Below are 72,089 nucleotides of genomic sequence, written 5' to 3'. Positions count from 1 at the left end.
AGATTAATAGCTCCAGCCCTTCCACCATGCTCTCTTCATGGAGGCATCTTCTTAACTCAAACCCACAACCACACAGTCTTGGTGCAAACTACCTCACAGTCGGCGCTCTGTCTACACACTCAGGAAAACCAGCTCTGATACCACTTGATGGGGACACAACCCAAGCAAAAGATGGACACAACAAGAAAGGAAAAATTTTATTCATAGTGTAAATATGCCAATAAATTTATTATATAGAAAATAGACTTCAAAACATGCCCTAAGGGCTTACAATATCATAAATTTGGGGATAAATTCTTCTCCTAGTACCTTCTCTCAAACTCCACTCCGAATTGCCTTTTACAATGCCAAAAATGTTCTTAAATAGACCCAAGAGGGTTAAGGATTAGGAATACATTCTAGAAATTTCTAGTAGGCATCCACCGACCAAATAGAAGGCTCTAGAAGTCACATTAGAAGTTGGCACAAAATTAGAAGAATCCAGAAACGGTAACTGAACTTCCAGGAGGCATAACTTTTGAAACGTAGCTTCGATTGAGAGCTGTTTACATTTTTAGAAAGCTCTCAAAGAAATCTATAGCCCTATGGAAAAGCTTCACTCATTCCCCATTGTTTGGCCCTTTTTGAGGTCATTTAATGCCTCTAACCTAAATTTGAAGCATTCTTAGGATGTCTCCAGAAAACCAAAAAACTGTGATCACTTTCAAACGGTGGGGCCTTTTGACCTGATTCTTTTTCTAAAATGCTCTAAATTATAATTACATTCATCTAGCCAATTTACACGTTCTTGTTCACCAAAATGATGGCTCAATTACATACTTCTATTTTTTTGACATTTACACATATCCCAAGGTGTTCAAATACTCTATCCTAGAACACTGATAGTGGAACTGTGAGAGTATGAACCTTTATTTGACCCAAATGGGTATCCAGAAATGAAAACACATGAAACAAACACTAGGTCTAAGTATTTTTTTTGGTTGACATAGGATTGCCCTTATACCTCTAGATGCTCCTGCATCATTAATGCCAAAAAAAATGGTATTTGTACTTAAAATATGAAGATGATGTAAACTGATGAAATGTGTAGATTTGGAAGAATTTTATACCTATAATTTTTATAATTTTTTTGAGTAATAATTTATTCATTTTATTTTATTTTGAAGTCCCTTTTTTAATTGTAAAAAATATAGGGTGTAGTTCTTGTCAAACAAGTATATGCAAATCATCTTTTTTTGTTCTGATTTGAAAATATCTTGTAGATGAAATATATAGCTAGTGAACAAAAAAATAAATAATTATTTTTGATGTATATTTTCTTTGTTATAAGTACTCAAGTTCGACCTTAGTAGAATCCAATAGTTTTTTCCTCCCATCAAAACTTCTGTATCAAATCTATACCTTCTTGAAAAAAACTTACATATTCATGAAGAGGATTCTCTCCTCTAGAGATAAATATAATTAAAATTTTTTTTTGATATGATTTACAATTTTTTTTTCTTTTTTGAGGTAGCATCTTTTGAAATGTTGAAATATTGACTTATAATATTTTGAGATTATAGCATATTATAACTAATCAAAACACTCAAAAATTCATATAATGATGATATTGAATCTAAGATTTATTAAAGGGTATTTTTAGTTTTTGAAAAAATTGAGTTATGATAGAGAAATGAGATTTGACCAAAACAGGTTTTGGTATCATAAATGGTGACATAGATATGTGCTTTTATCCAGCACACACAATGAATGTAATCATGCATGCTCACAACAACCCATATATCCCTCTTATATTCCACCATATCCATCCTTACCATCTTCATTTCACCCATTCTACTTATTCCCATCTACTTTATCTCCTTCACACTTCTTACCATATTCATTATATCATTCACATCATATTATACCCACTTTGCCATATCCGCCAAAGGAAACTATATTGCCTCATACAAAAGTTCATAATAAGGTGGTTAATGAACTTTCACAAATCCCTTTACCATCTACTAATGTGCTTGAATTTGGTAAATCAAAATTGGGATATATTGGTGCACTTAAGGAATGGAAGTTTGTTCTAATTAAATTAGAAGAACATTATCATTTATTGAAATATATTCAACTTTGTTCTTCTTTTCTATGTAGCAAATTCCAAATACTTACAAATGAGCCCATACTTCAAATTGCATCAATTTTAATTAATGGAATCATGAGTATGTGTGTTAATATCAATCATGCACTAATTAATATTAAACCATATGTATTCCATATTCCACAAATATGTTGCTAGGTCCTCCAAGATCTATATTCTATTACTTTTTTACTTACACATATTGATATTTGGAGGCCTATGATTAAAATGTGCATCCCTCACATACTTGTTGATCTGGGATCAATAATTGATTAAGCTCAATCATAAAGATTATATGAATTAATGGCCAATATGTTACAATTGGATGGTCTTTATTTCTCATTATTGATTCTTTCCATTGTCCTAAGATGACCAAATACACTTTGGATGATTCATTTATTTAACAAGGACTGAGGTATTACTATCCATATATTTTTCATTCTTGGTTCTTATCTCCAGATGGTCATTTATTACACATGTTGATTTCTTGATTCCTTGGATGATTTGAATTACATATACTTTTATAACCTACAATTAATTTGGGAGTGCATCTATTGAATTATTGAAATATTTGATTTTCCTATCATTCAATATGGCTTAGAAAATTGTGAAGATGTGTTACTCTCTTTGGGTTACCTAATTTCTTTGGTTATCCTAATGATTTTGTGACCTTATAGCCTGAAGTTAAGTTTGGGGGAATCCCTCCAATCTTGTGGTTCTTGGATCATTTCAAATTAAGCTTCATTAATTATTTTGTTGGTCCTTTAGCAATAAGATTAAGGAAGTAAACAATAACATGGTTATAATAATAAGGCTATCTCATAAATTCCCCTAACGTTGTCCTTTCACATGGACCTATTCTCAGTTATATTACATATAACCCCTTTTCAAGACCTAAACAAAAATAATTAAAAATATTTAACATATTGCATTTAAACCTACATCCCTTTTGTCTAAATATTATATACAATTGAGATGACCCAATGTCATAGGATCACACGACCACCTTGAAAACTTGCACAAGATTTAAATTATAAAAAATATATAATAATAAAAGAAAATAAAGAGAAGGGCCCTCTTTCCTAGTATGATATCAACCATCCTTAGGCATGTAAACCCAACACTTGGGAAGGCTGCCAAAGGACAAGGAACACCATTTACACATAAGATGGGGAAAAAGGCTCATAAAGTGAGTGAGAGCTAGTCTTAGGGAGAGTTTGGTATTATTAGGATGAAATTTTTTTTTCTAGGTAATCACGCCTTAGAAAAAGGAAACATTTAGTAAGTAGGTTAGAGTTGGGTGTATGTTACTAACTTAGTTAGTATAGTAGTTAAGATATAGTATAAGTTAGTTCATAGTCAATATTAAATTAGTTACTAGATGAGTAAATGGACTTTGGTTAGTAAATAACTAAATAAGTAGTATAGTTGGGGAAGATTAGTAGTTATAATTAAAGTTGGTAATAAATTAGAATAGGTTATAATGCAATAATTAAAGAGATAAAGATAGGTGTTCTATTAGTATTTCATTTAAAAAAAAAAAAAATTCCATTAGGATTTATATATATTGTTTAGTTGTGCATAGCTAATATGATTTGATTAAAAATATATGTATAGATTTATTTTTTAATAATAGTAATTGTTAGGTGCATATATAGAATGTTATTAAGTTATGAAATATAGTATGTGTAATTTAGAATTATTGAAACCTGGTATATAAGTATATATTAAACCATATAAAGTAATCTTATCAAACACTAAGTTGAGTTTACACACACACACACACACACGCACACACACACACACACACACACACACACACACACACACACACACACACACACACACACACACACACACACACACACACACACACACACACACACACACACATTTATGTTGTCTAGTAGAAAACCTAGTATCGAATAGAAAAGAAATGAAATAAGATGAAATAATTGATAGGTAAAAATTAGGTTTTGCTAGTTGATAATGTTAGTATTAGTGGTTGTGAAATAATTAATAAATAACTTCCATAGCATAACTAGTAGTTTATTAGCATGGTTAGAGTTTTATTAAATAATAAAGTGTACATGTATCAATACTAGTTGACATTAGTAGTACATAATTTAAAGGTTGATAGCCCTATAGTAACATAAGGGTTTATATTGAATTGTCATGATGTAATAATTACTCTATACTTTAATGTTGTAAAGTTAAATTGGAATGCAAATAGTATACATGTCAATAACCTATGAGATTCATACCTAGAATTTAAGAGTTCATTTAAACTTCTATTTTGAGATATGAAATTTGGAATGAAAATAATAATGAATTGAGGTTGTCTTGAAAATGTTGGAAACAAATATATGTACTAGAGAGAATATGATTATCCATCATCGATACATCATCTTGATTAAATTGTGAACCTACATAAGGACTTGATATCCCACATTTATGAATGCAACGTTACCTCCAAGTTAGGTTATGGAATTAAAAGCGATATCACTTATCAACATGTGCACTAGAAGGCCTTAGGGAAAATCTATTTTCTTTGGAAGAAATTATAATCTAGCCCTTGTGTCATAACTTGAACTCCAAAAAATAATATATGATCTTTCATTAAGTTGTCTAAGTAGTGATACAAAGTGTTGAATGAGAAAATCATCTAACAATATCACAAAACTATTCAATAAGCTAGTTGCAATATGCACATGTGAAAATGTGATACCTTAAGCTTAGTTTCAAATAAAAATAAAAGTAAAATATAAAAATATAATTAAAAACATTAAATTTAGTTGTGTTTTTGCCCTTAGATTTTGGGCATGACACAAGATGAAGGAGAGCAAGAGATGCAAACCAAAGAGAGCAAGAATCACTTTGTTTTGCATCTCTTGCTCTCCTTGGTGTAATCTGAATGTACCAATATGGGTGCTTTGTCTATGGTGTCCCTAATTCGATAAAAAATCACTCTTCCAAAGGTGTTCCACTTGAAACTCTGACTTCCTTTCATCATATCAACAATGCACTTGGTGATTTCATTGAAATCAAGGACACAACACCTCACAAAGTTTACCTATCCAAAGAATGATTCAACTATAGATTTACTTCCCAAAAAAATTAGCTGTTAGATAGCTCTAACATGCTTTGGGTCAATTTGAATACCTTCCTAGGAAACTATGCGACCCAATAGTTTACCTTCTGTGAAAAAGAAGACTGAATTCTTGGGTTTGAGTGAAATCCCATGCTCCTTACATCTTTTCAACACCTTATCCAAATCCCTTATATGATTTTCTCTTTTCTTAAATTTTGTACTTGAACTCATCTTTCCTAAATGTCTTTAGGTCCTCATATCCCCAAGAAAACACATCCTAGTACTCTGTCAACAGGGTAAACTTTAAGAAAGCCACCTCCAAATAAAGAAATAAAATATTGGCGAATCTCTGATTATCTTTTTTTTTTAAAAATATTTCTATTGGCGAATTTCTCAAATTTTTATTCTAAATATGATTAATATTGGTGATTATTTTTTAATCATAATTTTTTTATTATAAAATATTGATGAATCTCAATAATAATAGAAAGTTCATTAATCACCATAGAATATTAGAAATCAAAATTGAACATTTTTTTACTTCGTGGAATATTATGAGAATCATTACATATACTTTAAATCAATAGTGAAAAATAAATACTGGTGATATATCCCTAAAGTAACTAATAATTATGATAAATATTGGTTAGTTCAATTTAATTTCTCCAATAATATATTATATTTAGGTGACTCAAATCTATTCATGTAACAAATATTGTGGTGAATATTTGAGTTTAAATTTTTGAATAAAATAAATTATTGAGGGATTTTAAATATTCTATAACCAAATTTTATAAAACTATGGCGATTTAGGTTGTATCAAATCTTAAATTATTAGCCAAATTACTAGCCAAAAAATTCTAAAATTAGCCAATTTATGAATATTAGCCACTAAATTATACCCTATCTGTTAATAAACCTTTTTCCTTATTTTCTTTCTCACTTTGAGCAACTGCTATCAATATTAACCATCTTGGCTTTATATTCGGTGCCAATATTTATTCCTTCATACTTTTTGGAAGTTCCACCCTTCTATCCTCTTTCCCTTTGAAAAAATGAACCATGCCTATCAAAAAGTTTCTCCAATGAAATAAGGTGTCAAGGGATCTTGTTACCTTTGAGTTGTTCATCTCACAGCTCCAACTCCTACTTGGTATACTAAGCTTGAACTTGCTTCACTATAAGATCAACATCTCCTTGAGCTCTTAAGATCTTGACTCCCCTCTTCTTTGCAACAACAATACCCAACAAAAAATCTTCTAACACTATTGTGTTGGTATGTTTGAATTGTAGCTTATAGGTAAGCTAAGTTACATCTCCACTTGGGGATGCCAGAACCACACCAACTTTGAATCTAATATTAGCACCACCCTCACTGAACTCTAGGGTCCAAATCCCTAGATTACTAAGAGTATCTAGTTGTTCTTCTAAATAAAAAGAGTCAAAGAACATCATGTAGTTTCCAAAATCCATTTCTTGATATAGGATCTATGCCTTAGAGTCATTCGACCTTTAAATTGGCGAATTTGTCCTTTTCCTTAGGTTCCATCTTGGTTTTCTTATTCTTCATAGGAATAATGACATGAGACCAATCCATCTTTATTTTACCTCCCACGTGTCTACAAAAGCTTCTACTCAAAAGCATTCTGTAACTAGCTAGAATATCTATTATGAGGATGGTTAGCTTCATTCTCTTTGTAGGATGAGCAACCAATACTACCTATGCATCTCTCTCTTGACCTATTAGAGGAACTTTTTTTGCATCCATGGTAGAGCAATGTCTAAAGCTTTTGGTAAGGTTCAAGACAAGGGCACAAGCAACTGAAGAAGGAATGATGTTATGAAAAGCTTCAGAATAAAAAATGCAATTGCTAAGCTTATGGACATTTACATATAAGGACACATAGAATGGGTTTGGATTCTAACCAAGGGAGATAGCTAAAATTGATGCTTGTTCCTCTTTGAAGAGATTAGGAAAAATGAGTTCTTCATCAAGTAGTGGGTCACTATCAAATTGAGGTTGGTCATTGCTAATGGTAGAATTGACATTAGGCCGAGTCTTGGCATTAGCATCATTTTTACAATAATCTACTAGCTTTTATAATTCAATAGGATGATTTTTGAGATATTCAAGGGAAGACAACTAGACACCTAGATACGAGTATCCTTACAATACTATATAATATCAAATGTGGAATGAGGCTTACCACTTTGTTCAATCTTTGATTTCTCTTTCCTCTAGGAGGAGGAAGTGGATGCTCTAGCTATAACTAGTGAAGGGCCAGTGGTTGTGTTCTGAGAAGGAACAAAGTTCACTAGATTCTCTTCTCTTTGGCTTCTTATAGCCACAATCATCTAAATTCTATCTATGGTGGAAAATAAGTTTCCTCCAACATCTAAATCTGATTCATGCTCCTAAAAAATATTCTAGGGTCACCATGTAGAGCAGAATCATCTTTCTTTTAGGATACTTGATGGTTAGCTCATTTGAAGTAGTGAGTTTCTTATATCTATTCATTTACAAACAAGAATTACCATCATGATTAGCACATGGATGAAAAATGCACATGTTTTTCTTCCTTGGGGGGGGGGGGGGGCGGCAGGGGGCGAGGGGGGGGGGGGGGGGGGGGGGGGTGTTTGATAGCAAGCTTCTATTGAGAAGACAATAATTGCAATGGTCTACCTTCATGTTGCTTTTGAGGAAAGTCTTGCGATGGTTGATGGAGTAAAGAGATGGGTTTTCCTATTTGTCTCTTCATGAAAATCATTTCATTAGAAAGCTTCTAAAGCATTGCTTCAATATTGTTAATTACACTAGGGATAAAGCTTGTAGGTTCTCCACTTTGAATCTCTCTCTTACACTTCTTGGTTGCTATCAAATCATCCTTCAACTCAATTTCCAAGTTATGATCAACTAACAAATCAACCACATGTGTATGTCTAATTTGAAAGGTTATGTTAGGGGCATGGAGCTAATGAAGAACATCTTCTAGTTACTAGTAGTAGGTCTAATTGTAGTAGGGCTCCTGTTGAGAAACTTATTGAATTCAGAAATAAAATCTCTCATAAGAATTCTTGGCTCCTTAATCTAGGTAAGTTGAGTCAAGAGAGTATGCTCATCCACTATACTCTTATAACATGCTTCAAACTAGGTTTGCATGTCATCCTAGATTGTAATACATCCCACTAGGATGTGTTGAGACTAGTCAACAACATTATCAACCAAGGTTTCCATGAACATCCTCACTACTACATCTTCATGTTGACAAAAAATGACACTACATGTGACAAAGAAGGCTGCGATGTTCTCATTAGTAGAAATTTTCCCATCACCATTGAAATTTGGGAAATTCTTCATAGAAGATCTAGGAAGGTCATTGTTGGTAGCAAGATGCAAATGGCCAATGACATTAACCTAGGGAACATCCATTGAGGCAGGGACGATTATAGGTATGGGCTGAAAAGTGACAACAATAGGGGTAACTACTCCATGAATAGTGAGGGCATTGCAAAAAGATGGGATTTGAGTGTGAAAAATAGGAGGTGAAGATGAATGACTATGTATCCAAGCAATAGGGTGAGAAGGCAAAAAAAGAGCACCACATATACCTTGATATGCTAGATCCCAAGAGTGTGTTCTCCCTCTTCCTATAGGATCTCCCAATAAAGGAAACTCATCTTTCTACAATTCTTCAAATGCAAGGTCAACTTTCTCTTAACCATGAATGTTATGGGTATATGTAGAATCCAAGGTGAACTATCTTAGCTCACAATGGGCGAACTTTATTTAATCTTCTTTCCCATAATAATCCACATTGTCTTACTCCCTTTCAAGGGAGAAACTTACTCTTCTATATTGGTTAGGGGACTTTCGGCTTTTCTAGGTGATTCAACTAATTTATGATATCCTCTTGCTCATCCTAGAAATTAATGTTAGGTTGCACTACTAGAATTTGTCCCTTGTGAGGCAACATCATTTCTCCTTAAGAATTATTATACATAACTCAACTATTTGAGTTTCGCATAGATATTCTCTAAGTTTCTCAGTAAAGCCACAAATAGATGTTCTTAAGAAAACTTAGGACATATGAGAATTCTGTCATGCCCAAAATACGAGGGCAAAAACACAATTTTTTTAAAATTTAATAATTAAAATACTCTAAGTTTGATATGTTTGCATTCATAGTTAAAGTATAGGTTCTCTACATTACATCTTAAGTTTATAATCTTGAGGAGGAATAAATTGTTAAATTAATACTCTCGTTATTAAATTGATATCGACATTAGTTACGTTATTACATTAACTTTACAACAATATATTAAAATTATTTAAATAACAATTTAAATGAATTCGGGTTTAAATTAATTTGAAATATCTAATCAAGAACTAATTAAAAGAAATATCACATCTATCTATACACATAAATATAATTTGTTTAGCTTTGATCAATTATTAACCTCTTAGACAAACATCAATTGACAATGTAACCGATTTATTGAAAAGTCCCATTAAAGAATGTAAACTAAATTGAAAAGAAATTAAAAATAGAAAATTAAGACATTAACACTACTATCTTAATTTTCATACAATAAATGTTCAACGTTCTTAAAAACCTTTAAAAATTTAAACCATCTAACAAATAACATCTACATTTTAAACTTTTTTTTAATAGCTAATCTACCTTTAAACTAAAACTACCTTAAATTTCTACTAACTTATAATTAAACAAATCTAATACTAATTTACATTAAAACTAAATCTAAATGTCATTAATTACTACTGCTATTTAAAACTGAAACTATTATAATAAAACAACTTGCAATCAATAAAATTACCAAATGATACTATTTAATAATACTAAGATTACTTAAATCTAAAACTAACTTAAATCAATATATAAAACTAACTATAATTCCTACTAACTTACTAACACTACCCATATTAATTTAGTTACTAACAAATAAGAAAAGACTAACAAACATCTAAACCCTACACACTAACTTCATACAACATTACTAAGATAAACTAAACTAAACTAAACTACATTTAAAACTTTATTTAAATCACTAATTAAATTAAAGTTAACTAATCAAAATTTTTTTTACTAACTAATGTAAGCTAAATTAAAAATTAACAAAACTAACTTTAATTAACCTGATACTAAAAACAATTAATAATATTAACATGCACTAATATATATATATATATAAAGACATACTATTTAAACTTTGAAACTTTATTAAAAATGCTACTAACGTAACTTGTCAAACCTACCCTCTAACATACTAACTTAACCCTACTCCCACCCCCTTACCCCACAAACTCCCAACCCATTCACACTTGGGTGGCTTCCCAATGCCATTCACGTGGGTCTGTGAGTATGGTAGGGGTCAATCCCCCTCTTCCCTACGCTAGTACTAAAACATGGTCATGTAAATGCCAATGTAGCTGCCAGTAGGTTAGTACGTTAGACACGTCAATCAAAATGGAGGACATGCAGGGGAGTACGTCAGCACAATAAATGAAACAAAGGTATGAGGAGACTGCGCCAAGGTTTAGGAGGGTAAGAATAGTTATGTTTAAAAGTAAAGTAGGTAATTTCAACTTTGATAGCTTAGGATAAGATTTTAAAAATTTAGATATTTCCATTTAAAATTATATTTAAATTTATTCTTTTCTTCTTGACTTCAATTTGAAAATTTATGATGCAAGAGGGGGTATTTTTAGGAAATCTTTTAAAGATGCTCTGTTGCAAGAAATAGTTACTTTTACTCCCCATACAAATTATAGTGAGCATTTTTTCTCTTGGGGATAAATTTTTTTAAGTCCTTATATATGCTAAGCATAGATTTTCAAGCATTATATTTTTATAACAAGGGGGATATATATATATATTTTTAATTAATCTAACAGGACTTGTTGCGACCTAGTTAATCCAAGAATTTGAATGATCCATTTTAACAATAATGCGAGATTGATTTTAGTTTTCAATAATCATGAAAATGAATCTATGATCATAACTTAATTTTCATCTCAACATATAAGAAAATTGAATTTCGCATTATTGAATATCATCATTTCATCTTATTTTTGATATACATGCATATAACTAAAAAATATGAAAACCTCATGAGAAGCCATATTACTCAATCACCATTTTATTGACAACCTGATTCAAAGGCTTCGCTAGGAAAGAACCAGGGAGAAAATCCGACATCATTGCCATTACAACAAAGGTGTTAAATACAATTCACATAGGATTCCAATCCCAAAATTTTAACAATCAAATTAAATTTTCTTCACGACCTTTAACAAGGGATCCATTTCACTTCTGTAATACATCGCTAAGGTCAAGGAGGAAATGAAGGCTGACCAAGTGACAAAAAAATATAACAAGGAACAAAATCATACATTCATTTCCATACTGGGTTTTCACAACAGGATTCAACATTGAATCAAAACTAGGGAAAGGTGGATTTTTCCAACAGGAAATGTCAGACACAACACCAAACTAGGTGCCCAATCAAGGCTATAACTCAAGAACTTCCGTTCTTCCATTCTTACATGCCAAAACTCATATGTGGTTTGTGCTAACAGTTAGGGGCCCATAACACCCTACCCTCTCTCCCTCTTCTCGTCCTAAGAAGAGACTCTACACTGTTGGAGTCCAACTGAATACCTTTCTTGAAATTGGCCACTTTTTTCCTATCCAAGGGTGAGTAATGCCAAAACACCCATACAAGAAAACTTTGAAATTCAAACAAAATATGAAAGAAAAGAATTCAAGAAAACATGGTTTCAATCCTTCCCAAGCATACCCAACATACATACAAGCATACCAATGAACATCACAATAACATAAGCATGAACCAAGCATTCAACAACATGAGCAATAATGAACAACATGAACAAAGAAGATGAAAAAATCCTACCTTCACAAACAGTTATGGTAAAATGAATAAGTTGAGAAGAGCTTTTCCTTCCTTGGCTTCAACCTTCCAAGACTTCTCTCTAAAAATAGAGATTGGGTAACAACCAAAACTTCTCAAAAATGCCTCTAAGTAAGATCCAAACTCAACCACCAAAAAGGGCAATAACTTCCCCCACTTGCCTAAAGATCTAGAGGTTTCTAACTCAACCAAACCTAAGGTTAACCTCTAAGTAGAGTTGAGGTTATTCAAACCATGGTAACAACTTTCAATTTTCGCACTAAGGCAAAAATAGACTTTTTGAGTGACCTCAAAAGTCAACAAAAGGGGCTAGGGGGGTGGAAAATTCCCTCAACCCATACCCATACCCCTTGGGTATTAAGATTTCATGATTTAAAGCCTTAGGAATTGATTTGGGACCAAACAAATGCTAGGAACGATTAAGACTATCTAACAACTCCAAAATGCAGATTAAGCACTAATTTGGATTAGGGGTAACTAAACTCGATTAAAAATAGATTAGCAAAAAGGTCACTAACTTAGTCTGACTTAGGTCCATAGGTTACACAGTTAACCCTAACTAGCATGCTAGAATGCACAAACAATTCATGCGTATCAAGCAACACTATAAAAAATACTGTTACAAACATTAACATTGACTAAATTACAGAAATATACATTCATACATCATAGAATAAAATTAAGATACAAACAACAAGGTTTCCACAAATGGCACATAGGGATCAGTTTTGTTCCTCCGTCAGGTCTCTTGATTAAAATATCCTACACACTCATTGCACACATCAGTAGCTCCATAAAATCACATGCACATATGTATATACATATCAGGGAATCACATAAATTAAAACATACATCTTTCCATCAATCAGGGTTTCTCTCGTCCTACTCATATCCTTAATCATTACAATTTCATAATCAAAGTGTTAATCTTGCATTTACCTACTCCATCAACATACATGTTCATAAAGAATTAAATAAAAAACTCAAATATCTAAAAGTAAACATCACACAACATGAAATAATATAATATGTTCAAAGTATCTGATAGTGTCTTGACATCTCGAGTCATGAGTATTAAAATAAAAATGTATCACTATGCTACGATGGGTCGAGGAGAGGCCTCACAAATTCTTCCCAGCATATTCACCAATTATTTTTGGTTAACAATTTATCTTCCTTGATATTTTGGTTTATACCTTGACTCTTTGACTTGCCCAATGACTTATGGAGAAAAAGGAGTTAACAACAAAATGGGTCAAAGAAGTAATCTATCAAAGACCCAAAAATTGAAAGGTACAACTCCCTTATGAGTGCAAGATATGCAATGGATTTGTCTTTCAGGTTTTGGGGGTATGCTCTTAACTAGAGATCAGAAGAGGTAAAAACCAAGTTGCTCAACACTTCAAACAACCTAGGTAGAGAAGGGGGATCAAATCACAAATGCAATCTACTTAGACTAACAATACAAAGAAATGGAAACATGAAAAACTAACTACAATAATAGGAAGAGATGAAGTGATATGAAACAAGTAATTCTCGGATTACATAGTTAGATAATTTTTTGATAATACCCAGATTGTCTATCCTTCAAGTACTTCACACATCAATTTTTGACTTCCTTATGCAATGAACTAAACTAAACATGCAAGTCATAAAGAACAACAAAGAGAACATAAGATATGCTTATATTAAAGAAAGTAAGACATACAATCTATTGAAACAAGGAAATAAAGCCAAGTTCATTCAATTTCATTAAACTTTTAACATTAACACATTCATTCCATATACACTAGTCTAAACTAAATGAACAATAAAACTTAAAATGAACTCAGAGTCACACACAATAGTCCTAGCTATAGGTTTTTCCCAAAATAAATTTTGTCGAGCTTATTAACTTCATCAAAGATTAAATTTATAAGCCTTCTCAAAATGGCTGATTACATTTTTAGAGTATCTCTAAACTAAAAGACTAAAAATAGGACAAGTTTGAGTCATTGTCTATTATAGAGATTAGTGAAATGCCAAGAATGGCCAAAATTAGAAAAGAGAAAAAGAAGACTGACAGGTGTCTAGAAAAGGATCAAAACATCATGTATTCTTAGAAGTAACTAACTTAGTTCTATAAGATTTCATGGGTTTGGTTACTTTATCCAGTTCTTCAACACCTAGAATGAGGATATTGTCAACTCTAATCATCCAGTAATCATGATATTCTGTCAGTTCATCAATTTTGGCCACCCTTGATTGGAAATTTTCCATTTCTCTCCTTATGACTACATCCTCTGCCAAGAGTTCCTAGATCTTGGATAGTTGGAAGTTGAGGGGGTCAATGGCTTCATTAACAAACTCCAAGAATTGCTTCTAGTGGAATAGTGATTCTTTTCCAGTCTTTAGAATCCCGTGAGCAATGGTCACATTGGTCTTCATGTCTATCACTTCTTTTAGAAGGGCTAATTGCTCTATCATATTGTCTACCACCTTTTTTATGGTTGTTTGATGATTTGAAGCTACCTCTCTAAGCTTGTGAGCATCCAATAGTAGGATTCCTAGATTCTTAACCTTTGGGGGACCTTGAGCCTTTATGTGATCTACCCATGCTTGGCCTACTTGTCCTAATTGTCTTTCTTGTTGCAACTTGAGTAGAAATTTCTTATTCTCCTCTACATTTGGGTTTAATTGAATGGACGAATTACTCCCAAGTGTAGACTTTATGTATTCCACTAGCTCTTTATTTGAGGCCTTCAATATCTCCTTGTCTGCTCTAGGCTCTTCTAGCTTTTCCTCAATTTTCTCATTTGTTGACATCCACATGTTTACCATGGAGTGATCAACTGGTATGCAAAGATCCAATGTCCTAATTTGGAAGTTCTCTTTTCAAAGATCATGAAATCTTCCTTCTTTCTAAGGCTCAACAATCTCAACTAGCATGTGGCTAGTAGTTGAATATATAGCGAGTGCTATAATGATCTTCTACTTCTTTGTTTTCTTTGATGGATGAGAGGAGGTGACTTGTGTGATCAAGTCCTTTGATGGGGCAACATCCTCATATATTCTCTTCTTCCTATCAACGGTTTCTTCAATCCAAGACTCAGTAGGGAGTATGTTGATAGCATATTGTAATGTGGATGGGTTAAATAGCTTCCTCGAAATCAATGGAGTTGTCTTGCTCTGGGAAGAAATAGGGAAGGAAACTAGTTTGGTTACTGAAAGGGCTAAAGTATCCCCTTACTAAGATGCTTCCTATTCCTAGCCATCCATTGGGTTAGTATCAACATCTAAATTGATGAATTGAATAGGGAAAGATGGCTTATCCACTAATTTTTCTTGTTCCTTCCCTTTATCCTTGTCATCTTCCTTCTCTCTAGTCTTCTTAATGTTTGGAAGATGGCAAGCTCCACACATAGGGATGAGTGACACATTCTTTTCTGGAGGCTGGTCTCCTCCTTGGATGATGGATAGTAATGGACCTATATATGTTGTTGTAATAGTTGTTTTGGTTGTAGTTGTTGTTGATTGGGAATCTGCAATAGATTCTCCACTTGCCGAACAAGTTCTCTCAATCCTCTTCTTATGTACTTAGGTCCACTCCACCCATTTGTCAATTATTTTTATTATACCCTACATTAGCACCTCCATGGTGTCAATGACTGGATCTGTAGGTGGGGTAGATAGAAATTGTGTGCCCTTGATCTTCTCATAAGAAGTGGGGTGCATGTAAGATCCATCATTTGCAAGATTAGAGACATCAATAGAATTATTATACAATTTTATTTCATCAATGGTAAGCCTTGAACAAAATCTCTCCCCCAAGTTTAGTACTTGTTGAGACACCTAGACTAGAAATCTTCAATATTTAACATATATTTGTAGGCATACCCTAACTTTAGATGATCCCAAATAAAATTAATTGGATCATATTGAGGTCTGAGCATCTCATAATCTAACAATTTAATCTTAGTCTTAAAGCTCTTTACAATATTTTAAGTATTTGATCTAGAAGCACATGAATATGAGCCTACCACTATAGGGAATGAAATCCTAGAAATCTTATTCACATTTGAACATAGGGTGTTCACTTCTAGAATTTGTCAACACAGTTCAACTAGAACTACCTTATCCTCTATATATCTAAGCAACCTCTTGGAAAATCCATCATAGGTGCCTATTTGTAAATAGGAGAAACTTAGAAACTAGATGTATGAGCATCCAAATTAACTTATAGTTGAAATTTCCTCTGGTGAGAACCACTTTTTTGGGCATCCTTGCAATTCTTAGGACTGTAGACACCTAAATTCTATTACACCACTTTTGTAATCCTATTTAGCTATCTCTAAAGGTATCATTAATTAAATTCCTATTTAATTAATCCTTTGCCATCCCCTAGCTGATTAATTCAATTAATCATATATAGTCTTAATTGATAAATCAAATAACCCATTATTTATCAATTAGTCCTATTCTCCTATCTAATTCCAAATCCCAAATTTATTAAAACCACTTTAATAAATAAAACCCTCAAATCTAATAGCCCCTAAACTATCCTAAATCCTCCATTTAGCCTAATCCACCCCATCCACCCATACTAACCTAGCTTAGCCACTAACTCACCCACCCTCATGAATGCCATCCACTTGCACATCTCTAAAATCCTTAATCTAATCCTAAACCAAGCTTAATCCCCCCATAACCTTGTCACATTCCCTAAAAAAGCTTAAGATTTTCCTAAACCAAGCAAAGTCAACAATCTCAACTCCTTCCAAAATATCCCAACCATAAGCCTTCAATGCTCTTACAAAGCCATAAATGGCTCTTACATCCTCACTCATGAATCTCACATACTCAACCACCCTCATCAAGCCTTTGACCAACCCTTATCCTATCCTCTCACAATGATCCTCCTTGTGAAAAATGGCACTTCCCTATTGGTGCTAAACAAGCACAGTCCATGTGCTCCCCTTTGAGTGCATCCTAGCCCTCCCTCACCATCTTTCCATCCTTGAATCTTACCCCTCTATCCCTCAATCCCTTAGCCTATAAATTAGATCCCCTCCCAAGCCATTTTATCACAACCCCTTTTAGTAAAGTTATCATGCTAGTTTGAGAAACAAATCCATCAATCATACCCTCATAATGCCAAATTGAGAGCTCACAAGGCTACCAATTTTCTATTATCCATCTCCACCATTGAAGTAACTTTGAAGCTTGAGCATACATCCCAAATCCATATCAAAGGACACCTCTACAAATCAAGTGATCATCCTCATTGAGAGAGCCTATCCATGGCTCATATTCTCATTTGAGGACCTCCCTTTGTCTATCTTAAATTTTATACTAGTTTTGTTAGTTAATGCTTTTGTTTTTAAATAGATTGGTGTTTCTTGCTAACATATTAGTGAATAAAAGGACAACCTCATTTTAAAAGCTCCATTGACAACTATTTATTCCTTCATAGGTCCTTTGTAGTTGGAGATGTGAGTATAATTCATAGACTTTGGTATGCTCATCATAATTTGGGATGTTAGGAAGTCAAGGCCACAAGTGGTGGGTTACTAAAGCATAGATTAAATAAGAGGACATGTAGAATTGTTTGAATCCTTTGGCCAATGAAAACCATGAGCTGAGCTCATCATAAATGATATGTACCTAGTCGATCTACATATTATTTGAATAGATTTATTGTACTAGGAAGAGAAGGCACTCAATGAACTCCAAAATCTCCTCTCTTCATTTTAGTCTAAGGAGAAGTGCAAGAATATATACAATCTCTTGCTATAGAGTTGTGCCAAATGGAGTCTTTGGCATCTTGCTCTTCTTTGAGTGGGTAGTCTAGAATAAGATCCTTTGCATGTCCTATCATTTAAGGGTCTTCTTCTCATTAAGCATGGATGCAAATGAGCCAAAATACATGTCACAATATTGTTGTTTTATGAGGATTCTAAATGTAGACTACATCAACACCTTGTTAATTGATATGAGAATGGACTGATTAGGAAACAAAATCTACTTTGTTTTGGCATTGTATCTCTCTATGCTCTCCTTCACCAACTTAGGTGCATGAAATTCCATTGGAAAATTGACTACTTCTACCAATCCACTCTCTTTGACTTTCAAAGTGATTGGGTGAATGGATTGGGAATTTAGCCTCCTATGTAGATCAACCAAATCATAGAACTTGAAGGATGTATCTATAAAATATTTTAACTCACTCTCCAAGCCAATTAACCTATAACAACAATCAGCTCTAATTTCCATTCACTATGATTGCATAGGATATAGTTCTCAATAAATAGCCATTAAATATACTTATATAAACCAATTGCATGCAATTATAACGAAATAGTTTTAGGAATTACAACGTTGGCACCACATGAATTAAATTAAGTGCATACAATGATTATAGCAACTGGATTTGTATTTCATTCCATGAGTAATGATTATTTAAATGTTTTGTTTATTTGCACATAAAATGCTAAGTTCCTGAAAGTACCCTTACATTATTTACAGTAAAGTGATATGACTAAAAGTCATTAAACAACAAAAATACTTAGCTTTGTGGGAAGTGCCTCATTTTTCTTCATAATCTAGAATGTAGATAATCTTGGAAATATTAACATGTGTGGGAGAGATAGAAATATATAGCTTTTTAGCAAACCAATTTTCTTTTTATTCAAAATTATAGGACATGATGTAATCCTTTTGCTATCTTGCACACTTCATTCTTCCACTTTTTGCATAAGGCTTTTAACACTAATTTTCCTTCATAATGAGTTTGCATCTCCAACACTTACTTCTCCAAAAGAAATTTTCATTTAAGGGTATCTTTACTTTATATTCTCAAATCCCTTAGAAAAGTAGGCCTTTTTGTTGCCTTGGGGCGAAAAAATCCTTTCTCAACATCATTTCCCAGATTGAAGCACAACAAACAACAATCAATCCTATACTTAAATCTCATGGCCTTGGAGTTAAATCTCAAACATCCCTTATTGATTATGAACCTTTAAGTAGTTCTTTTAACATTATGCTCACACTTATTTGATCATTTGAAATGAGATTAGGCTCAAGTTCATGCAACCTTGGAAATAGAACAAAATGACATAATTTCCATGAACATATAGTAGAAAAATGGACCCATTTTCTCTAGTAATACTTGATTATATCTCCAAAAATCAGAATAAGATTCATCCTGGCATCTATCTATAGCTTCATAGGCCTTTATGTGTAGAAAAAATCATGTTCTCAGCTTATAACTCACTGTTATAGCTTCATCCATTGGATTTGCACTTGATGTAGTTTGCACAAGGGAAAAATCAGCTCAAAAGCTTGAATTCCATATGATATGAATGTTAGAGAAAGATTATAGATAATAAAATACAAAACACTTAACTCTTATCAAGAGGATGTGATATCACACCCCAACCATGCCTAAATCACCTAATCCCCATGTGTACTGGTAAAGTAGGGAACCCACATAGAAAGATTAAGTAAAGGTAAGGAAGAGAGAAACCCATAAAACAAAGATAGTAGAGTACTTTAGGAAAGATGAGAAGTAAGTGACCTAAAACAAACTTAGACACCTCTCACTTAGAAAGACACTCGCTTGAACTAATGACCTCAAGTTTTAAAAGGGGAAGAGTAAAACTTGGCAACATATTTGAAGACTTCAAAAATTAAGGGCTTGAGTTCTAGTACATGAAATCTTGAATTTTTGAATGCATAATATGATATGAGATGAGAAATGGAGAAAATGGAAGGGTTTATGTAGAGCTCAAAATTGACTAACTCCCATAGGCCTACCTACCTAAGAAGTAACACCCTGAAGGTGTCCAAACATAGAACCCCAATAGAGGACCCATAATAGGGCCCAATTAGGGGTAAAATATGGCCCTCATTGGCCCAAAATGTTGGTCCAACCATAGGTTAGTATACTAGGGTGGGGGGTTAATATGTATACTCACTAGATGCAATGTTTTACTTTATATCACACTACACACTTATCTATAGGTTTTGGCTAGCTATAACTTAACTAGGCAAGATTAAGTAAGAAAAATAAACAAGAAAATACATAATATAGTATTTATCTTCTGGAAACCCAACTTCTCCCACTTCTTGTAGGCAGTTTCCATTTCTTCCACATCTTTATACTTGGAGTAGGACATGATGCTTTCTAGAGAATCCATTGTGACTATGTGTGTTTTCTTTTTGCTTAGTTGACTTGGGTTGTGTTGTTTGAATGGTTCAAAATGTTTGACCTCTATTTGGGTCTAGTAAGCATATCCAATAGTTTTTAGATGCAAACACATCTTTTTACACTATGATTTGCAATTTTCCTTAGAAAGATTTGGTGCTTCTCTTTTAAACATTTTGATCTTTCCTCAAGTTGTTAAACTCTCTTTTCTTGAGGACTTAGGATTTGATACCAATTATTGGTCATACCATAGGTCAGTTTACTAAGAGGGGGGTGAATCAAAATACTCACTAGATACAACTTTTTAGTTTATATTACACAACACACTTATCTATGAGAGTGTGCTAGTCATAACTTAATTGGTCAAGATTAAGAAAAAATAGAAAACATGAAAATAGAAACACACAACACATGATTTATCTCGTGAAAACTTAGATAGGATAAAAACCATGGTGTGTGAGTCAATCCTCACAAATATTTCACTATTCTAAAGTGCACCCAGTCAAGAGATTATCCTTTTTAGAATATTATGATGACATTGTAAGATGTTACTCAGTTAGGGGATTTTGATAATACCTATTAGAGTCCTTCCCTATTAGGAGTAGCCTAATTTGAGGACTTTAAAGCACAAGTTAATGTGTTACCTTTTAAAAGATTTATACAAAGAACTTATTGAGGTCCACCCTCTTTTAGATTTACTATTGTAAAGGTAAGTAAACAATAAGGAATTTTCTAGCAAATAAAAACTACAATTATCTTGGAATAGACCCTTTTTTAGTTCTTCTAATCAATCTAGAACTATGCTCTGCCTTCTCTAGGCTCTACAATATTTATACCTTGATCACTTGTGTGCTTGGCTTTTATTGCTCATACACACAATACCCTTGTGTTATTTGGGCTTGGAAGCTTTTCCTTAACATGATAACTCTTCACACATAACTTCACTTGTCACTCTTCTCCTCCTCTTTGAGATTCCACTTAGCTCAGCTCTTCTGGCTCTTTGGTTAATCACTATGAAATCTAACCTTTCCACTTTCCACTCTATCTCCTTTCATACCACTCTTTTAGCTTCACTTATAAGTCTCAATCTAAAAATTTAAATTTTGAAGTCTCATCCCTACTACTTGAATGGATTCCCATTGCAATATTGTACCATTCTTGTAAGATGTAGAATGTTTGTACAAGAGTCATGGGTGTCATTTGTCCTTGATGATTTTTTCTCTCTAGGAATAATTCAAATTAAAATTCTTCAAAATTTTCCTTGATCTATTCCCTAGTCACCATTAAATAAGATGTTGAGTGCACTCTTACCCTCTTAATGACTATGTAGTCATGGGTTCCTTGCTTCATCCTCATCTTGTTGACCTAGCCAATCCATCTCATTAGTCTCTCTATATTTCCTCCTATTTTTCTTCCTTCTTCTTTTGAAAATTTTAATTAGCATGCTTTATCTAAGTGGATTACCTTTTCCATCACCTCTACTAAGCTTACACATCTTTTCTTCTCTAGTCATCCTTATATAATAGATCCACACATTAAATGTTCTTTGTCTATTGTCCCTTTCTATCAGTCTTTCATTTGTGTTGACATTAATGACAACACCTTGATCAGTAAGCCTACCAGTCTTTCCTACAAGTTATTCTCCAAGGAATTTGTGCCAATAATTTCCCCTTTGACATTAAAGGCAACTTGGCTATTTTTACATTCTTTGTGTTGGTGCCTTACTTCCCTTCTTTCATAATCTCTCCTTGAGATAGTGCATTTCCATGCATCAATCATTCTGTAGTTCCTTTCATCTTTTGTCTTGTATTTTTTCTTGTTCTTTCCCTTTGATATTTTTCTTCTCCCACTATAGAGTATTCCCTTGCTCTCATCAATCTATCTCTAGTCTTCTTCATTTCTTGATCATGGATTTTTATCTACCTATTTGCACATAGTTTAGGATGGATAGGAGTAGGACCCCTAACCATTCTTTGAGATACTTGAATGGATCCTTCTAGAGAGGCTTTATAAAGATATCAGCCAAATGTGCATTGGTTGTACATATTGTAACCTGGCCTCTTTTTCTTATACTTGTTCCCTTAAAAAATGATATTTGATGGATGTGTGATTTTTCTTTGAGTCCATAGCCAAATTTATGGATATATTGATTGCACTAGTGTTATCATAGTTGATAGCAACTGGTTCCTCCATTTCCTCTTGAATTCCTCCAAGTAGTTATTTGATCCAAACAACTTGAGTGAAATTTATTATTTTAGCAATATATTCTTTTTTAGCCATTGACTATGATAGGTATTTTTGCTTCTTTATGGTTCATGCAAATCATATTAATGGTGTACACTACTTTTGAAGTGGATTTTTGAATGATATCCCTTTCTCACTTCACAAGATTTCTCGTACGTATCTGAAAGATATTTAGCACTTTTATGTTATTTTCAAGGTTGAATTAAACACCCACAAGTTTCTTCTCAAACAAAACTAATCCCTTTTAAGATTTGATAAACTTTATTTTTTCTGTCCTTGTGATATGCTCTCTAACCAACAATGGGAATTTGGACTATTTTAAATGAACCAGATTGTGAGTGAATGCCTTTGCAAGAAATTTAATGTGTAGTGAAAAAAAGAATCTGATGAGATTGTAACCCTACTCATGTTGTGGATTGTTCATTGGGGAGTTTAATGTTGACGTGAAGGGTGGGGAGATAATTTCTAAACATGGCATATAAAGAACTCTAAACATAACAATAAGGGTCCATTTGGATACTGGAATAGAAATATGGGGATTGGCATTGTTATTATGGAATAGAAAATGGGGATACATATTCCCATTCTTGTTTGGTTCAGTCAGAATTTGATGGGGAATTCACAAACCCAAAAAATTATGTTTTCTAAAATAAATAAAACTGAACTACGAATATGTATTCCAATTCCACCTATTTAGGTGGAAACACAAATGCTCAATTTTGGGCCAAAATTGGAATGCATATTCATATTCACAATTTCAATTTGATACACCTAAATGAAGAATTCAAAATTTTAAGAATTTGTATATGCCTATTCTAGTCATATTCCCTCTGCCAAATGGGCCCTAAGAGTCTTACACATTCATGAAACATGTATGAGATAGATGGTACATATAAGAAATAAAATATTAGATTTTGAAATGAGAGAATCCTCTCTGTTGAAGGAACACATCCATATAGACAATGCATGGATAAGACATTTGCCACATAAGATAATTATATTGAACATAACTATGCTCATGAAAAAGTGTATCATTGTACACAAGTCATACAAGAAAAATGCATAAATACATACATGAAAATGCTATGGCCATCGAATGCCTCCACAATGTTGTTTCTGATGCAATTACAGTTGAAGTGTGACATTTTATAGGGCAATAAATCTCATAAATTCACTACAAGGACCTGTAGTGGCAAATGTTGCCAGAAAAATGTCAGCTCACATCTTAGACACTTGTAGCTATGGTTGGTCACTTTGGGACTGTAAGTTGCCTGATTGTGGTTTAAAGACCAATGAATGGGTAGACTCTGGAAGTGAGTGAGTTAGTTTGGTACCCAAGGGAAATAATGATAGTTAATGTACTTAGTACCTACCTACATAGAAACTTGAAGCCATCTAATAGGGTGGGAACAATGGAAAAAATCATTGTACATTTTGTGGATTTCTTAAGCCGAAAACACATAATGCATTTCATTTCATTTTGTGAGTAGAGAGGAAGACACAACTGGGTTATTTTGTAGTAGCCAAATTATCAAAAAATATTTGGAATCAATAGGATAATTAATATACTAATCTACTATTTGATATCATTTATTTTCATATGATATAAAGTCACATATTATTATGCTTCACAAAAAAAAAGAATATTGAAATTGTGTTATGTTATGTAGTTGTTGTGTCAAAACCCCATTAAAATTTAGGGGCTACTGGTCGAAATCACAACAATTATATGAGATAGCAGATGGATTTTACATTTTGACATTTTGGATTCATTTTTTTCTTAATGTTTGAACATGATGGGGACACAACCCAAGCATAGAATGGACACAACAGGAAAGGAAAAAATTTATTAACTTTGTAAATAAGCTAATACATTTAGTACAGAGAAAATAGACTTCAAAACATGCCCTAAGGGCTTACAACAGTATAAGTCTAGAGATAATTTCTCCTTTTAGTACCTCCTCTCAAACTCCACTCCGAACTACCTTTTACAATGCCAGAAATGTTCTTAAATAGACCCCAGAGGGTTAATGATTAGGAATACATTCTAGAAAGTGCTACTAGGCATCCATCGACCAAATAGAAGGCTCTAGAAGTCGCATTAGAAGTCGGCACAAAATTAGAAGAATCCAAAAATGGTAACCGAACTTTTAGGAGGCATAACTTTTGAACCATAGCTTCAATTGACGAATCGTTTACATTTTCAAAAAGTTCTTGAAGTGCTCTATAGCCCTATGGATGAGCTTTTCTCCTCCCCCATTTTTCAGCCCTTTTCAAGGTCATTTAATGCCCCTAACCTAACTTTGAAGCATTCTTAGGATGTCTCCAAAAATTAAAAAACTGCGATAACTTTCAAACCGTGGCACCTTTTGACCTGATTCTTTTTTTGCAATGCTCTAAATTACAATTACATTCATTTGGCCAATTTACACCTTCTTGTTCACCAAAATGATGGCTCAATTACATACTCCTATTTTTTTGGCATTTACATGTATCCCAAGGTGTTCAAATACTCTATCCTAGAACATTGATAGTGGAACTGTGAGAGTCAGAACCTTTATTTGACCCAAATGGGTATAAAAAAATGAAACACATGAAATAGAAACTAAGTCTAAGTACATTTTTTGGTTGACACAGGATTTCCCTTATACCTCTGGATGTTCCTGCATCAGACACCCAATGTAGATTGAAAAGTGACCTTGTCAGTTTATAAATGGTAGAGGAAATTCCAAATGGGAAACCTCAGCTGCTGATATCCAAGTTGAATCCTCGATCGGCCATCCTTTCAAATTGACCAGATACTCTTCATACTATCTATTTCTGGTACTCCTACCCACATGATGATCTAGAATGTCTTCTATCTCCTCCTTAGAAGTAGGAATTGGACATGGCTCTAACATCGGCTCCTCATCTACACCATCATCATAATACTTTGTTAACTCTACAATGTTGAAAATAGGAGAAATGTGAATACCATTTGGCAACTCCACCTCATATGCATTTCCTGAGTCATGTTTCTTTAGAATTTTGCAGGGGCCAAATTTCTTCATTTTTAGCTTGTTGTAAGTACTAGCTAGAAATCTTTCTTTTCATAAGTATACCATAACTAGATCCCATACTTGGAATTCCTTATGTCTTCTCCTTTGGTCAGCCTTAGCTTTATACTCTTTATTCATTTTGATAATGTGTGCCTGGATCTCCTCATGTACTCTTTATACTAAATTTCAAGTTTGTTCTCAACTTCTTCCACAATGTTCTCCGGAAATACCCCACAAATTTAGTATCTCCGTCAAAAACTATACTCCTTGGGAGACCATGTAGTCTTACCACCTCTCTGAAAAACAAGTCTGCAATATGGACAGCATCATGAGTTTTGTGGCATGGAATAAAATGTGCCATTTTAGAGACCCTATCAACCACCACAAATATTGAGTCATTACCCCTTTGTGTCCTTGGAAATCCAAGAACAAAATCCATACTTATGTCCTCCCATGGCTTTGATGGAACAAGCAATGGCTGATATAGTCCAATATTGTGACTAAATCCCTTGGCAACTTGACAAATCTGACAACTATGTACAAACTTCTTCACATCCTGTGAAATCTGATGCCAAAAATCATGTTCTTTAAGAATGGCAATGGTTTTATCTTGACCAAAATGTCCTACCATCCCTGCACTGTGTTTCTCTTTAATCATATTTTCCCTCATGGAACTCCTTGGAATGCATAATTGACTACCCTTGAACAACATACTATCCTGAATTAGATAGTCTAGCCACTTGGTTCTATGTACAACAATAGGCTCTTTACTAGCTTTCCATGCTTAAGCAAAATTAGAATCCTCAAGGTATAGATTCTTGAGTTCATCAAACCCAAATACTTCAACCTACATTACTGTAAGCAACAACTGTCTCCTACTTAATGCATCTGCAACCCTATTAGATTTTCCACTTCTATGCTTCAACAAAAATGTATAGCTCTACAAGAACTCTACCCACTTCATATGCCTCTGATTCAATTTACCTTGCCTATTTAGGTATTGTAATGCCTAATGATCAGTATACAAAACAATTTCCTTTGGCAATAAATAATACCTCCATTTCTTTAAGGCCTAAACTATTGCATAGAACTCTTGATCATAAACATAATACTTCTTTTTCACATCATTCAATTTTTTACTAAAATATGCAATAGGCTTACCTTCTTGGCTCAATACAACTCCAATAGCACTGCCACTAGCATCAGAATCCACCTAGAACACCTTTCTAAAATTTGGAAGTGCCAACACAGGCTGTTCTATCACCTTCTTCTCCAGTAATTCAAAACATCTCGTAGCTGTCACAGTCCATTTGAACTCTTTTCTATCTCCACTTATTGTGTCAGTCAAGGGTGCACAAATGCCACTGAAATTCTTAATGAACTTCCTGTAAAAACTAACTAGACCATGAAATGATCTTACCTCAATAGAAAACCTTGGAGTAGGCCATTTCAAGAGGGCTTTTACCTTCTCTAGATCCATTTTGAGACCTTCAGGTGATATAACAAACCCCAAGTAGACTAACTCTCTTTTTGCAAAGATACACTTCTTCAGATTAATTAATAGTTTCTCTTCCCTTAACCTTTCAAGGATAGTATGAATATGCAATAAATATTCTTCCAAAGTCTTGCTCAAAATTAAAATATCATCCAAATAGACAATAACAAATTTTCCCAAGAACTTCTTAAGTACCTCATTCATAACCTGCATGAAGGTGCTTGGGGTGTTTGTCAATCCAAAGGGCATGACTAACCACTCATAAAGACCCTCCTTGGTCTTGAAGTTAGTTTTTCATTCATCTCCTTCTCAAATCCATATCTGATGATAGCCACTCTTGAGATCTATCTTTGTGAATTATTGAGCTCCACTCAAGCAATCCATAAGATTATCCATTCTTGGCAAAGGAAATTGATACTTGATGGTTATCCTATTTATAGCTTGAGATTCTGTACACATCCTCCACTCTCCATCCTTCTTTGGTGCTAGTACTACAGGTACTGCACATGGACTTAGGCTCTCTCAAATCAATCCCTTCCTCAATAGCTCCTGAACCTATCTATTTATCTCCTCAGTTTTGGTAGGAGTCATCCTATGAGAAGCCTTGTTAGGAAAACTAGCTCATCAGATTAAATCTATCTGATGACTAATTTGTCTTACTGGTGGCAATCCTTCTAGAACATTATTAGAGATGATATCTCCAAACTCATGTAGTAAATCTGAAACTTCAAGTGGTATTTCACTACAACCTTCTTTATCTTTCCTAGGAATCAAAGCATAGCACATACGTTGATGTTTCATGCCATCTAAAAACTTCCTTCCATCAACAAGACAAATCCTATCACTGCTACATACCTTTTCACCTTCCTTTTTCATGGGCTTCAATTTTTGGTGAACTCCATCCTTTGTTAGAGAGTATGTGTTTGCATGGCCATCATGTACTACATGCCTATCAAACTACCATGGTCTACCCAACAATAGATGACAAACATCCATTGGAATAACATCACAAACAACTTCATCATGGTAACTCCCAATTTTGAATTTCACTAAACATTGTTTACTTACCAAGACCTTATGATCATCTTTCACCCAAGAAATTTGATAGGGCTGGGGGTGTTTCTCCCTCTTGAGCTTTAGCTTAGAGACCATCTCCTTTGATACCAAGTTATTAGTGCTACCACCATCAATGATCACATCACAAAATTTATCCTCACACTTGCATCTGGTACAAAAAAAACTCCTCCTTTGTCCTAGTTCAATCTCACCACTTAGTAGGACCCTTTCATTTACTAAAGTTTCTCCTCTTTTTGCATCCTCTAAATGTGATGATTGTGCATCCTCATCCACATGAGGAACCCTAGCTTGACCCTTAGCTCTCCTATTTGTTCTTCCTTGTCATTGAGGGCATTCAAAGGCACGATGACCTTCTTCAGTACAATGGAAATAGGCACCATGGAAGCCTCCTCTTCCTTGTCCACATCCTCTACCTCTTCCTCTCTAATTTCCAAAGTCTTGATCATGGGAGTGGTTGAAACCCTCATTCCTCTGATTCCTGCTAGTACCCACATCTTCATTTTTCTTTTGGGTTTCATTTCGGCCTCTAGATGACCTACCACTACCCCATCCTCCTTGAATATGCCCTCTTTGTCTCCCTTCAAACCTCTTATTTAGCTTCTCTTCAATTTGTAGGGAAAATTGGTATGTGTCTTCAACGCTGGTCATTCTTACCAGACTTAATTCCTCCTGGATGCTAGGTCGCAACCCACTAATATAAGGAGAAACCTTCTCCTTATTTGCTTCTACATGCCCTACTCTAATCAAAAGTTAGTAAAACTCCTCTGTATATTCTTGGATTGATTTTTCTGCTTGCTTTAACCCATGCATCTTCTTAAACAAATCAAGCTCATAATCAATAGGAATGAATTACTTCTTCAATTTGTCCACCATACGATCCCACCTTGTGATCTTCTCCTTTCCTCTTCTGTTTCTTTCCAATTGAACCTCTTGCCACCAAATTTTTGCATGTCCTTTTAGTTTGGTCTTTGCAAACTTAACCCTATCTGGATCCTTGATATCCTCATACTCAAAGTATTCTTCCAGTTCATTGATCCAATCGATCAACTCATCTGGTTTCAAATTTTCTGAAAATACACCCACATCAATTGTAGGTATTTTCCCAAACTTAGTAATGGCCCTAAAAAGCCTTTCCTTTGCCTAATTCAGAACTTCCTCATCAAATTCCCCTTCTAGTCCAATTTCTTCTTCTTCATTATCATCCTCACTTTCGTCGTCTGCAGCAACATTTGTTCCTCTATAGAGCTCCTCCTGTAATGCTTGTACTTGCCTTTGGAGGGCTTTAACCTCCTCAAGATTAATAGCTCTGGCTCTTCCACCATGCTCTCTTCATGGAGGCATCTTCTTAACTTAAACCCACAACCATATAGCCTTGGTGCAAACTACCTCACAATCGACGCTTTGTCTACACACTCAAGAAAACCAGCTCTGATACCACTTGATGGAGACACAACCCAAGCACAAAATGGACACAACATGAAAGAAATTTTTTTATTAACTCTTTAAATAAGCTAATACATTCATTACAGAGAAAATAGACTTCAAAACATGCCCTAAGGGCTTACAATAGTATAAGTCTGGAGATAATTTCTCCTTTTAGTACCTTCTCTCAAACTCCACTCTGAACTGCCTTTTACAATGCCAGAAATGTTCTTAAATAGACCTTGGAGGGTTAAGGATTAGGAATACATTCTAGAAAGTGCTAGTAGGAATCCACCAACCAAATAGAAGGCTCTAGAAGTCACATTAGAAGTTGGGGCAAAATTAGAAGTCTCCAAAAACTGTAACCGAACTTTCGAAAGGCATAACTTTTGAATTGTAGCTCCGATTGATGAACCGTTTACATTTTTGAAAAGCTATCAAAGTGCTCTATAGCCCTATGGATGAGCTTTGATTTTCTCCCATTTTTCAGCCCTTTTTGAGGTCATTTAATGCCCCTAACCTGACTTTGAAGCATTCTTAGGATGTCTCTAGAAATCGAAAAACTGCGATAACTTTCAAACCGTGGAGCCTTTTGACCTGATTCTTTTTTTGGAATGCTCTAAATTACAATTACATTCATCTAGCCAATTTACACCTTTTTGTTCACCAAAATGATGGCTCAATTATATACTCCTATTTTTTTGGCATTTACATGTATCCCAAGGTGTTCAAATACTCTATCTTGGAACACTGATAGTGGAACTGTGAGAGTTGGAACCTTTATTTGACCCAAATGGGTATCCATAAATGAAAACACATGAAATAATAACTAAGTCTAAGTACATTTTTTGGTTGACACAGGATTGCCCTTATACCTCTGGATGCTCTTGCATCAAAACATGTACTAACGATTTGAACAAATTAATAATTTGGATGTGTGGCCTCGCTTTGTAGTTTGAATGTCAAAACTACAGTAGAATTTAGGCATAGTAGGACACATTGGTGTGAAAGAAGGTTGGTTCAGTTGTTATATTCATGATGAGAGAAAAATGTTTCATTTTGTTCATGTTTGAAGATGTCATCATGGTTTGAACAATGTATTAATGTTTGGGTTTTTTGAAGGGTTTTATTTTTAATTATTTAGTATCTCAAAATATTTACGATGCCAAAAAAATGTTTTATCTACATTTTATTGACTGTGGTTTAAATACCAATGAATGGGTAGACTGTGGAAGTGAGTGAGTTAGTTTGGCATCCAAATGAATGAATGAGAGTTAATGTGCTTAGTACTTGCATAGAAACTTGAAGCCATCAAATAAGTTGGGAACAATGGACAAAACCATTATACATTTTGTTACACCACACATTTCATTTCATTTTGTGAGCAGAGAGGAAGACACAACTAGGTTATTTTATAGCAGCCAAATTATCAAAAAGCATTTGGAATCGACAGGGTAGTTAATATATTGATCTTCTATTTTATATTGTTTATTTACATATGATATCAAGTCACATATTATCATGCTTTACAAAAAAAAATGAATATTGAAATTGTGTTATGTTCTATAGTAGTTGTGCCAAAACTATTAGAAATAATAGTCCACCAAGATAATTGGGGGGGGGGGGGGGGGGTTGAATCAATTATTGAATCAGTTATCCAACAATTAAAACATATATCCTCTTTAACTAAACTTAACCATTCAACCAAAGTAAATATCAACCACAATATGATGCATATAGGAAATTACACCAAATATGTTAACTAGGGAAACCCTTGATCAGAGGGAAAACCCTAGCGGGAATCATGCCCACAAGATGATGTACTAATATAAATATTCCTTGTTAGAGGATGGACCTTGTTAGGAGTCTATTACAACATTTAGTATAATGAGTCCTTGTTAGGAGACTTTGAATCCCTATTAGAAGATTCCAACCATATTAGGAGTTGTGCCAACCCTGTAGGAGTTGTAGTACAATGTATACAAGAAGAGCCTATTGCCCAGACATGCAATTTCAACTACAAGAAGAGCTCATTGCTCAAACATGAAATTTACTATTATGTTCTTCTTTCCTTTATTCTATCAACCAAACCAATCACTATTAGACCTTGTAGACTAGGTCACAAACCTCAAATCCAAATATCAAACCTTGGACCACTCAGCAAAACCTTGGCAATGAAGTTTCCTTCACTTTCGCACTGCTATGCTCAACTTTGCATTCCACACTTTTTTTCCCTTATAATTACTTCTCTTTGATACATATGATAAAGAAAAATTTCCTTCCTTTATACCAAGTCCATAATACAATTCCTTGAGTTGGTTGTTAGACCTTCTCAATTAATCATTATGGAACCACATTAAGAACACATTACACTTAGTGATAACATTAATCTTCTACCTTAAAACTTGAATAAATTTCTGTACACACGATATTATGACAAGTGAGCTTACCCACATCATCATCAACATGCCTTCTACACATCCTCAACCTCAATTTTTAGAATAACAAGCCTGCTAAGAGATATAAAAAGTTTACTAGAACATGCCTTTATAACCTCTATCTTAGAATAAACATCACAAAAACTTACATAACTTCTTCCAAATTTATCATTTCTTCTTCCAATGTTAATTATATATTCTAGATACTCATAAGTATCTCCCATAACCTCATATAGTTAGAATACTCAACTAGCTGTCCATACCAACTTAATCTTTCCTCTATTCTTTTGCTAGATACCATAGAAGACTCCTATGTTAACATCAATGACAAACTCATTCATGAATGTAACATATCATCATAATAGCATATCTACAATACTCCCCCATAGGAATATCATCAAAATTCATCCTTCCAACCAATCTTCTAACAATCTCCCCCTTTGTCATTAATGGCAACATAGATGAAAAACATCTAGTTCCAAGAATACCAACAAAAGACTATTAATCTTTCTTTTTCTAGTCCTCTTCATCAATCATTCTTTCCATTGATATATACTCTCCCCCATTGATATAACTCAATGAAAAATTGACATTCATGCTGTATTTCTCCCTCATTATGTTTTTACCATTATGTTTTTCATGCCAAACTACCCCATTGAAATAAATGTCAAAGGTTTTAGCAACCAACATCTCTGCATCAAACTCTACAACAACTGTATCTTACTAGCTCAAGTGTCAAAAAACACTATTTCAAAACAACATCAACAAGAGTCCAAGATGAATCTATCCATCATAGATACTCCCCCATATAGGAAGCATCAAAATTCAATCCAGACAAATAATGGTGCTCTATTACATTGGATTGATGCACTCTTGCATCTTCTACTCTGACGTAGGAAGGGGCATAACCCCAAGCATGCCTTGCAGATACTCAAAAGTCTCTATGGGAAGAGGGTTAGTGAATATATCTATAATCTGCTCTTTTGTACTTACATACTCCAATTTGATTTCCTTATCTACAACTTTCTCTCTCAACATGTGATACTTAATAGAAATGTGCTTAGTCTTTGAATGCAACATTGGATTCTTAGACATATTTAATATGCTTGTGTTATCACAATGTATGACAATAGGCTCACTAATTTCTATCCTTTAGCATCTGCTTCATCCAAACAACTTAATTAAAATTCTTTGTTGCAGCAACATATTCTTCTTATGTTTTACTTTGTGATGTAAAATCCTACTTCTTGCTCAACCAAGAAACCAATCTTTCTCTAAGAAAGAAAGTTCCACCACTTGTACTTTTTTTTTTCATCCATACTTCCTGCCTAATCAACATTAGTATAAGTACTTAGAGTAAAATCATTAACTTTGTCATACTACAATCCAAACTCTAATGTTCCCTTGAGATATCTAAATATCCTTTTTACTGCTACATAATGTGCTTCTTTGGGATTAGCTTGAAATCTTGCAACAATTCCAACTACATTTGCTTTATCTGGCCTTGTGTGAGTCAGATATTGCAAACCTCCAATCATAGATCTATACTTCTTTTTCTCAACAATAGGTGTCTCATCCTTTGTAGATAACTTGTGTCTAGTTACCATAGGTGTTCCAACAAGTTTGCATGTTTCCAAACCAAACCTTTTTAGTAAATCCTTCAAGTACTTAGTCTAAGAAATAAAGATTCCTTCTTTATTTTGTACAATCTACAATCTTAGAAAATATTTTATTTCTCCTATCATACTCATCTCAAATTCTCCCTTCATCTCTTCTACAAAATTCTCACTTTCTTCATCATTTCCTCCAAATATGATATCATCAAAAAATATTACCAAAATCATCAAACCATCATCAATTTCTTTCCAATATAGATTATTGTCTGCCATGCCTTTACTATATCCAAGCTTTGTCAAATGCTTGTCCAACCTTGTATACCAGGTTTTGGGTGCTTGCTTCAAGCCATACAATTCTTTTTTCAGTCTATATACTATGTCCTTGTCATCTGTCAAAGGACAACCTTCAAGTTATTCAATGTATACCTCTTCTTCAAGTTCTCCATTTAGAAATGTTGACTTGACATCCATCTGATATACTTTGAATTTCTTCTATGCTGCATAGGCGAAGAATAATCTTATTGCTTCTATTCTAGCCACTGGAGCATAAGTCTCATCATAGTCTATTCCTTCTTGCTATGATTAACCTTTACATACCAATCTTGCTTTGTTCCTTACAACTTCTCCTTGTCCATTCATCTTGTTCCTAAATATCCATTTAATCCTTATCACATTCCTTTCTGCTAGTCTAGGGACCAATTCCCATGTCTCATTCTTTACTATCTAATACAATTCCTCTTTCATAGCCTATTTCCAATAATCATCTTTACATGCTTTATTTGCATTCTTCAGTTCAACTTGAGATATCAAACATAGTTCTTCATTGACTCTTCTTGTTGTCATCACACCTTTCTCCTTGCTTCTGATGATCTACTCAGATGGGTGATTCTTTATCATATTCTTTCCTAAAATAGGAGTTGCTATCTCAACTCTTGGCTCTACGAAAGGTTTTGAGCTTTGTTCCTACCTTGGCTTTCCTTCATTCTACAAATCATGTTAGTCTCAAGAAATACTTCATTATTTCTTGGCTTAGTAACAACATCATCATCTAATTGTAATAAACTATTCTCTCTTGTATCTTGAATTTCTCATCAATTCTCACATTTGAGCTTTCCATAATAGTCTCCAAAGTTGTCTCTTCTTTTACTTCTTCTTGATTAACCAATCTAGGCTTATTATCACAGTCATTCAATATTCTTTCCATATTAGCTTTAAATTCTTCAACTTGATCATAAAGAAAACTCTTTCTAGATTTCCTTATTCTCTTAGGGAATGTAAGCACATAATGACCAAACTCATTACATATCTAACAAGAAAAATAAATTATACCTTCTTTTTCTCTTTTAATAACTAGATCAATACCTTCTTTGATCTTCATATCTTCAAATCTTGGTCTATCTTTACTTGTGCCTCTATCCTGAAGCTTAATGCTTAATTCTATACATTTCTAATTTCTCACCAAGAAGCTCCATCTTTTGGGCGTCAAATTTTTTTCTAAAATAATTCGGCATTGGTCTCCCAAAGCTATTAAGACTTATCTTCAAGGACTTGATGCTCTAACACCAATTGTTAGAAACAATAGTCCACCAAGATAATTGAGAGTGGGGGCGGCGGGTGGGGGGCGGGGGGGGAGGGGTTGGGGGGTTGGGTGGTGAATCATTTATCCAACAATCAAAACATATATATTCTTTAACCAAACTTAACCATTCAACCAAAGTAAATAGTAACCACAATAAGATGCACATAGACAATTACACTAGATATGTTAACTATGGAAACCCTTGATTAGAGGGTAAACCTTGGTGGGAATGATGCCCACAAGATGATGTACTAATATAAATATTCCTTGTTAGAGGATGGAACCTATTAGGATTCTATTACAACATTTAGTATAGTGAGTCCCTGTTAGGAGACTTTGAATCCTTGTTAGGAGACTTTGAATCCCTATTAGGAGTTGTAGTACAATGTACACAAGAAAAGACCATTGCCCAAACATATAATTTCAACTACAAGAAGAGCTCACTGGTCAAACATGCAATTTACTATTATGTTCTTCTTTCCTTTTTTTTTTTCAACCAAACCAATCACTATCAAATGTTGTAGACCATGTCATAAACCTCAGATCACTTAACAAAACCTCAGCAATGAGGTTTCCTTCACTTCTACACCACTCTACTCAACTTCACATTCTACACTTTTTTATGGTTACATTACTTCTCTTTGATATATATGATAAAGGAAAATTTCCTTCCTTTATACTAAGTCCATAATATAATTCCTTGAGTCAGCTATTAGACCTTCTCAATTAATCATTATGGGACCACATTAAGATCATGTTGCACTTAGCAATAACATTAATCTTCTGCTTTGCAACTTGAATAAATTTTTTTTTCACGTGATATTATAATGAATGATCTTACCCAAATCATGATCCATATGTCTTCTACACATCCTAACCTTGATTCCCAGAATAAAAACTCTGCTAAGAGATATAACAAGTTTACTAGAACATGCCTCTGTAAACTCTATCTCAAAACATACATCACAAAAACTTACATAACTTCTTCAAAACTTATCATTTCTTCTTCCAACATTGATTGCATATACTAGATACTCAAAACTATCTTCCATAACCTTATATAGTTAGAATACTAAACTAGCCATCCATATCAACTTAATCTTTTCGATGTTCTTCTATCAGATACCATAGAAGATTGCTATGTTGATGTCAATGAAAAACTCAGTCATGAATGTAACATATCATCATAGTAGAATATCTACAATATTCCCCCATAGGAATATCATTAGCATTCATACTTTCAACCAATATTCTAATGATCCCATTACAGTTTAGGGGTCACTAGTCGAAATCACAACAATTATATGAGATAGAAGATAGGTTTTACATTTTATATTCATTTTTGTTCTTAATGTTTGAACATTCACTCGTGATTTTAAAAAATTAATAATTTGGATATGTGGCCTTGTTTTGTAGTTGGAGTGTTAGAACTATAGTAAAATTTGGTCATGGTAGGACAGGTTGGCAAGATAAAAGGTTGGTTCAGTTTTTATATTCATGATGAGATAAATATGTTTCATTTTGTTCATGTTTGAAGATGTCATCATGGTTTGAACAATGTATTAATGTTTGGATTTTTTGAAGGGTTTAGTTTTTAATTTTTTAGTATCTTAAAATATTTATGATGCCAAAAAACATTTTATTTACAATTGGTAGGAGCATACAATGATGTTGACTGTTAGGGTAAGGGACTTAGGGTAATGTTGAAAATCCCAACTAGAGTTAGGGTTAGGGTGTTCAAAGAACAACTAGTTAAGTTAACTGCACCTATGAATGGTTTTTCCATGCAAATTAAACTTTTGGAAAACTTAAAACTTTATTTCATATTATTTTCATTTATTTGACACCACCATATTAGGTAACTATTAAATAGGTCCCATATGCAAACCTTCTTATGTCAATTTTTTATTATATAATTTTGTTTCAGTTTACTCTTATGTTGATTTATATGATGACTAGTTATACTATAGAGTTGTACATTATTACATGTTAGTTTAGAATTCAACAAAGAAATGGAAACATTGCATCATTTGGAATAGTTGTATGCTTTCAATTACTGTGAACAAAGTCAAAAACACACTAAATCATTTTGAATAGTTGCATAATTTCAACCACAGTGAAGAAAGACAAAACATAGTGCATCATTGGGAATAGTTGTATGGTTTTATGTAATATACTTGGGTAAATAATAAATGATTTTATTAATTTTAGTTAACACACATTAACGTAAATAAGTCTAAAAGCATTGACAACTTGATTTAGGGCCATTTCGAAAGCTATCATAGCCTTTGAATTGAGAATGGACAAGATGTCTATGAAGTAAATCAGGTTTATGTGTAGATGATTATGTTATTGATAAATTGAAAATACTTTAATTAGCTCTCAATATAGGCAAGTGAGATAGAATTAAAAATGCCTTGTAGCTACTAATTTTTATACTTGTCATGCTTGTATCTATTATACATCCTTGAAAGATTTTTGAACATAAATTGTCATATTTTATGATAACACAAGTGCTATAAACATATCTAAAAACCTTGTGATGTACACCAAGAGCAAGAATATTTCTAATAAGTATCATTACTTGAGAGAATTGGTACAAGACAAAGAAGTGAGATTGGAGTATGTGAATACAAAGGAACAGATTATTGATATATTCACAAAGGCTTTACCTAAGGATACACTTTAAGATCTGCCTAAAGTAGTGAAAAGAGAAGCACAAAATTTTTAATTAGTCATAAGCAAGATGAAAGAAGAAGAACCTAGTTTAGAGGACTAGCTAAGACATATCTACATGTTGAAGATGCATGCTACAAGGTTTCCTAAAAATGATGAAGTATTGTAGTGTCTTTGGTATAGTTGTCAAAAAGGAGATATGTATACAATTACCATGGAAGCATGAGTAAAGAGGGATACATTTAAAAGGAATGGAGGAATATGGATTGTATTAAAAATAGAATGAGAAGTTTGAATTGAATGATCCAAATTATGATTCTAGATTACAACACCTAGTCTAAAACTTGTTGTATTGTTAATATGACAGAACAGTTTCAGTACATTAGATTATGCAAGCCAAAAAAGTGGTTATTTTCATTCAAAACTCAATTTTATATAATGTTTGATGAATCTAAAGGGTCACCAACATTCGTTTGAAAATAAATGAATAGTTTACATACTATTTATTACATAATAAAATAATGAAACTATGAAAACCATTTCAAATTTTATGTCTACAAAAATGTACGTCACTTACACTATTGGAAAGGTAATCAAATTGTCTATCTCCAAGTTTCAAGAGATACAATGGTTGGAAGCTTTCATGGCCCATACATGCTCCAAAGGCCTTTGAAAATTCAAAATACCAAAACATAGAAAATACTGGAAAAATAGATTTTGGTATTTTCTCATTTCTTCTTTTGTTAGCCTCCTTTGGATCATCATGGACCATGTTTAGATCACTAAAAGTGTATACTGATGTAGATTGAGCTAGTACTATTGATGATAGAAAGAGTGCAAGTGGTGGCGCTTACTTTCTAGGAAAGAGACTAGTTTAATGGATAGACAAGAAGAAAAAATACATCTCCCAATATACAACAAAAGCTGAATATGTAGCTCCAATAGTTAATTGTTCTAACATAGTGTGGATCAAACAATTGTTTAAAGGAATGAAGGAAGAGATCACTGAACATGTTGTCATATTCTGTGATAACACAAGTGCTATGAACATATCTAAAAATCATGTGATGCACAATAAGACCAAGCATATTGTTATCAAGTAACATTACTTGAGAGAGTTGGTACAAGACAAAGAAGTGAGATTTGAGTATGTGAATATAAAGGAACAAATTGCTGGTATATTTACAAAGGCTTTACCTAAGGATGCACATGAATATCTAAGTGGTAAACTAAGGGTGATTCACCTAAATGAGGCTACTTAAGTTGAGATGGAGCTCTACATCAAATGTTTTGATCAAAATTTCTTACAAATTAATGCAGAAGATCACACTTTAGGGTCTACCTAAAGTAGTGAAAAGAGAAGCATAGAATGTTAAATTAGTCATAAGAAAGATGAAATAAGAAGAATCTAGTTTAAAGGACTGACCAAGACATATCTACATGTTGAAGGTGTATGACACAGAGTTTCCTGAAAATGAGAAAGTGTTGTTGGAAGTGTCTTTGACATTGTTGTCAAAAGGGAGATATGTATGCAATTACCATGGAAGTAAGAGTAAAGAGGGAGATATGAGAATGGTTACCATCAATAGTGTAGAAAGAGAGAGATTATCTAATCAACAAGAGGGAGAGGTTATAGAATTCATACATGTAAGATGAAAGAGGGAGATGTTCAAAGGTTACCATCTAGACAAGTAATGAGGGAGAAATTATCTAAATAGTACAAGAGGATTGCCAGATACCTATGCAGTAATCAAAAAGTGAGGTGTTGACATCAAGAGAGATAATGAAGAAGTTTAGGAGATGTATATCAAAGTAGGAAATCTATGTTTTGATATGACAAAGGGAATTGTTGTAACTAGAGGTGTTACATATCAATGTTGCATGGATGAGAATCAGAATGAAACTAAGGATATTAATGAATATTTGTTATTAAGTACAAAGGGAGCTGGTTGAAGAAAGTCAGGTTATTTTGGATTGCATGGTAACTAGAGGTGTTTTCATTAATGCCAAAGAGAGAGATTGTTGGAAACTACAACTGGAACAATTGTTATGTTGTCATTGATGTCAAAGCCTATTAGTGAGATGATTTCTACTTGAGTAGAGTGTCATATCAAGATAATTGATGAAGAGGATTTAAGAAGAAGAGACAACAAGAGGACCTAGTGGAAATGTTTAGTTATGAGGAATTATAATGGGCACTAGATCAATTAGACTTTGACAAAATAATGTGCCATTTAATCACAACAATAAATGGAGAGGATAGTTGTGTTGAAGCCTAGAAGAGATGATCAATAAAGGAAAAAATGCATAGGCTTAACCAAGCTTCAAAGCAAAAGATTAAGTAACTTTTGTGCTAGTGTCAACCAAGCACCAATAAAGACAAAGTAATAGAAAAGTTAGACCAAGCACCAGTAAATGGACTGACTGAAGACAATGTAAGTCAAGTGAAAAAGGATAATATTGATTGAGTTATCTAGTGATGATCAAGGCCAAGGAACACAATTTTTTTCAAGTGTCACCATTTTATAGTTTGTGAATAAATTGTGATTTTTGACTGACATAGTTGAATTCTTGGAATATGCAATGCATGTTGAAGATAAGGATTGATGAGATGGAACATCAAATGCAAGAGCAATTGTGTTTGAGACTTTTTATACATGGATTCAAAGAGAAGTTTCAAGAAGAGGAAGGAGGAAACAAAAGATGGAAGGATTCAATGAATTTGACCAAAACCTAAGATCAACGGTGGTGTTTAAGCACCAAAAGTTCAAGCTACCTATTTAGAAGGCATAAGGATTAACCTCAAGATTTTGGTAGACCTGAAGAGGTTGGAATAGTTTTTGATTCTATTGATTGGTCAACTTGAGTAGGTTGAATAGTGAAGTGTTGAAGTGATAAGTGATTGCTTGAATAGTTGCCAAGCAAATCAATGATAGAAATGATAATGGAAATCAATCAATGAATCAATTGTTGAACATAATTGTGATCTGTATTTGTAAAATGAGTTGTATTTAATTAGATCAAACTCTTATTACTTTTTAGTCATTGTATCATTTGAAATCCTTTAATCAAGGTTGACCTAATAGTCATTTGTAAATCCTTTAATCAAGGTGACATGTAATGGAATGTTCTTAAGTCCTCTAACAAGTTCACTCCAAAAAGGGTGATTAAATCATTTAACAAGGTGGCAGCTAATAATGTGTATTGTAATCGTTAATAGAGTTGGCACCTAACAGAGCTCACTTCATAAGAGTGAAAAATCGGCGACATGTTGCTAGTGGATTTTCCCAAATTGTGTTTCCATGTTAAATTTGATGTCTTACTTGTGTGGATATTATTTGAGATGTTTTACTATTTAATGTTTTATATTCAACAAGTTTGTTATTATTAGGATACTGGACTGCAAGTTTATGTTACTGATAAGTTTCTATAGAGACCAAGTGAGTTAATGATTAGATCTAAGTTGTTTGAAGAGTTGAAAAGTTTAAGTGGTACATCTAGACCTAAGGATAAATAATTCATGCCACTCCCTCTCAATTATTCTAAATTATTCTAACAATTTACAACTTATTTAGAAACTTCCTTTATGCACAATTATTGCATAAAAAAAAAAAAAGAGAGTATAAAGCCCAAAAAATAGGCTTTTAATTTTTTTCTCCAAGTATATCCCTACGAAAAATGAGGTCTCATTTAGCATATTCCAAAAATGAATTTATAAAAAAATGAATAAAGTGTCATAAGGTTGAGTCACCTTATCCCAATAATCTCCCAATTGATGAAGACCTTACAAGATTCAAACTGATGAAACTATATCACCATAGTCATCCATGAAACCACAAACCTTGACACATGCTTTCATGCTCCAAACAAACATCTATCTGAATGATATGAGAAAAGATCCATGCGATAAAAAAGGCTATAAAATACTGCCACCATTCCACTACACTCATGAGCTATACAAAAGCATCAAGAACATCAACTTCTTAGCACAACACAATTGCAAAGTAATCTTCTAGAAAACAAGATATAAAAACATTAGTCAAAACAAATAAAATGATTACTCCAATCCAACTGATGAACCCATGGAATTTAAAAATAACATCCACATCAACTGCTAACCCCAATAACCCATACCTCAAAGGTATCCAAAATAAGAAAAATCATACCAACAACATAACCAACCCATTGACTGCAACCTCAAGCTTCAGGTACAAACCAATGAATGAAGACCAAACACATACAAGAACTCTCACTGCGTAGGTAATGTCAAATATGAAAAATCATAGGCTTACTAAGTCTACTAATAACAACATAAAGAAAGTGCAAACATATAGTACCAAGGACCATCCACAAAGATATGCAAATCCTATAGCAAAAATACTACAAGAAACATCATTCACATACATTCTCCACAACTCTCTCATGTTCTCCACATCCAACAAAGGAAAGAGATAAATGAATCACCATGTCATCACCAAAAAATAACAAAGTAGAAGTGATAAAATATGACCACAAAAGAGTGACTACCATATCTCCTACAGATCTCAAAAGAAATCTTATGTGAACAAAAAAATCCAAGAAGATGACCAAGACCTAAGAGAGAACATACAAATCATAAGAATGTAGCACACCCTTACACAAAAACCTCTAAAAGTCAACTATGCTCACTATGATCTCCTTCACAACCCCTAGAGAAAAGTTATAAAAACATCCAAAATCATTCAACCTCAAGAGATTAGACATAGTATAATATCATGAATCTACATGGATGTAATCCTCTCAAAGAAGATCTAACAACTCTATTTACCATTTCAAGAAATCAGCCTACTACTATCATCATAACTAAAAATATGCCTCAAGGAGATAACCATGTTATCTATCTCTTATATTGAATCCTCTAGACCATCTAACTTTAGCTTAAGATCCATGAATATGAAAGTAAACATAAAACACCTGAAAGTAACATTGGGAAATACCTCTCAAGTGATAAATATTTGAGAAGCCCAATAGTGGGGAATGAGAATGCTCCTCCAAGATATGCAAGTCATTGTGACTTATACAAGAACAATCTCCTCATAGGTCTCTATTGAAATCATGTACAACCAAGGTGTAGGTTATTCACACTTTCTGTTGAAATCTCTTCAATAGTATACATCTCAACAACATATCTCTCATATCAAGAGAACTAGCATCACCTATATTCTAGCCTCACTTATGTTTCCAAGTACCCATGAGCACTTGTAATCATTCAATCCATGCCAAAATCCAATGCAACCTAGCACTATCTTGAAGTATCAAGAAAATGATCCAAGTAAATAATACCAAGATCAATGTCAAAGCTCCAACAATGAAATTAGGAACACAACATGACAACATGATCTAAACCATCTCCTCCAAAGAGATAACAAGATCTATGTGATCATATCAAATAACTACATCATGTCACAACTCTAAATGGATAGTGAAGAGAAAATCATGACATAAAAGCCACCATGATAACATTTCAAATGAAAGCATAAACCACATCTGTACCAAGGACCCCTTGAAGCCTAAAGATATCAACATCTCCAATCACATGAAGATACCATCTCCAACTAGTAAACCAAAAAATGTGAAAGACCATTCTATAGCTGATGGGGACACAACCCAAGAACATAATGGAAACAACAGAAAAGGGAAATTATATTAACTGAGAAAATAAGCTAGTACAAATAGTACAGGAAAATAAACTTCAAAACATGCCCTAAGGGCTTACAATAGCATAAATCTGGAGATAATTTCTCCTATTGGTACCTCCTCTCAAACTCCACTCCGAACTGCTTTTTACAATGCCAGGAATCCCCTTAAATAGACCTCGGAGGGTTAAGGACTAGGAGTACATTCTAAAAAGTGCTAGTAGGCATCCACCGACAAAATAGAAGGTTCCAGAAGTTGCGTTAGAAGTCGGTGCAAATCTAGAAGAATCCAGAAATGGTAACTAAACTTCCGGGAGGCATAACTTTTAAACCGTAGCTCCGATTGATGAACCGTTTACATTTTCAAAAAGCTCTCGAAGCGCTCTATAGGTGACAAGCTTTGCTTGTCCCCCATTTTTTGACCCTTTTCGAGGTCATTTAATGCCCCAAACCTGACTTTGAAGCATTCTTAGGAGGTCTCCAAAACTTGAAAAACTGCAATAACTTTCAAACCATGGGGCCTTTTGACCTGATTCTTTTTTTGGAATGCTCTGAATCACAATTATATTCATCTGGCCAATTCACACCTTCTAGGTCACCAAAATGATGGCCAAATTGTATGCTCCTATTTTTTCGAGATTTTCAAACACATTGATAGTGGAACTGTGAGAGTTGGAACCTTTATTTGACCCAAATGGGTATCCAAAAATGTAAAGATATGAAACAGAAACTAAGTCTAAGTACATTTTTTTTTGGTGACACAGGATTGCCCTTATACCTCTGGATGCTCCTGCATCAATAGCAATAGGATCTAAGGCATCCTCCAACATTTGCAACACTAAAGAAGATCATCCATCAACATGTGATGAATATATAGCCACTACTAAAGCTCTCATTGAAACATGATATTGAGCTCTCCAAGCATATGACATGCCATCCAACCAAATCTGAAAATCATCAAGGCCTGCACATCACATTGAGTGAAACCAGTACTTCCAAACTAAGGAAAATGAACATGCTATAAGACCCCATAATTGACTATCCAAATTCTCACTTATCATCCATCCTCTCATCCCAAAACAACCACACCAATGCACAAGTGACCACAAACAAGTTAGCTTACAAGTCTACAACAACACTAAATCAAATATGGTGGATATAGATAGTCCAAGTTATCCCATTGCAATTAAATGGTTGGCATACCTGACTAACTACATAAATTGTAGATCCAATCATTGCAACATCCAAACCCACTATCACATCAGTGACATAAAAATGAGATCAAAGAGAACAATCATGTAGGTGACATAACTTAAATACCAAATCAAGAACAAATCCAATGTGCCAATTATGTCCACATCAAGCACCATAGTCCAGAAATTTAAAAAAGCATCATCATAGAAATGTTGAGTGATTGATCACATTCCAACATCTTCATGGAGAGAAAGAAACAAACCTCCTCTCACCATGTATAAACCATGCATTCATGTAGAACTATAACTTTCTCATCCAATAACACCCTGAAGGAGCCAAAGTCTAGAAAACAACTCTTTAGTAGATCCACAAAAAACCACAAGGTTTCCTTTGAGCATGCAAGACTTGTAAAAGTATTGCATTGAAGAACACCTATGCACATCCACACTTCTCATCTCGAAAACTCTGAAATCTGAAAACACCAAACAATTGAATCCAGAATAATGGATTATCACAGATGAGCATCATCATAGTTTTTTAAGAAAAATTTATAAACTCCTTAGATTGAACAAACAAGAATCCAAGCCATGCAAGTACAATCTTCCAAGAGGAAAACTTAGTATATGAACTCTAGGGCCCAGTTGTAGATGAAATCCACAACCACTATTAGCACATGCATTTGAAAGATAGACTATTTAGAAGCTTCCAAACCACTCAATGATCAACTCCATAGCCTTTGTGCATTTCAAGTAACCAAAAAAGACACCTTCCAAAATCTATGCATCAAGATTTATTCTACTATCAACCACTAAGAAAATACAAGTACATACTACTATGTCATAAAAGCAGAAACAAACATAGTTGATTTCCCATAGTTAAAACCTCAAAGAAAAGTGATTACAATTTGCAAATCTAATAAATTTCAACAACATTACAACATATTGATTTAATATTTTACAATCATGAAACTAGAAGAACGAGACATAATAGAAAACACTTTCTAAAGCATCTACATTCAATGTATTTACAACTTATTGAGAAACTTCATTTATACACAATTATTGCATAAAAAAGAAACCAAAGAGAATAAAGCCCAAAAAATAGACTTTCTACTTTTTGTTTCAAGTCAATCTTTATCAAAGATTTGATCTCATTTAGCATTTTCAAAAAATGCATAAATAAATAAAACTAATAAAGCATCATAAGGTTAAGTCACTTTATCCAAAACAAATGTGTAGGAGTTGCATGGGAAGATTTTATTGAATAAAATTTGAAAATTGTTATATTTTCTTATTTTGTTTTCCTGTGTGGTCTCTTTCCATCATGTTCTCATGTGTTCTAGATCACAACTTTGAAAGATCATTGCTTAGAAATGTTTATACCTTGAACTAGGAGCATTTTGTTTTTTCTAGAATTTCATCTAATTGCATATAAATGAAGTCATTATGTCTTAAACCTAGACTATTCCAAAAGGAAAATGTATGGCTGTCATAAAAAGTCAAATCTTGGTACACGAGGAAAATCTGACAATTCCACGATTGTATCTGTCTACGTTTTGGAAAATGCATTAGTGACTAAAATTAAAAAATTCCAAATCACAATGGATTTTGAATTTGTTCTTCATTATCTCATTTACAAAAATTTCATCCACTGGCAGTGGCGAACTCAACCAACATTTCTTATTTTTTCCAATTAGTTCCAATAGTTTATCTTAAAAACTATAACAAAACTATACTTCCAGGTTAGGATATTCTTATATTCGTCAATGTAATGTGTAAACTTCTAATTCTTTGTGGAATCTATAAGTTGCAAAAAATGATGAGTTATGTATAGATGCAAATCACATTATTTAAACATAGATTAATATTCTAGCAGATGAACAAAAATGGAGATCAAAGCTTCGTATAGTTCCTTAAGCCTTATCAATAGTTTTATACTTTATTATTCCCAGGATCTATGAGGACTTTACATACTAATCACTAAGATATAACATATAAGATGATTTCCTCATTTAGTTTACCACCTGAGGACTTTGTATTAAGTCAAGCCGTATTCTTGTTGTTTGGAGATAAGAATTAAATATTTCAATGAAGCTATGAGATTGAATTGGTTGAGACCATCAAAACACTAAGAATTTGTATCAAAATGATTAGGATGAGTAAGAGCATAAGACATTAAGAGGGGATTTGTTTGGAATTTTCTTATTTGATTGCTTTAGATATGTATCAGTGCTTTAGATACGAATCAGTGGCTATGGATCATTTTTCCTTGTATGGCCTTAACATTGGAATGAAATGAAATTGTTGATTAGATTTATCAAAAAGAATTAAATGTCTTTTTAGATTAATAAACAATCTTCTTTCTATCAATATGAAAAAAGATCATGTCTTGAACTCGCATTTTTTAAACTATGTCATTAGTTATGATAAATTATCAATAGATGATAGTTGGGTAGAAGAGGTAAAGGTTTTCGAGATGATCTTTAAAAGTAAATCAAGGTATTCATAAAACCTTATGTAAAGGAATAGTAATTGTCAATTGAATTTAGTACTTTCATGTATATTAGAATTTAGGGCCCTTTGGAAGTTTAAGGAATATTAATCATAGAATTGTATATTAAGAAACAAGTAACATAGCTAAGTTTGTTAACATATAATGTTTATAACAACATTACATTGGAAGGTACATTGTCTAGAGAAATTAAAATCCTTGAGATAGTATTGTATTCACTCATTGGTAATCATTAATGATAGGGTAAATAATAAGATTTAGAGTATAAACAAAATTTGTTCAGTAACCAACCCATTGTGCCCCCAATCATGGGCTACACCATCTAAATGCAAGGCTGCAAATTTTATGGCATCCTCTTCTACCATTGGCTGCAATGTCAAGAAAGTGTCTAGCTTACTCACCCAAGACCAAGCTGTGATCTTAATGCTACCATCAAAGTTGGCAAATGTGAGTTTACTGGAAGTCTATTTTAAATCATAGTTCCCATTCCTAGGTCCCCTATTACTTTAGTTTCTACCATGCCCTCTCATTTGGCTAATGAACCTATTATTTAGTTGACACTAGAATATATCTAGGTTGATTGATGTGTTGAATTGTAGTGACATAAGGGTGAAAATTTATTTTAAAAAGATTAAACGAGTACTTTCACTAGTAACATTCGTGTCAATTGATTGTTTTATTAAAGTGTTACCCATATTACATTATAATATTATGACCTCTACAAATGATTAACAGATCTAGTCTACCCATGCCATTTTTAATTTGGTAAATGATTCAGAGGATGCGTGTTAAGAAATCCAGACATGAAAAAACATGACAAAAATCATATTGATAGAGGGTCACCAACCGATAGCCAAAACCACCTTGAAACAAAACCAAGATAAAACTTTAAAAGGATTTTATATTAATATCATCGGATTTTTAGAAACCAACCTAACTAGTCCTATAAGCTCTAAAACTACTATCCTATCTATCTTTTTGAGAACACAATGATACAAAATCTATACATTTTAAGCATGGAATATGTTGCCAACGAAAATACAGCCGAGACTAATCTAGGACTATACACATGTAAAACACTATCAAATGAAAAGTAGACCCCTAGGAATAAACTAGAAAACTATAGTGACTGCTTAGGAGGATATAACCAAACATCATTCATATATAAGTTATACCCTGCTTAAGGAAAATGCAGCCTAGATAAAACTTAAACAAACTTGACCTAATTACCAGGGAGCTATATGCAAGACCAAAAAATTGTTCCCATTTCCAAGCATTGTTCCTTAGTACTGCTTTTTGTAAACCATTATAATTTCTGAGGCTTCATGGAGGTTTTTAGCCTTTAAACCTGACAAATATTCACAAGCATACCTTCCTCTGATAGATTTCTCATAATTAGGGATGCAAAACTCCATAGCTTCCAAGTTCGTAAGATCTACCTCCGGATGGATGTATGCATCAAAGGCCCAAAGATAATTCAATAGTCATTCTCTGACAAGGTCTTCTATGATTCCTCTCAATCTTAGTAGGAATTGAATACTTTCTTCCATCCTCGGCCATCATCTACAAAAGAGAATATTATCTTTGATAACTAGACATAGGCACCTAGGGCATCTCTTGAGTTTAGGGCTACCAATTTTGTGTTCCATATAGGCTTCTAGCAAAGGAATTTTGAGCTTGGCATCTATGTTGGCCACTACAATCTCTAGACCTAGCAACCAACATGAATCAAACAAATCATAGCTCATTCTAATAATATCCCCCAAATACCCAAGATGTCACTATTTGTGCACCATGAATATTCATAATTAAAAACCCCTTCCCCTAGCACCCTACTAATTGCAACAGGACTCATGCCATCTATCTACCTACAAATTCTATTCCATCTCTCTAGTTTGACAGGGCCACAAAATACCATAGTACGATTTTCATGGGTATGATACAAAGATATGCTAGTGTCCATGGAGAGAAGTTTTACCAGAGACAAAGTGGAAGGAAGGGTAGGAAATCCAAGACTTAGACTCGCATTTTTATAGATCTTGGGAGGAATAATCTAGAACCACATACGATGATGCCATCTCCCTCAATTCAGAAGATTACCTTGCTTGCTTTCATGATTAATGGGATACTTGGAACTGGGGATGGATTGACATGCTCTGATGAGAGAGCCTGAATATGTAGATGATATAAAAATCATGATGCCATAAGGCCAAATTAATGGGAAACATTTAAAGAGATCTAAGAATGATTTCTTGATCTTGGCTATGATTAAAAGAAGATTCCCTCCAACTGTACCTTAGGTTGCTAGGCTATATACTGTCATAAGTCTTGCACTAAAAATATTCAACATTTAACTAATTCAAATACTACTAAATTATTTAAATATTACCTTAATTAATGATAAATAAGAGTCATGGTCAAGAATAAAATGAGTGCCTAAAAGATAAATCTACTAACTCCCAGAAAAATAGTCTATACACCTAATTGAAATAAATAATATACAAATGATTCCTAGGGCTAGGATATGAAAATAATAAAAATAAAAAAGAGACAAAAATGAAATTTGGGGGAAAATAAAAATATTATTATTAAGGGTGGTAATATTATACTAATTAGAAATATAGATTTTGGGAGAGACTAAAGGACTTACAATCCAAGGCACCTTTGAGAATGACCTTTGTTAAGTGTAAATCTAGACAACTAATCAATACTATAGATAAGACCAAAACCTTAGAACCCTTAGCCCCGAAAAAATAATACTATCATGGGTTAACAGGGGGAGAACAAAGGGGGAGGGGGGTAAATAGTCTAAGAAAAGGAAGGGAGAAAAAGAAAATAATTAGAACCCTTGCAGGAAAGTTTAGATGTTATTACCTATCTTTGATTTCCAAGAAAGTTTTACCATTAGCCCCCACATTTGTCAATAGATCAGCCTTCTTGTTTCCTTCCCAAAAGTTATGATAAATATGAGTATCTTCAAACTTATCTAGAATATTAAGAACCTCTTCTAATTTTGAGTTCAAAACCCAATTGGGTGTTGCTCGCCTTCTTATAGCATTTAAAACCATTTGGGAATCTCCTTCAATGATAATTTTGGATAGGTTTAGATATCAACAAAGTTTGAGCCCTTCTTGAAGAGTGCTAAATTATTAGTAGTGGGATTAATAGATTTGGCCCTTTTAGCTATCTAATTACCTTAACCGTTATTGATAATGTAGCCAATGCTTGTCGATCCAGGGTTACCTCTTGAGGCACCATCAAAAATTTAACATGAAGCATCTGTTAGGAGGGGGAGACCATCTACAATTTTCCCTAGCCTCCTTTTTCTTCTTTTTGTAAATAAGTGGGGGATTGATGAGATTAGACCAATTTTTCTTACCATCCTAGCTAGAGAAAGATCCTTCTTCTTTTTGGGATTTTTTGAGGTGGGAGTTTAGTGTCTCAACTATGCTTACTTCTATCTTTTTAACTATCTCTTTTGGTTGTATTCCCTAGTCCCTAAACAATCTTCTTTTTCTTTCTTTCTATATCTCCCATATGAGGATAGATGGAAAAATATTCTAGATCTTATTATAAACACCTTTGTAGATATAAGTAGGGCAGCCTTTAAGAAGGTCCACTAGAGAGCTTGGCAAAGGGTCATGCCAACCTAGCTTGAATCTGAGCCACTCCCAACAATGTTGGGTGTAAGGGAAACTAAGTAAGATGTGTTTTGTATCTTCACTATTTAGTCTACATAGCACACACCTAGAGGGACCTTCATACCAAAGTTTGTGAAATCTATTAGCCGTGAGGATCCTATTTTGGTAAGCCAACCATAAAAAGAACCTAGCCTTTGGCAGACATGATGAGTCCCAACACAGATTGAGTGGGAGGTCCATTTCATCCTAGTTTTGGGAGATAATGATTGCTTTATATCTGCTTTTCACACTATACTTTCCATCTTTGAAATCTTCCCAAAATAGTTTATCATTCCTCTCTACTTTTTTGATTTTCTTGCTTTTGATGATCTTACCATATATCTCTTTTGTCGAAGGCTCCAAATCTAAATTATCCACAGATTTCCACACCCAATTGTTAGTTCCATTTGATGAGATCTTGGTTTTATAGTCATTGACCTTGCAGCCCCATAATGAGATTAACTTCTCTTTGAGCTCTACAAGAATCTCCACTTTGTCTATGGGAGGGAGTCCATCCCATGAGCTCTCCCAAAAAAAGGCTTCGTCTCCTTTACCAATATCCCATGTGAGATATTTACTAATTAGGGGTCTACATTTAGCAATGGAATTCTAGCTCTCTGACTCTTTAGGGAGAGTCTTCATCTTAAAAATAGATAAGGGATCCATTACATTTAGCTACTTATTGTATATAATATTTTCCCATTTGCTATTGTATTCCGTGTAGAGACGCCAAATAATTTTGGCCCCAAATGCTTCATTTTTCCAAGGTAAGTTTTTAATGCCCAGGCCTCTGAATTCCTTAGGTTTATAGATGCTATTCCACCTCATAAGTGCTAGATTATTGGAGTCCTCATTTTTGTTCCAAAGAAAACTTCTAAGAGTTGTTTCTAGCTTCTTGTTGATGTTCTTAGGAAGCGAGAGGCAGGATAAAGGATAACTAGGGATGGAAGACTGGACAAATTTAATCTTGGTAATTTTTCATGCTTTAGTGAGCCATTTATTCTTCCATCCACCTATTTTAGTCTCTAATTTATTCAAAATGTTATGCTATACTTTGTTGGATTTGATTTCTTTGTCCAGATCAATTCCTAAATATACTCTTGGAAATGTACCCTTTTTGTAGCCCATGATATGACAGATATGCTTTTCTATATTTGGACATGTGTTAATGAAGAAGATTTAGATTTCCCTGAATAAAATTTTTGACCTAAGGCTATCATATATAGTTGAATGATATTCCTAATTTTTAGTGCCTCTTTTGGAGTGCTTTCACTTGGCAAAATAGTGTCATCTACAAATTGTTGATGAGTAATATTTGGGATTGTGATATTGCTATCAGGATTTAACTGTGTGATTTTTGAGTCAAACTCATTGACCCATGTTTTATGAGTAGTGATTCAACATGAATCCATCTCTCATGAGAAATAAATGGAACACTTAGAACTCATTTAATCTAGGTGATGCTCATATGGGTGAAGCACAATACTTCTTGGGAGGTCATCCATCCCAGTACTACTCTAGCTTGAGCGGGCTTAACTACAGAGTTTCCTCCATGGTTAAACCCAAAGCTTGCAACCCCATTTGCAAAACCTTCACCAAGTGTCGTGCCTTATGAACCATTCATTAGAAAGCCTCTTAAGCTCATCAATTGATAAGTAGGAGATAATTTCCACAACAAGTCAAATTATGATATTGCTATCAAGATTTAACTGTGTGATTTTTGAGTCAAACTCATTGACCCATGTTTCATGAGTAGTGATTCAACATGAATCCATCTCTCATGAGAATAAATGGAACACTTAGCACTCATTGGATCTAGGTGATGCTCATAGGGGTGAAACATCAAGACTTATTGGGAGGTCACCCATCCCAATATTACTCCAACCTGAGCACACTTAACTATGAAGTTTCCTCCATTTTTAAACTCAAATCTTGCAACCCCATTTGTAAAACCTTCAGCAGGTTTGATGCCTTATGAACCATTCATTAGAATTCCCCTTAAGCTAATCAATTGATAAGTAGGAGAAGGGGCTTTCTAATGAATGGTTCATAAGGCATGACACTTGTTGAAGGTTTTAAAAATGGGGTTGCAAGCTTTGGTTTAAGCATGGAGGAAACTTTGTAGTTAAACACGGTCAGGTTGGAGTAGTACTAGGATGAGTGACCTCCCAGGAAGTCCTGATGCTTCACCCCTATGAGCATCACCTAGATCCAATGAGTGCTAAGTCTTCCATTTATTCTCATGAGAGATGGATTCATGTTGAATCACTACTCATGAAACATGGGTCAATGAGTTTGACTCAAAAATCACATAGTTAAATCTTGATAGCAATATCATAATTTGACTTATTGTGGAAATTATCTCCTACTTATCAATTGATGAGCTTGAGAGGCTTTCTAATGAATGGTTCATAAGGCACAACACTTGGTGCAAGTTTTTCAAATGGGGTTGCAAGCTTTGGGTTTAACCATGGAGGAAACTTCGTAGTTAAGTGTGCTCAAGCTGGAGTAGTACTGGGATGGGTGACCCCCTAGGAAGTCTTGGTGCTTCACCCTTGTGAGCACCACCTAGATCCAATGAATGCTAAGAATTAAATTTATTCTCATGAGAGATGAATTCATTTTGAATCACTACTCATTAAACATGGGTCAATGAGTTTGACTCAAAAATCACACAATTAAATCCTGATAGAAATATCACAATTTGACTTGCTATGGAAATTATCTCCTACTTATCAATATTTGGGATGTTATATATTATAGTGATTCCCTTGATATCCCCTTTATTGTAAGCTTTAGTGATTTCTCTCCCAAAGGCTTCTACCATAATGATAAATAGGAATGGTGAGAGAGGATCTCCCTGTCTAATTTCTCTAGAGGTTTTGAAAAATCATTCTAGGGTGCCATTAATAAGGACAGAGAACTTGCTGGTAGAAATATATTGATAAATGAGATTGATCCATTGGTGAGATAAGCCAAAAGCTTAAAGGTTTTTACATAGGAACCTCCAGTACACCATGTCATATGCCTTCTAGATATCTAATTTCATGAACATACTTGCCCTTCTATTCTTATGTGTTGAATGAATTGTTTCTTGCATAATAAGTATACCATCTAGAATTGATCTACCTGGATCAAACTCAGTTTGTTCTTTAGAAATAATCTTTGGAAGAAATAGTTTAAGTCTATTAGCTAAAATTTTAGCTAATGTTTTATAAATGGTATTACATAAGGCAATCGGTTTGAAATCCCCAAGACTTTCGAGGTCCTCTTTTTTGGGGATCAGAGTAAGGAAGGTATGGTTGATTTCAAACAATAGTAATCCTCCATTTCTAGAAGCTTCGTTGGCTTTCTAGAGATCTTCACTTAAGATATCCCAGCATTTCTAATAGAAAAATGTCTAGAAACCATCAGGGCCAGGTGATTTGTCCAGGTTCATATTAAATACTACCAATCTGACTTCTTCCAAGGTGATGGGTTTATTCAAAAGTTTGTTATCCTCAGGTGATAATACTTTAGGGATACATCCAACATTTTGGATTGGGCTGATTTATTTGAGTAGTCCTGATTTAAAAAGTTTTTAAAATGACCCACTAAGACATATGATATTTTACCTAGGTCCTCACTAGTAGAGCCCGTATGATCTTTAATTTTGACTATTTTTCTTTTATCTCTATTAAAAAGTGTGGAGTTATGGAAGTAATTAGTATTCTGATCTCCTTCATCAAGCCAATTATCTCTTGACTTTTGTCTCTAGAAAATCTCTTTAGCTAATATATTTTCTTGTTTGGCTAGAAGTTCTTTTTCCAACATGTAACTGTCATTGTTCATACCTCTCTTAACTACATCTGTATTTAATTCTTTCAGACTTTGTTCAATTTCTATTTTCTCTCTAAAAATATTATTGAAATGGTCTTTGTTCTATTTCAGAATATTTTCTTTAAGCATTTTCATTTTTGAGACAAAGATGTACATTTTAGATCCTTTGAAGTTACCTAGATTCCACCAATATTTTATGAGTTTCATGAAGTTTGGGTCTAAAAACCACATTTTTTCACACTTGAAAGGGTTTATTGCTGGTTTTGAAGGTTCTAAAAGAAATAGTCTAACCAAAAAGTGATCAAATCTAGCTATTGGCAGGATTGAACATTGGATATTAGCATAAATTTCACTCAGATCTCCTTTGAGGAGAAACATGTCCAACTTTTTAGCAATATATCTGAAGTCCTTCCAAGTTATGTTATTCCATGTATAATTCTATTATTGAGTGGAATATCAATTAGATTAGTGGTATCACACCAAGATTTGAAGTCTTTAGAAGCTTGTGAGGATCACTGAATACCTCCTACTTTCTCATCGACATTTAATATGGTATTAAAGTCTCCTCCTAGAAGGATGAGATCATTCTTATTGTAAGAATTTGGTTTAGGCTAGAATTCACCCAAGACCAAGGAACTCAATCAAAAGCACAATAGTAGACCAATAGAGAAAGTATGATCAGAATGATGATATATTCATTCAATATGCCATATATTACATATGCAAGTACACTAGGAGTGCCTATATATAAAGGCCTCTAGACTCTAGAGAGCTTCTAGAATGCATAGTAGTAAGCATCATGATAAGTCATACAACTAGGTACATGTCCACCAGATATGGGTTATCCTCCATTAAGCACAAAATTAAGTGCAATGATGTGAGGATAAGCCTAAAATGGTGTAACATGCAAATCAATGGTGTAGACAACATGTGCTAAATTAGGAGTGCAAATAACTGTGTTGTCAACATGACAACTTAGTGAATGATGCAAAATCCAGTGTTGTAGACACCATGTTTATAATTAGAGTTGTGTACTTTTGTGAATGTACACAAACTCCTAAGTGTCTCACCTAAATAAATAATAAAATAATGTATTAACCTAAGTAAACTTAAGTAAGTGTAAATAGTAAATACTTATTTACACCAACACCCCCCTTAAGTGCAACTTAGGGGAATGCCCTTAAGCTTACAAAATCTAGGATGAATTGCATGATGGGTCCTGACTACTAGGCCATGTTAGGTACCCATGTACGTAATGATATGCAATCTCTCATAAAGAAAAGAAAGAGGGAAGACCTCATGGGAAAAATCCTCCCCCAAAAAGAGAAATGAAACAATGTATGGATGGATGGAGTAATCAAGACCCCCCCCCACGCCCATTACAACATACATCTAGTATATACATAAGAGAATAATGAGAAGAGGAAGAGAGATAGGATAGGCTCCTCCCCAAAGAAGAATGCCTGCCAATGATTGCTCCAATGAAGAAGCTTATCCAAGACTACAAAATGGTGTTCCTCCCATTAGCAAGAAACAAAACCAAAGGTGCAAATGAGATACTTCTTCTGTGTGTGGAAAGAATCCCATGGATAAGTGATGTCTCTGAAACTTGCTCAACTGGCTAAAGAACTTATCTCAAAAAATTGTGTGCCTTTGCAATTGATGAAGAACCTTCTGCAACTGCTGGTCATAAGTATCCACAATCACTTTAATTGGTGATGACTATTCACGTAGAGAATGAACAAGAGAGTTGGATGAAACCCTCATGACAACTAAAGAAGGTGATTCTACACCAAGAAGAAGAGGTAGATCACTATGGCAATATATGCATGCGGACTAAACTGATGTAGTGACCTCTTGCTACAACTATCGATAGAACCCCATGTGTATGAATCTATTGAAGCACTATCACTGGTGTCACTATCAATTTCCACATGGTATGATGTGCAGAGAATATTAGAGGACAAGCTGGGTGAACTTTCCTCAAAGTGTACATCCTTCTCCCCAAAGATCTAATGTGTCTCTAGATCGAGAAGTCTGTATGCCTTCACACTATCTTCATAACCAATGAAAGTATGAGACCAAGATGATTGTGCCTTGAAACCCTTGGAAGATATCTTTGCCTATGCAGGACAACTAAAGACTCTGAAGTATCTCACAATAGGTTTTCTGTCACACCATGCCTCAAAAGGAGTCTTACCATCTAAGGCTAGATGAGGAGATCAATTAAGAATGTGAGTGGCACTACTAATTGCTTTGACTTCTAATGCTGGATCTAGAGACTGGGATTGTATCATGCAACTTGCCATAGACTTAAGAGTTCAGATCCTCAAAGTTGCAGTATCTGTCTTATGTGAACTGAATGTTGACAGAGTTTGAAGATCAATGCCCTCGAGTCTACAAAAGTCCATAAGTCTGCTATTCACATACATGTTTCCATTGTCCATTTGGAGTACTTTGATGGCTTTCCTAGATTTCTATTCAACATGAGTCTTGAAGGCTAGAAGCTTGTTTAGCACTTCATTCTAGTTATGAAGAAAGTAGACCCAAGTGTATCTTGAAAATTCATCGACGAAGGTGAGTATATAGCGACCTTGGTTGAATGCAAAAGGACTTGCTAATACCATGTGAACCATCTGTAGAACACCTGGTGCTCTTGATGAATTCCCTTTATGTAACTTCCCCTCTAGATGCATATCCACTGAATCTATTGAACATTCACCTTTAGAAAAGTTGATTTGGGGTAGAAATTTGACCATTTTGTATGTGCAAATTTTTTGAAGGTAGCGAAAGTCAAGATGACCATACCGCTCATGCCATAATTGCACATTTAAATTTGATTGAGATAACAAGGCCTTTGAAGGAGACTTGACCATAAAATGAGAGAATGAGTACAACATTTTGTTATAATTCACTTTCCCCACTACAACCAATGAGTCATCTTTTATACTGTGCACCTTTACTAAGTTTAGAAGGAATTCAACTCTATGTCCATCTTTGAGGTGAGTGATTAGGTAGATTGATAGGAGATTTGAACTTAGGTTTGGAACATAGAGAACATCTTGAAAGTCTCCATATTTCCTTTTCCTTCAACTTCCATTTTGCTATCATGTCCCATGAAGATGTGAGGTACCTTTGACTGCTTCATTGAAGAAAAATCCTCCTTTGAGGAACCCATGTGATATGGGGCACCTAAGTCAAATATCTATTCCTTTGAAGAATTTGAATTAGCCATGAGTGCTTGCCCTTTTCCCTTTGAATCTGAAGAAGATCCTTTATCCTTATAAGCATTAGGCAATGGAACATTATGTTTCCTCATGATGTTGGTCAATTCATCAATCTTCTTAAGATAATACTCATGTTCTTCATGACCCGATTTCTTGCAATAAGTGCACTTCTTCTTCTCCTTATTGTTGTCCTTCTTGTTGGTATTCAAGGACTTGCCTTGTTGAGTGGATGATGGTGTTGTCTTTTCTACATCTCCATATTTTCTCTTCCATTTCTTCTTACCCTTTCCTTTATTTGAAGATCACCCAACTGAATGTTGAGAACCCTCATTGTTGGCCACCAATGCTTTAGACTGAGGTGATTTGAGAATCCCAATTGATTTCAACTCCTTTTCTTCAATATCCAACAGATCAACATATTCATCAAAAGTAACTTTCTTATAGGCCGACCCTAAGGTTGTCTTTGAGGTGTTAAAAGAAGATACAAATGTGGAATACTCTAATGACAGCTTGTTGTGTATGAGATAGATCAATCTATCATCTTTGATAGAACTCCCACAATCTGTAAGCTTTGCCCTTAGTTCATTCACCTTGATGATGAAATCTTGTATTGAAACATATGACTTAGGATCTAAGGAGAAAAGCTCATCTTCAAATTTGAAATCATCCTCTTCAGCCACTTTACCATATAGGCTTTCAAGGGTATCCCAAGCTTCCTTGGATGTAGAACACTTCTTAATTTGATACATGATCTTATCATCAACTCCCAAACATATATCACCTAGGGCTTTCCTATCCATTGCTACCCAAGGTGAAATATCACTTGTTGATGCCTTATCACCTGTTGGTTTAGGAAGAGTACCATCTACATATTGTGAAACTCCATTGTGCATTAACTGATGCCACATTTTGATGGAACATGTAACATAGTTATGAGGAGTTAATTTAGGAAACTTAAAGTTTCCCATAATGTAGAAGATGAAAGAAAAGTAGAGAAAAGAGAGAACACAACACCAAAAACACTCCCCCTTTTCACTAAATCAAGAAACCCCCCCAAAATAGATGCTTTGGGCACTTTATCAGTAGTGCGATTACAATGGGCCACTTGCCAATTTTGGCTTTGTGGACTTTTGATTTTGCTTATTAAAACCTCTATAAGGATTACAAATTTGGAACTTTACAATGTACTACAATTTTGAAGCATTACAAAGCAAAGAAAGGCCCTATTGCTAAAAGTGACACTTTTGTCCACACAACCCTACAATTTGACTGAGGATCTAGAAAATAGATGAAAAATAACACACTTTAAAAAAAAAAGAACCTATTTTTGACTCCAGATGTGCCCGTACAGAGCATTTAAAGTTGAAAAATGCAAGATTATGTAGGTATAGTCACCAAAAACACAAATTCTAAAAAATCCTTGCACCAAAACTAGAAAACAACTACACCACTAAAAAGTTTAGAAAATTCTATCCAATTTCAAAAAAAATTACACCAGATTTGGAGTTTGGATGTCTGAGTAATGGCCTCTCGGAGTCAGACTGCAAAATCAAAAATCAATCTGGAGAGGGGTTGCATCAGCAAAATAAGGGTTTAAATTTGATGATCATACAACCATCATAGTAGTTGAAATTTGGCCTGATATGATGGTCAAATGACCATCAAATTTATGCTCATGAAACTAATGACATCAGTGACTTCAAATGTATAGAATTGTATAGACAAGTGACATGGAAAAAATGTGTACTATACGGTATTGATGACATGGAGCCATGTAGGTGTATTTATAGCTTATGTGTTTGTGTTGACTATTCTATATGGTTTGTTGATGTAGATAGTGACTCAATAATGACTTGGTGTCCTACTTGGATTTGCATGTCACTTGTGTGCAGGAATGACATGACAGGAATGTCTACATGGGAAAATTAGGTAGTGACATGTGTCTGAGTTTAATCAAACTACATGGAAGACGTGTGGAAATAGTGGGTAGGCAGAAAAAAACCTGCTAGAATCGAAATGTGCAACTGCCAGGAAGTTGTTTCTGTCATTGAAGAGTTTGAAAATGTGATGCTGCCAAATATTTTTTAGTGATGCTAGGAAGTTCTTTCATGTGCCAGAGAATACTCTTTATAGGCTAGAGATTTGAATGACACCGAACTTCCTTTTGATGTTGTCAAATGATCTTTATGTGATCACCAAAATTTTCAAGGTAATATCCCACATTTGTGGGTTTTAAGTTTGTGGACTTAGTTAAAATGAAACCTCCGCTATGATAAAGAAAATCAGCCTGCATGATGGGTGTTTGGTTGACCACTGTGGGATTGCATGAAGACGTTGGAAATATATGGCTAGTGTTGCAATTTGTAGGTTCACCTATAACCAAAATATTAGGTGTATGACCCATGAAATATAATTCCCATAGATTGCTAATAAGCCCTGAAATAATTGCAAAATATTCCACCAAAATTACAGAGCCGAGTTGAGGTGTCACTACCCAAGTCAGCTAAATTTTTTTTCTCTACCTATGCAACTAATAAACCTAAAAATACTAGTTCAGAAAATAAAATGTAGAGAAGAAAATTAATTCAAATCTAAAAAACCAATTAAATAGATCTGAAAATGACCATACCTGAACTGCAAATCGGGGCCTCCAAGTTCTGATTTGCAAAATTTTTTTGCCTCATGATTAACTTTCACCCAGCATAGAAAAATTTATAGTCAATCTTCATCGAATTGACATTCCAGACACAACAGTGAGGTTAGATCTAGCTTTAGACGCTCCCAATTTTTCCAGATCCTCTAGATTCATGTCGAGGTGCTAATGCATGAATGGTCTCGAATGGCTATGTGTAGAGAATCTCCATTAGCTTTGATACCATGTGAGAATTTAGCTTATTCTATAATTCACCCAAGACCAAGGAACTCAAACACAAGCACAATAGTAGAATAATTGAGAGAGTATGATTAGAATGACGATATATTCATTCAATATGCCATATATGCCATATGCAACTACACTAGGAGTGTTTGTATATAAAAGCCTCTGAAGAGCTTCTAGAATGCATAGAAGTCAACATCATGATAAGTCATACAACTAGGCACATGTCCACCAAATATGGGTTATCCTCAATTAAGCACAGAATTAAGTGTGATGATGTGAGGATAAGCCTACAATGGTGTAGCACTCAAATCAGTGGTGTAGGCAACATGTGCTAAATTAGAAGTGCAAATAACTATGTTTTCAACATGAAAACTTAGTGAATGATGCAAACTCCAGTGTTATAGACACCATGTGCATAATTAGTGTAAGGAAACTTGGCAATAAAGAATATAACCATTAACACATAACCCATAATAGATCTGAAATAAATACGGAATTAAAATCCACATGCAAGAGAATAGAAAACATACCCACAAATGTGACACAAGATATACCTTGGGAAACCCTCATTGAGGGAAAAACCCAGCCTCCAAAAGCATCCATCATCATGTATTATTCAGCAAAAATACCATTGCCATACAACCATGGAAGCCTTCATGGCCATAGCCACAATCGAGCAAACTATGTGAACAAGCATGAATCCACACATCCCATGCCATGCTTTCAACCTTCACAAATGCTCCCTTGGCTAACCTGTCAAGCCTTGTCCCGCTCGACTCTTGCCTTTTGTCTTCTCCTTGTCACTCTCTATATACAACAACTACCCTTGTGGCTGCTTATATAGTAGCAAGTCCCACAAAACCACCAAGTGGTATTATATAAACCATGTGCTAAAACCATGTGCTACCTAACCCACTGACCCCACATTTAATATTGGGCATTTAATTCTTTTCCCCAATATTAAATAATTACATAAAATATTATCACAATGTTACAATACAACTCATCAAGAATATTCCATGGGAATCTTTACATGTTGCACGTCCATCTAGGTACAACATTGCATAATAAAAATAAAATAACAATATTATGCAATGTGTGCAACACCCATTATCTCAACAATTAGGGTTATGTACTTTTGTGAAAGTACACAAACTCCTAAGTGTCTCACCTAAATAAATAATAAAATAATGCATTAACCTAAGTAAATTTAAGTGTAAATAGTAAATACTCATTTACACCAACACTTATGATTGTTAATGAATAAGGTGATTTCTTCCCATAAGTGTATTTTGTCTATATTATAGGTTGGACCATATACATTAATGAGAATAAACTGGAGGTCAGATTTAGTACTTTTGACTCTGCTACCTAACCAATTGTTATTGGAATTTAAATTTTCTAAATTAACTTTCATAGGGTTCCATATGAAATCTAAACCTCTGGAAGCCCATCTAGATGCATGTAAGATAGTGTTCCAGCTCCCTATTTTCTTTTCTAACTTATTTCCTTCTTCCATATTTAACTTAGTTTCTTGAATTAGTATAATTTATGATTTGAAAAGTTTTAATTTTTTTTTTAGTAATATTTTCTTACTAGGGGTGTTTAAGTCCCTAGCATTCCAAGTAGTGATCTTCATAGTTCCTTGGGAAGACACAATGCGATGGCTTGTCAAGGGAGTCTCGACGGAGAGTTTTCGTACAATGTTAGCTTGGGAGTTCGAAGAAATCTACTCTCCACTATAGTCCCTACATAGTAGACCCATAGAGAATTTGACCAGGACCTATTGTGTTGCATTGTTGCATGATCTTGGTATCAGTTCTCTGCATTGCTTGACATGAGTGTTAGCCATGGATGATTATTTTGTGCATGGTTGTGGTCAAATCACTATCTCCATTAGCACAACAAGAATGGGCCTATGGGTTCCATGTGGTTGGGAGGCATAGTGACCTATACCACTATTGGGGATTGACATACAATGTTGGCCTTCATCCATGTTCATTTTTGGAGCTGAATGTTCACATGGTTCTACGTATTATTCCAGAGTATGTTCACTTGTGATTTTGTTAATTCCATTTATTGAGATAATTGATTTATGCTCATGTGTATTCATTATGATGTTTCTTTTTGCTTGATTACATTAGATGATATGGATTAGATGTTAGAATTATTTAATCTTCTTTATGCTTTTGAGTGTTTACTCATTGTCTAAAGTGGTTCCAATACTCCTTGGTGTGGAGATTCTTACTCTATTTTCCTTCTAGATTGATTGTCGAGCTTTTCTTTGCAAACCTAAGTGATATAGGTTTAGCAATGGGTGATTCTAGAAAGGTATCACACAACTATAGGGAGAATCATGCAATACTAAAAAGTATCACATGGTAATAGTCAAGAGTATTGTGTGGTACTAGTAAAGTATCACATGGTAATAGAATAGTATATCATGTGATACTAGAAAGTATCACATAGTAGTTTAAGAAGTATCACGTGATACTAGAAAGGTATCCTCTATTAGTAGTGAATAGTATTGCACGATCCTAGAAAAGTGTCGCATGGTTTTTGTGCAAAAACCTTCTTAGGCAAACAACAAGTATTTTTGGACTTGTTGGGTGAGTTTCAAAGGGTGTTTTGGATACCATATTGGGTTGTGCCACTTCCTAGGTCTTGATAGTTCGGAGATTAAGTGTTTCTTGTTTGTTAACTTTTGTAGTTGGTTATTGAAGTGTTGGTAACTCGTGACACTTGGAGATCATTGGTTGCTTAAATTGTTTGGTTAAGTTTTCTGTTGCGATCTCTTGATCGGTTGCATGTTGATGTTGTTTGAATCCATGCTCAACATCTTTAAAAAAAGTATTAGCTTTTATTTATCTTTATTCCAAGGATCTCCAAGTGGGGCATTACATCTAAAACTCTAATTTCTCCAAAATTGCAAATTGTAAATTTATCGGGCTTGACTAGTCTTTGTGTTGATATGTTGAAGGCCAATGGTCATATTATTATTTCCCTCCAATAGTGTGTCTCTTGGTTTCATGAGACCTCTCATATGTAATGTAATTGGAGCTTATTTATATGTTTCTCTTGCTCATTTGTAAATAATATTTTATACATCAATACAATACTCTGCTCAATCTGGATGTAGCCATTATTGTGGTGAACCAAGATAAATATGGTGTTGTGTTTCTTGTCTAATTATTTTGCATTTGCTGGTTTTTATTTTTGCATTTAAATCCTTTCCATTGGTATCAGAGCACAAGTTGTGTAGATTGGAAATTAGTGTTCAATTTCTGGAAAGATGAAGGATGTGAAAGTGGAGAAATTCACAAGCAAGAACTTTAACTTGTGGAAAGTGAAAATGCATTGTTTGCTGGTTAAGCAAGACTTATCAGTCACAATTGAAGGAATGTCTAAGAAACTAGCTACAATGTCAAATGAAGATCATGAAAAGACTGATGAGAAGGTGATGGCATCAATTTTTCTCTCGCTATCTCAAAATGTCTTGTTCAATGTATTGAACAAAAAGCCAACAAAGGAAGTTTGGGATGAACTTCAAAACATGTATCAAACATCATCAGCTGCAAATAAAATCCTCATTATGAAGAAGCTCTACACGCTGAAAATAAAGGAAGAGAATGTGATGTCAAAGGATATAAATGATTTGAACACTTTATTATGTCAAGCAACTTCAATTGGTATGATTCAAGATGATGAAGCCAAAACCATCATCTTGTGTTCCATACTTGACAATTGGGATCTCATAGTTAGAGTAGTTATCACCTCACACTTCATGAAGACAAGGCTGGTCTATGATGAAGTTGTTGTCACTTCACTTAGTGAAGACATGAGAAGGAGTAATAAAGACTCCTCATCCAGTGATCCACCATGGTCAACACCAAATGAAGGGGAAGAAGCATCATAGAGGTAATAATCATTACAATCAAAGGAAATCTAGTTCACCCAATCAATCAAAGTGAAGGGGTAGGAATGGATAGTGTTGGATTTGTGGTAAGCATGGCCACTCAAAGTGAAATTGTCAAGCTTTAAAGAAGGCACAAGAAAAGGTGAGAAATACTAAGAAAATACAACCTATGAAAGGGATATAAGTGCTTTAATTCTTTCCTTGGGTAATAGATTCTAAAGCCTCCTTTCATGCCACTTTGTGTATGGATAGTGTTACATCTCACATGTTGACCTAATTTAAATTTATTCATAGCCATTTAATTGAATGGATTTTCTTTCATAATCATGTGAAAAGGGTAGTTAAATATATCTGTTGTATTCATTATTTGTTTAACTATTTAATGATGATGGTTGTTATCCTTTTTTTTTCATATGATGATGATAGTATTTAGTAGTTGCTTGGTTTCAAAATTGTGGTTAATAATTAAATTCCTTACTAATATCTACATTAAACATTATTATGGATTTATCATGGAAATTGTTATTATCATGGAAAATGTTGCGCAAGTGATTGCAGGAGAAGATGAAGGGGACAAGCATTGTTAAATGAGATCAATAGAATGTGGTACTACCTTATTCCACTTATCTAGTTGACATGTATGACCTCTAACTATCTTGGTAAGGACCTAGCGACCTATATAATAGGGTACAATCATTTGGACACACATGAGCTATTAGATAAACATTAAAAATATTAGTGTTTTTAACTTAACTAAAGTACATACCTTTATGGCTTATGGTTGACATTTCCATCATTTCATTGTAACACATATTTATGTATGTCCACATAGATATAGAAATAAAGGTGACACCATAATATAGTTTTTATACAAGATTATATCTAATACATACATTTAAATTCATGTACAAGAAGATAAAATAATTATCCAAATAAAGCATGTATTTAGATATACATATTGGATAAAAACATATAATATGGTAGCAATCTTATAAATACATCTATATTCATACAAGTAGATAAATATATTATAATTTATCCTTGATTCATATCCTTCAAATCATTTTCCTTATCCATTCAATTCTTTACTTGAAACCAAAATGTACATTTGGCATTTGATTCTCGATGGATCAACAAAACAAATCTTTTTAAACCAATCATAAGTTATGACTGACGATCTTGGAAAGCCTTTTATTATGGAAGATGTGAGAAATCAAGATGATATAAGACCATTGAGTCTCATTCTTCACAATATATCTCTATGCAATTTTCCTTATGTTCTTTCCCTCTACATATTTTCTTGCCACAATATTCCCATTTTATTTATACTTTTGCTGAAATACATCACTGGTAATCACACTAAGATTGTGTTCAGAGTTCTTTTCATGAAGGAGCTGGTTGATAGCATCTAGCCAAGACTCAATTACCTTCCAAATTTACCAGGTTATGTGATTGCCTCCCCATATCCAAATGATTATAATGTGTTTAATCAGAAACTACTACATTTGCAATTACAGTAGTAAGATACAGTTCCAGGACATTTTGTACATCATCCTTGTTTTAATATCATCAGATAGTTCCTCCTTATGTCTGAACTTCTTATAATGAGTCAAGACCAAATATCCATGTCATGATATCATATCTTTATTCTACTATTGAATGTTAGAATCAAATGGTATTTATTTTGCAAGTCTTAAGATTATATTTCTTAGGTCACAAAAATGTGATATGCTGAAAACATGTAATATTCTTATATCAGTTCAGGATCAACAAAAAGAGTTGGTTTCTCTAAGATTCAAACACCTGGGACTCACCTAGCTATATAGCCAAGCAAGAGGTGAAGAGGTGAGATAGAAATCTGCAATAACATGGAAATAAAAATTAGACACAACTTAACAATTCTAAATTATTTTAAAAGGAAAATCATTTAATAACTCATGCATGTTCATAATTTTTCTCTTGTTGTCAAGTTGAGTGGTGGTGATAAGGTAAATGAATCCATCCAAAAACCTTGGCCAAGGTTGTTAATGACATGTTTTCCATCTATGATTACTTGATGTTAGTAGTGCCAATTATTCATACGTGTCTATCCATAACTATTCTGAAATTCTAAGCACCAGAAATGCTCAGGTGGTTGGACAAGAAGTATCACAAGCCTGATCCTGGGGTAGGGAGGGCCTTTCTATTCAATAGATTGTGTAGGGATGAATATGGTCCGAGGTTGGGAGGTTAAGCCTAAGTGAATTGCTTCTCCTCTTACCAAAAGTCGAGGCTTGCACAACTAGTTGAAGACTCACCAGTTACTTTATATATGTTTTTTCTTACCATTCCTAATGTGTATTTATATTCCTCTTGTGACTAATCATGTATTTAATTTACTGTATGCAAGGGAAGATAGTTAATCATTATTTTAGTTACTTCAGTTAATTGTTATTTCAGTTACTTTAGTTAATTGTTATTTTAGTTGCTTCAGTTAATCATTATTTCAGTTAATTGTTATTTCATTTATTTTAGTTGAATGGTTATCTTAGTTAATCATTAGCAATTAAATCAATCAATGTCTCTTGAAAAGGATTTAAGATTTTTTTTTTCCAAAGTTGCTTGAAGAAAACTCTTTCATTTCTATGTGAAACCAAGTTTTAGCTCTTTATTTTGTTATGAAAATCTGTTTGTTTTAGATAGCTTCACAAATTATCATGAAGGGCAATTTGGAGAGGTATTTCTTGGAGATAATAAATCTTGCGAAATAGTTGGCAAATGTGACATTATGTTACAGCTGGAAGATAGAAGTCAATGGTTGTTAAAGGATATTCACTAGTTTCCCAAGTTGAGGTGAAATTTGATTTTTGTTAGTCAGCATTTTGCACAAGGATATCATCCCTTCTTTCATCTAGATACTTTGAAAGTTACCAAGGGTTCAAGGATTATTGTCAAGGGCAATAAAGTTGTTAGTCTTTGTGAATTTTATTACCAGATTTGATTGATTACAGAATTTGCTATAGGTACAATCAATATTACCAATGTTTTAATTGCTTCCAAAATCTCCAAGTGTTAGTACAGTAATAATAGAATTGAAAAATATGAAACTTTCAAAAATATCTTTGATTCTTTATGAAGTGCTTGCATTAATAGATTAAGATGCCAAGATTACATTGAGCAGATTGGATATATACCCATGGAAGAGGTGTGGGGATGAATGGCCATGTATCCCATAGGAGACATGGACATTCATTTACAAACCCATTCATGGATAACTAATCACATAATTACTTACAGTCATTACCAATCATTTAAATGGTTAATCTAGTGAATAAATCAATCATTACATCGATGACCAAATATATAAGGTAGATTGACCAAGATCTAAACATCCAAGGAACCAAAGATAATCTTGATCATGCCTTAATGATCTTGGAACATATATATGTCTAATCGGTTGTAGATTGTGTAAAGTACAATAGTACATACATATGCATATATGCATCATGTTGTTGTGTGTATATACATAAGTATGTGCTTCACAGTAATGTCAAACCAAAGCTATATGTATTAACACTCCCTCTTAGCTAGGTAAGACAAAGTGCATATATATATAAGTTCCTTTTATATGAAAAGTAATATCCTAAAGATATATATAAGAAAATCAAGTCTCATGATATTCTTTCTAGTTATGGTGTGTATACAGATATCAAGTCACATGATATCCACCATAAAAGATCATGGTATATCCATAGATATTAAGTCACATAATATCCACCATGAATTTGAACATATTGATCTTCAATAGATATCAAGTCACATGATATCCATCAACATGCTCTTTTAACTATCATGATATTTTCTTGAATCATGATAGTTAAAAGAGCATGTTGATGGATATCATGTGACTTGATATCTATTGAAGATCAATATGTTCAAATTCATGGTGGATATTATGTGACTTAATATCTATGGATATACCATGATCTTTTATGGTGGATATCATGTGACTTGATATTTGTATACACACCATAACTAGAAAGAATATCATGAGACTTGATTTTCTTATATATATCTTCAGGATATTACTTTTCATATAAAAGGAACTTATATATATATATATGCACTTTGTCTTCCCTAGCTAAGAGGGAGTGTTAATGATAGTAATCTAATAATAATAAAGTCATCACCTTATCTTATAAGAATCAATATTTCATTATAAAAGATTATCTCCTTAAATAATGAACATAGGGTAGACCCATGAGTCATAGAGTCACAAATATGACAAAAATGTTTATACTTTAAACATCTTTATTTAAATAATACAAATTTACAAAGTTGAGACTCAATCTCATAGACTTACATTTCAATCAAGCCATTTTTTTTTCTTCTGAAATGATCAACTTTCACTTTAGGGAGAGCCTTGGTGAGAATGTCAACTGTTTGATCACCTGTATTAATATATTCTAATAGAACCACTCTTCTTTCCACCATGTCTCTTACATAGTGGTAAGGAATTTCTATATGCTTGGATCTATCATGAAATACTGGATTCATAGATAACTTGATACAACTTTGGTTATCACAGTGAATAGTGGTAGGTTTCATAGGTTCACCAAACAAGTTAGAAAGCAACTTCTGAAGCCACACTACTTCTCTAGGTCCCATAGCTATTGTAATATACTCTGCCTCAGTAGAAATTTGAGCAATAGAAGCTTGCTTTCTATAGATCCAAGAGATCATGGCTGATCCTAAACTGAAACAACATCCTGATGTTCTTTTCTAGTCATTTACACTTTCAGCCCAATCAGAATCAATATATCCATGTAATTCCAAGCTGGTATTCTCATATTTAAGTTCATATCCAATCATACCTTGAAGATACCTCAATATATGCTTCAAAGCAATAAGATTCATCTCACAAGGTTCATACATGAAATGACTTAATGCATTCACTGCATAGCAGATATTAGGTCAAGTATTTACAAGGTACATCAAGGAACCAATTATTTGTCTGTATAAGGTGGGATCAACTAGTTTGGATTCAACACTTGCTTCCTTTAGCTTATGAAGGTTGGTTTCCATAGGTTTAGACATAGGTCAATAGTCCCACATTCCAAATCTTTTCAAAATATCAATAGTATACTTCTTTTGATGTAGAAATATATTACCGAACTTTTGACATACTTCCAAACCAAGAAAGTAATGAAGAATTCCTAAATCATTCATTTTGAATTTAAAAGTGAAATATTTCTTACATTGATTAATGAGATGCTCTTCCCCTATAATTAGAAGATCATCAACATAAAGAATTAGAATTAGCTTATCACCTTTAGTTACCTTAAAGTATAGATTTGGACCAGCCACATTCTTGGTGAATCCAAGACTTAAAAGGTACTTGTGAATCCTTTCATACTAGGCCCACAGAGCCTGTTTAAGTCCATATAGAGCCTTCTTCAATTCAGAAACATAAGAAGCAACATCATGAGTTACAAATCCTTCTGGTTGTTCCAGGTATATTTCTTCTTCTATTTTTCCATTAAGAAAGGCAGTTTTTACATGCATTTGATGGATTTTTGAACCTTTGGCTGCAGTAATGGTTATTTCAGCTCTAACAAAAGTGTACCTAGCAACTAGTGCAAAGGTTTTTTAAAAATCAATTCCTTCCTTTTTGAGAAAAACCTCTTGCCACAAAATGAGCTTTATGTTTTTCAATGTTTCCATCTACAACATACTTAACTTTGAAGAGCCATTTTGAAGATACAATAGATTTTTCCTTAGGTCTTAGAACTATGTTCCAAACATCATTTTTTAGTATGGACCGATATTCCTCCACCATGGCATCTTTCCAAGCTTGATGTTTAAGTGCTTCAGAAGTACTAGAAGGTTTAGGATTCAAGCTCTCACACACAAAATCATTATATGCCAATTTTATAGGTCTCTTGCTTTCTCGAAAGGTTCCTGAAGGGCTTGCAAATCCATCTCCTTCCTATATTATTTTCCTTGCCCAAAGTGGCCTTTTAGAGTGATCAAGAATCTCTTCTTGAATCTCTAGAAGGATTTCAGTTTCAGTTGAAATCTCTTCAGGAAACTCCGTCTGAATCTTCTATAGATACATCAAATGTATCTAGTTCATCAGAGGTTTTGGCTCTTCTAAAAGCAATGTCTTCCTCAAAGATGACATCTCTACTTAGTTCTATTTGTTTCTATCTAGGAATGTAGACTCGATATCCTTTTACTGTTTCATTAAAACCAATGAGAATACCCTTTCTTCTAGAAGATTCTAACTTAGTCCTCTTTTCCTTAGGTACATGAACATATAGAGGACATCCAAATATCCTTAGGTGACTGATGTCAGGTTTCTTTCTAGAAAAATGATTCTTCAGGAGTCTTATTGTCCAAATTTGAGTGAGGACATCTATTTTGAATATAGATTGTTGTGTTGGATCCTTCAACCCAGAAGCACGTACTCAAATTTTGATAAAAAATCATAGCCCAAGTAGCTTCTACAATAGTCCTATTCTTCCTTTTAGTAACCCCATTTTGTTGAGGTTTGTAAGGGACTCTGAACTCCCTCTTAATCCCAATGAGCTTGCAGAACTCCTTAAATATTTTAGAAGTATACTCCTTCCCATTATCTATTCTCAAAATTTTAATGTTCTTACCAGAGAAGTTCTCAGTGATAGTTTTGAATTCTTTAAACTTAGAGAGAATCTCTTCAGATTCTTTGCATTTAAGGAAGTATATCCATGCATTCCTTGAAAAATCATCAAAAAATATCAAAGAGTACAAGAATCCTCCTATAGATGGTATAGACATGGGCCCACATAAATTAAAATGTACTAGTTCCAACACTTCTTTAGTTTTGTGATAACTATGAGGAAATAGCTTTTTAGTGTTTTTCCCTAAGACACAAACTTTACATGATTCATTGTGAATATGTTTTAACTTGGGCATTCCAATTACTATCTTCTCCATTGATGTTAGGGCATGGAAGTTGATATGACCTAGTCTTCTCTAAAAAATTTAGTATGCAATAATGAAAAGTTTCCAATTAATTTCAAAAAGATTAAAGAATTTAAGTTTCTAACAAATTCCAAAAAAATTAAAAATTTGTGAAAGAAAAAATAATAAATTACTATTTTTCATTGCCAAAACATTTTCTAGTTAATAACATGCAGCTACTGCAAATTTATATGAATTTAAGTTTCATTGAAAGAAAATGTTAGGGAAAAATGAATTTTCTAGTTAATAACATGCACTGAAGAAC

Source organism: Cupressus sempervirens, chromosome 7, assembly GCF_028749045.1.
Source record: "Cupressus sempervirens isolate cs-2001-9-10 chromosome 7, ASM2874904v1, whole genome shotgun sequence".
Classification (NCBI taxonomy): domain Eukaryota; kingdom Viridiplantae; phylum Streptophyta; class Pinopsida; order Cupressales; family Cupressaceae; genus Cupressus; species Cupressus sempervirens.
Note: the sequence above shows the minus strand (reverse complement) of the source record.